Consider the following 72,089-nt stretch of genomic DNA (forward strand, 5'->3'; position numbering starts at 1 on the left):
AGAGAGAAATAGAGTGAGACTGACAGTCAGAGAGAGAGAGAGAGAGAGAAAGAAAGAGAAGGGGAAAAAAGATGACTCTTTGAATGCTACTGTGTCTGAAATGCCAAACATTGGAGCCGGGGTTGCTGACCTCCAGTTTTCGCTCCCTCCAGAGGAACATTTGCATTGTGGGCACATCTGCGTCCGGCTGACAGGCCCCTTCACTCGAGGAGACACCACCTGCCTGGACAAGACCCACTTGTCCTCTACTGCAGGGGACACAGAGCCTCAGGTCAAATATATTAATTGATCAATCAGTCATATTGCATATCGTCCTCTGGGAGAAATGTCTTATTCAGTGGAGTCTATTGGTTATGAAATACAGTGGTCATATGGTGGAAGACTGCTACAGTGACAACTGAACAATGGCTTCCTGCCACATGACTTTAATGCGCGGCAAAGTAGCATCATCCTGCTTGTGCTCTGGATTTTTCTGAGGTGGTGGAACAAAGTGAATATCTGAATGACCTGATCGTGTTCCGTTATCTCACTCCGTTTTAGTGAGCCCCTCAGTAGTGTGCGAGTCTGTGTTGGAGAATGTCAGATAACGTTCGATTCTGCCTCTGACCGCCAAATCAATCACCGAGTGTATTTTGTTTGCAGCGTGTCAGATAAGTCCAAACAAGCTTAACATGCACTGATTTGTTTCTTATTTGGATCAGCATGAATGGAGGGGGAGTCGGCACAAAGGGAAGCTATTAGCTGTCATCTTGGATTAACTGCAAGGAAAAGAAGAAAAAAAAACCCTCTTGAGCCCCAAACATCCACAACCATTTTCTGCACAAGCGCACAACCAACCCCCTCACACACACTTTTTTGCCATGGCCTCATTACCTCTCCTCAACCTCCAAACTATGGTCTCATTGTCTGTCCAGTGAATATATTCTACACATATATACATACATAAAACCTATATATCTCTAACATATATGTGTGTGTGTATTTGGTTGTGTGTGTGTAGCACACGTGCCGGATGTGTTATTACATTACCTTGGCTGAAGCCAGGCTGGCCTCAGCCGTATGCATGAGCAGACAGAATCAACGTTGCAAATGAATTTGGAGAGGCGTAATGAGAGGCAGCAACTGGGCAAGGGCCCCCTCGATTTCACAGCACAATCATTACCTCCACATAATGCTGAAATAACACGCCTCGCCCTCGCTCCTTGGCACGGCCCCCCCTCCACCACCACCAACACACACACACACACACACACACACACACACACTGCTGTAGCCCTCTCTGGCTGGCCCTAATGGGGAGGAAGACGGCCCAAGGTCAGACGCCACACAGCCTAATGGGAGGTGACAGGTGAAAAGAGCCGCTCCAGACTCCTTTGATTAAAGTTGCATTTTTGGGGAGTAAGTGCTTTTCTCTCTCTCTCTCTCTCTCTCTCTCTCTCTCTCTCTGTGTGTGAATGAGTGAGTGAGTGAGTGAGTGAGTGAGTGAGTGAGTGAATGAATGAGTGAGTGAGTATATGACAGAGTTTGAATGTAAGAGCAAGTGTGTATCTGCATGTGGGAGTTTGTGTCCTAGACTTCATACAATGTGAAAATGCAGTGTCAGAATACAATTATTATGACCGCCGCGCAGCGAAGCGGCGGTCATATAGGTTTAGTCAGAATTTTTTTTTTTTTTTTTCGCATGCCCAAATTTCCATCAATGAGTCCCGGGACACTGAAAGACCGGGGTACACGAAACTTGGTGGGCATGTAACCCCACATGGATAGCATGGAACCATCGTTTTTCGTTTTGATCTGTGGCCCCCCCGCTGGACTGGACCCCCCGAAAGGAGGGTAGGGCAGACACAGTTTTCTGTGAATATCTCGAAAACCGTAGGGTTTAGGAGGACCATTTTTTTTTATATGTTGATCTCAAGGGGCCATGTCAACCCATTCCATAACCACTCATTTCATGTATAGCGCCACCTAGTTAAACACAAAAAAGTAAAAATGAGGTGTTGTAATTGAAGGTATCTGTGACCTAACATAGTCAAAACTGCACGAAATTGGAAGTGTAGGATCATTATGACACCATCTGTATGCACGCCAAGTTTTGTGGAATTCCGTTCATGGGGGGCCACACAATAAATTAATTTATGTTACTATAGACCAACTGGCCTGTAGGTGGCCGGAGACAGTTTTCTGTGAATATCTCGAGAACCGTAGGGCCTAGGAGGTCCACCTTTTTTATGTATGTTGGTCTTAAGGGGGCATGTCAACCCATCCCATTACCACTTATTTCATGTATAGCGCCACCTAGTTAAAAATTAAAAAGCAAAAAATTAGGTGTTTTCATCACAATATCTCTGGCTGACAAGGTCAAAACTGCACGAAATTAAACGTGTAGGATCATTATGACACCCTCCGAATGCATGCCAAGTTTTGTGTACCTTCGTTCATGGGGGGCTTTACAATAAAATAATTTATGTGTTCATTTAGTGACGTACACCAACAAGGATTCCCGGGACACTGAAAGACCGGGGTACACAAAACTTGGTGGGCATGTACCCCCACATGGATAGCATGGAACCGTCATTTTTCGTTTTGATCTGTAGCCCCCCCGCTGGACTGGACCCCCCGAAAGGAGGGTAGGGCAGACACAGTTCTCTGTGAATATCTTGAGAACTGTAGGGCCTAGGATGACCATTTTTTTCCGTATGTATGTATACCAAGAATTGAGTGTGGATAATGCAATTTAGTGAGACAGTTAGAATCATATAGGCCTTTCAGCGTGATTTCTTTTTGTGGAAAAAATGTGCTGGACTGGGCGGCGGTCATATTTTGTACCGCTCTGCGGTACATCTAGTTTTAAGCCATTTCACATCACAGAATGCACAAAGCACCAGATCCAGTCCTTTATGTGATGACCTTTCGTGTCTGGATTATTAAAAAGGACACAAGTCAGCAGTAACTCCACATTACCTACCTAGAGAACACATCTCCCAGAAATAATGCCTACAGCACTGGCCATTTTGTAGAGTATTATAGTTTGACTAACAGAGTTTGCATTCCTTTCCTTAAATAAACCACACAAAGGCTTGCTAATCATATTAAACTATTAACACTGGCAACATCAGGGATAATCTAGTAGACCAATAAGGATACAGAAGCATATAATAATGAATTCGAATTACACAACATGATTCAATTTTAAATGAGTTAATAATCATGTTGGATCTCAGCCATGTCCTCAGAGAGAGAGAGAGAGAGAGATAACCAGAAATGTGAAACATCAATGTCCATAGTATATGTTCATTTCACAATGTTTGTATTAAATATGTAAGTGTAGGCTACATAAATGGGCATATACTGCATGGTGTATTATAGGTATATTGCTCACCTGTGCCTACTCTTAAGCATCACAATCTTATATGTAACCCTTTGTGTTAGGGGTTTAAGGGTCAACTTCTACATAAGGAACATCAATTCTACAATTTTGCTGTTTTAAAATATTACCTTGTGTTTTTTTTGTCTTGCCATGCTAATGTTATTAAGTAAATGACACTAGAAGACATACACATTATGAGGTCCCTGAGTTCATATGTGTGACCTGCTTGACTGCTACCCATTCTTTTTGAAACCATTCTCACAGGCCGTTCTATCACAGCAAACAAAAAGGCCTGTGGTTGATGGCACCGAGTGCCTGAATGGATTTGATTTGGCATGTAGCACAACTTCACCAGATGGCCACCAAGCAGGACCCCTGTGGTGGGCAAATATGGGTTGTTGCTCCAAACTCTTTTTACCACAGAGCTGGCAGACAGTGGAGGCCCATGTTGTTGTTATGTTTGATCTAATAGCAGAACTATGGAGTTTCAAGGTCATGCAATAAATATGGGGATGGTCTATGTTGGACTGGTGTTCCCAACAACGTCAAGTGTTTTGTTTACTGAAATAACCTCAGTGACAAAATAATTTAACATAAGGGCATGCTCAGTGTTTCAAAAAGCTAACACACAAATAGCGCTTGTGTGTGTGTCTGTCTGTGTGGTGTTTGTGTGTGTGATGAGTGTGTAGGTGAAATTACAGGAGACACATACTACAATAACAGAGAAAGGTCATTTCAAATGTGAATTGCAGAATTAAAAAAAAAAAAATAGTGGATGGCAGAACTACATAAAGAAACCTACATCTCTGCTAAAGAGCAGTGATCTGAACTGTACACAAACACACACCCTCACACACACACTCTCTCTCTCTCTCTTCCTCCCAAGAATATGAATGAGGTATTAGTATGCATGGTGAGCAGAGACAACATATCCCAGGGTAGAGAAATATTTATTCACAATACAAATTATCCATCCGCTCGCAAGTACAGAGGCGCACACGAACGTGACACATGCTAAAGGCTGTTAGCCGTACAGCACGCGGCAGCAATCCATAAACACTAATAAACCGGCTTCTCTCTGTGGGTCTAAAAGCAGAGCGCTGTTCAGTGTTTAATGGCCCCTTTTATAAGGCCAGAAATCCTTGACAAGAAAAAAAGGTTTACAGGCCTAAAAGAGGTTTTAAAGCATTGATATGGAGCAATGATTATATTGGCTCATTTGGTCAGCTGTGGAGAGAGAGAGAAATGTATGAATAATATGTATATATCTGGGAGCTAACCCAAGAGACCGGCAATACCTTGTTCAGTTCCTGGCTTTGGTCATGTATTGTTTTTTTAGTATGATCAACACCTGTTTTTCAAGTGTCCACATGCGTGCACACACACACACACACACACACACACACACACACACTTAATTTTCGAAGCACAGGAATGACAGCAATGCATGTGACATTTTTTGGTAAGAGGCCGAGTGTGGCAGTGCTTGATAATAGCCACACTGACACCATTAAGACATCGCTGGGCTGACATATATCTCAGGATAAAAGAGAGAGAGAGAGAGAGAGAGAGAGAGAGAATAGAGTACTATGAAGTGGAAAAAGCCTCTCATCCTCACTTGCCAGCTGACGTGCGAGACATCTCTGGTAAGCTGATGGAAGACATAGCCAGGAGCTCCTGGCACTGACTGTCTACAGGGAAGCATTTATTCTCTGATCAGGTGTGTGAGACTCTGTGACCTTACTCACGTCATTCTGACACACACACACACACACACAACACACACACACACACACACACACACACACACACACACACACACACACACACACACACACACACACACACACACACACATTCATACTTGTGCTCATCCATAATGAAGCTATCCACACCACCGTGGCTCTGTGAGAACAAACAAGCTCTAGACAATGAGTAGTTCTGAATCTTTTGAGATGAGGTACATCATTAATGTATTGCTTTAAGAATACATTACCGTGTGGGGATTTAAAAAAAAAAAATGTATTCAAAAGCTGCAATTTGTAACAAATATACAGGCAAATATGAAAGGATTAAATGCTCTGTGAATGAAGAAATAGCTGAAAACTTTGTTATTAAATGTACTGAAATGTCAACATAGACTGGCATATACTGGCAGAGTAAAGCATAGGATACACAGACACACGCACACACACACACACACACACACACACACACACACACACACACACACACACACACACACAACCACCACCCCCCCCACACACACACACTATTACACTATACAATTATGAAAAATATTAAATGACAAGAATCAAGCGCTTTGTTTTTCATGTACCTTGCAAATTATTTTTATACAACAATTCATTTACTTAGAATTGAAATGATGATAAAGTATTGATCATCTGATTGTGTCCTACATTGCTTTGTGGCATTAATATACATTTAGCTGAAGCAACCGTACACAAGGCTGAAATGTAATTATCCTCTCATTCGGTTCAGTTTAACTTATGAAATGTTTTCAAGTGAGGACTTAGCCAAATGATCGAATGCATTCTGCATGGTTGGTGGTTGTCAGATGCTTTTGCATTACGCCTGGTGTACTTTGCTACTTTCGCAGGGGTAAAAAAACTACATTAATAACTTATTAAATCATATAATCATATTATAGCATGCATGGGTATTCATTTATATATGTGTGCGTTGTCCTCGGATGGATATGCCCAGCAAATCGAGTTAATCACGGCATTGAAGGCAATAATGAGTATAGCATTCTTCTGAGCAGACTAACAATCTTATTAAGGAAGGCTGATGTGCTCCCCAAAACAGAAAGGCAACCTACAAATTCATTATGTTCTAATTTAGAGCATAAAATAAGACAGAGAATCTTGAGGCAAAAACAAACAAGCGACAAGCAAACAAACTGAAAAAGTCCAAAGCGTCATCGTCAATGGACACACATCAACCATGGCTGCAAAAGCACTCTAAAGTGAAAAAAAGGTTGTTTTTTTTTACTTTTTAAAAAGGAATTCTCATTTTCCGCTGCTAAGAGACATTAGGGAAGATTAAATAACAGAGAGAGAGAGAGAGAGAGAGAAAGAAAGAGAGAAAGTCAGACAAAGAGAGAGAGAGTGTGAGAGAGAGCAATGGAACATAATCTGTTAAAGAAAGAGTATCGCTCACCATACACAGTGTTCCCCATAGCTATTCTGAGGTAGCCAGCAGTGAGATGACATGTGATGGATATGAAATCAAAGGCCTGCCAGCCCCACTGATAGCACCCTTTCCAATTCAGGCCTCCCATTACACATTACTGGTCAATAGACCTGGCTGAGGTCTCCTATAGAGGAAATGAAACTGTGTGTACGCACGCATGCATCACAACCTTTCCTTGTCAATAGCGATCTATGTTATAGAAAATCAACAGGATGAAATGATAGATTTCACCTCCATTAAACTAAGTTCAACAGAAGTGACATTTAATGACTTGGAACGCCAGAGGAAATGAACGAAATGATCTTGTTCGGCTCACATTGAACATGCACTGTATATATGCATCCAATAGGTAAAGGGAATTAAATGACACATCTTTACATTGCAAATAGACATACATTGCATTTGTGAAAGAGTAATCCATGATGGTAAAAAGCTAAAAGAGGGGAAAAAATCAAAGTGCATCAGGCAATTTGAGACCCTCAGTAAAGGCCTTACATGACACTGTATAGTCCCAATGAAGTGAGCCCTCTCCTGTGTTGTAATACAATCACTATATCAAATCCATGTTATTTATACAATGGGTACAGCTAGCCTGCACCCCCCCCCCCCTCCGCTCACCCCCCAGGCAGCACCCATCTCCCTCAAATGAGCCTCCACACCCTACATTACATGCTGGTGTCACTGACCGGCCCCTGAGTTTATGAAGCACATCAGCCAAGAGCATCAGCCATTACAGCATGGCAACCCCCTTTCTCCATCTCCCATGAGTAGGTGTTAATCCCCCCCTCTCTCCCTCTCTACCTAAGTCAGAGCGCAGGCAGGCGGTGAGGGGTGGGGGGTGGGTGGGGGTTGGGATTTCAATTCCCATCCTCAGTGGATGTCATTTTGGCAAACTGTAATAACTTTAATGACTGTGGGTTATGGTAATTTTTCAATTAATCCAAATTAAAAAGGATCGCCGCACGGCATTTCAGCAAGGTGCGTGAAGGCTTGTCTGACATGGAGAAACCACAGATCACAGGAGGTATTTGAGTGTGTGTGTGTGTGTGTGTGTGTGTGTGTGTATGTATTTATGTATGTATGTGTGTGACTCTGTCCAGGGAGTCTTCCATTATTTGTTTGCCATCATCATGGTTGTTATTATCATCGTTATTAGTATTTTCATTTACATGATTTTCAGCCCACTCACTGCTATCTGTAATGCCACTAATATATGAATGCTACAACCAGACCACCATTACTTCTGATAGCCCTGCCTTATTGTTGCTACCTGCCTACCTCCCAGCATCGTCATTAATGCAGAGGACCCTGGACAGCAACAGGATCATGTTGATGTGAACAGATGATCTTGCTTACTTCCTGTGGCCTTGAGGAAGGAGAGAAGAGGTGTGGGGGAAAAGAAGAGAGAGAGAGGGGAGAAAAAAGAGAGGAGAGGGATGGGAAGGAGGGGGGTAGGATGCCTCCATTCAAATACGGCCATCACTTTGACATTCTGCTTGACATTCAGGTAGCATAGCAACATGACAACACAGTTACGAGCCCTGTGAGAGAATCGGGGCTTTTTGAAAAGGTTGACATGATAGTGTGCAGGTTCCGTTTATGAGATCATACCATCGCTCTCTCTTTCTCTCTCTCTCTCTCTCTCTCTCTTACTGTTCGCCGTTGAAGGGTCTGTCTCATTTGAAATTTAAAGCACATCCTTTCAGGAATCTGTAAATACCTTTACAAGCAATTCATAAATAGTGTAGTCTTCTCTTTGCTCGTGCGTGTCCCTCATGTGATTTAATGAGAATAGGGGGGCAAAGCAGATCAATACCTCACCATTAAATTCAGCAGAAAAAAATGTAAATGACCTTCTTTAATATTATAACACCGGTTTTGATTGTCAAAGTGGAAGAAAAGAAAACGTGAGGGAAAAAGAAAATGCCAAAGAGGATGAAAATGAAGAAGGGAGTTTAAAAAATCATGAGCTGGTCATTCGGGTTATGTAAATTCACACATTTTGACCACAGTGCTAAATTCATAATTCATAAAGATAAAAGATGAATCTCTTATTAGGTGCCTTGCCTATTTCGATTGGTTCTCTCAATTAAAAAACACAAGCGCCCACTGACTTTTTTCTCTCCTACTTGTGCAGTGATAAGAGCCAAGAAAGAACTGTCCCCTAGGAGCGGATCAATACTGCTACCCTGCTAACCCCCCAACAGCCGTCTGTTTGCCTAAATAATATATTTTCACTTTATGCGCCATTTATCAGTAGAAGAGAAATACTACAATTACAAGCCACAAGAAGATCCGCACTAAATTACTACAATCAGGGCAGAACAAAGAGGTCGAGATCAAGAAGAAAGCGAAAGTGGAAGAAAAAAAGAGGGAGGGAGGAGAAAGAGAAATAGGACGGCTCACTAGAACAAAAGGAGTTCAGAATTGTAAGAATTGAAGTTGATAAAAAAAGACAGAAGAGAGAATACACATCTCCAACTTATCTCATGCTAGCAATCCTCTGAGGGGAAACTCTGTGCTTGGGAGAGCGCAACATGAGCGGATTACAAAAGACAAGCCACAAACAGAACAGACTGCGGGTCAACAAACAGTTCGGAATCTTTCAAAAAGAAAATAATGTTTTTTTTTTTTTAACAAAGCCTCCCCCAACTTAGTGGTGGCTTTTGTCTTGTCCTGTTTAATTTACAGCAGTGCTGTTATCTAATCAATGCAGGTTGCAAAACTATCCACCAAAGTGCCCCTACACCACTTCCAATAAAACAGTGCTAAAGACACAGCTTGGCCTTTACATGAGAGCCACCCCACCACCCTAAACTCTACCCCACCCTGTCAGGCCCCTGTCCCTGAGGATGGAGTGACTTCTGACCTGGATCCTGGATGCTGGCGTACCCCCCACCCCCTCTGGGCACCAGGAGCTCCGGCAGTGCCCACAGGGGACAAGAAAGAGGAAGAGAGCAGAGATAAGACCTGACACTCCTCCACCCTCCTCCATCTCCTCCACGGTGACCCCTTTTCCACAGGCACAGTCTCTCTCGCTGGGGTGCCGGCACCCGTGGTGCAAGGGCTGGTTAGGGAGGCTGGGGAAGTCACAAAGTTGGGGGTGGGGGGGTGGGAGAGTGGGGCTGTCTGGGGAGGGTAAGAGGGGGCAGTTGCAGTACGTGACCAGAGGCCTGAGTTCACATCGACGTGGGACCTGGTGAAAGCCTGGGTGTGAAGAGGGTGACTATAATGAGCCTAAATGTAGGACTGATACAGAGGTAAGCCAATTAAAGCATCCTGAAAGAGCTCACTAAACCCCCATCCCCCAGTCCAAACACCCCCCACCCTCCTCCACCACAGCAACCCTACCCATCAATCTGGGCCAACAGCTAAAGTTTACAACAATAGATTTGGCTAATTAGCAGCACATTTCCTCCCGACATATGCCAGAGAATAGGGGGGCCGAGACAAAGGTGCTCGAACGACGGTATCTGTTTACGACAGATGCAGGGGCCACAAAAATGTGACATATTGATAGGGACCACTCCACACCACATTCACACGGCCACACAATTAGCTACAACTCATATTTTTCTTTTCAGTCGTGCAGCTCTTGAAGATAATGGTGAGGCAGATGATGATGTCCATGATAACGAGACTGAAGTGCCAATGCTAATCTCAGTGTCGCGCTGAATCACAGATAAGTATAAAGCCAGAACTGACAGCCAGTAATGTCGATGACCTTACTATGTAATTTTTTTTTTACTGATTTTATTCATAGTTTCACACATTGCTGTTAGCAATTATAAGTATCTCCAGAAAAGTTTCACAACAATACATCACAAAAATGACATATACAAATACTTACATCTCACGTTATAGTTTCATTGACCTTTCAAACACAGACTGAGAGAGTATAGAAAGAAACAATAAGATCTAGGTCTATCACAGCATCCATCCCAAAGGTATAGCAGCCTCATAGCTACACCTCCATTATTTCCACCATAACAGGACCAGATTGTAGGCCAGACTAAACATAGCATTTATCAAGGCTCACCTGATGTTTCTGGGACAAATATACAGTGAAACAGCAGACGTCTCATGGGAGTTAATAATGACTGTGGCCCTCTTAAGCAAACACAACATCTATAGGACATGTGAGTGATAACCCATACTTCTATGTTCCCTTCTACAGAAATTAGGGGTAAAAACATGGATTTATTCCTAAATCAATATGACGATTTCAGGAGGATTTGAAGCTATATGCTAAAGGAAATTAGGATGTTTTTAAGCCTTTTTCAAAATATGTCACTGGAAGCCATAGCTAATATATTGTGTTACAATAGTATTGAATGCCATTTATGTTCTATTGTGAGATGCTGTCACTCCAAACCACTGCTGTAGAAAACTGAGCCTCAGGCTTATAGAGACATGTACCCTCAGGTCTGATTCTTGACCTTTGACCTTTCATATGTCACTAATGACATAGTTGCAATTCTGAGATTGCTTACCATAGTAACCGTGGTTGCAACAATGCAATGGTGGTAGCTGTCCAACACCTCCACCTGGCCATTGTCAACACACATATACGAGAGGCCCCCATGTCATTAGGATTAGAAAATGAGACCTTGCCTCATCATCTTGCCCACAACAATAGAGGCCTTTGTTGCCTGAAGAGGGTTCTACAAGATGTGGGTGGCCCTGAACTCATATCCAAATGACCACAATACCATAGCTCTGTTTGTCTTTGACACGTCTCTGTAAAAGTATATAAGCACTTCACTTCCTGTTTCCTCCTTTGTCTTGCTCTCGTCTCCTGTCCTGGGCGTCCCATCCCCTCTCCAAGGCCTGGTGGTGTCCAGACAGCTGTACCACACAGACCCCTTCTGCTGCCTTCCCTCCAGCAGCCTCCATCCATCCGCCCCGAACCCTCCTAATCTGATCTAATTACAGAAGTCACCCTTCGTCCAATCAGCGGGAGGAACCCGATTAGCTCCCTGCCATATGGCGCGTCAGTGAGACCCGGGGGTGGAGAGAGAGAGAGAGAGAGAGTCCATGCTCGGCCCAGGGAGAAGCAATCCAACACAGAGTGAGGGAGTGATAGATAGATAGACATGTCAAGGAAGTGTTTGTGTGTGTGTGTGTTCGTGTGCATGTACATATGCTCGCATGCGCTTGTGTGTGTGTGTTTGTGTGTGTGTCAGAGAGAGAGAGAGAGAGAGAGAGAGAGAGAGAGATAGAAAGAGAGATTCAGGTCATTTGATGGCCTGATGTCATCTGGTAAAATAATATTACTTGTACAGTTCCCGTATCATTTCATCAGCCAGGGTGATTCAGTAGTGAGTGTATCTGTCACAACTGCGCCAAAAGCAAGTGGCCTGATTTCTCATAAGCAGTATTACTCATAACATTGAGTGATGCTGATGCCATAACACAAACCCTACCCAGGCTGAGCCAGAAGCTAAAAGGAGAGATATTACACTCCACACTGCCGGCAATAAAGACAGACACTGTGCTCACTGAGACATATAAAGGACAAAGGAGAAAAGCAGCGACAGAGGGGAATATACAAATAGTCAGGGAAAAGCGGTAAGAATGTGTCCATGTGTATTGTTGTGCGCTGACAAAGAGAAAATCTGTTTGGCAGAATGAAGTAGTGTTACTGACGGGAAGAGAAGAAACAGGCCCCGTGTCTCTTTGAAGCACTCTTTATTGAGGAGCGTCAGCTGAGTGGCGTAATGAAACCGATACAGGCAGAGGAGCCGCTAATCAATACTGTACCGGTCAGCAACTCAAAGTGACTCCCATTAATAATGCCTCACAGGCAAAAGAAGAAGGCAGTGTGCAGGGGGGGGGGGATACCAGAGAGGAGCTGAGGGAGAAGTAGAGAGAAGAATGGGAAGGAGGAGGAGGAGGGGGAGGAGAAGGAGGAGGAGGGGCATGTTACTAGTACTCCCTGGACTGAGCCCTTCCTCTCCCTGGATGGATACAGGAAGCAAGTGAAGGACGCGTCCATTTTTGTTGGTAAACTAGTAGCACGTGTACTTGCACATGGAGAAGTTTTGTAAGTGGCAAGTTGGGAGATATAGTTGATTTTCATGAGATAGAGTCACACACAGACATAGGCATGTGTATACAGAAACACACAAACACAAACACACGCACACACACACACACACAGTACAGTACCCATGATATGAAGCTGCAGTTTCTCAAGCAGCCACACGGCTTATCATCATACAGTTGGATACTAACCCTGCCACTAGTCTCCACTCCACAAAAGCCTGATAACCAGAGAGAGAGACGGTGGTACAGTGACCTACTCCAAGACGCCCACCACTCCTCTTCACCCCTCCCTTTGTCCCTTTTTTCCAGCGCTGTTCACTGTGTGACTGTCTGGTGACCCACTGCAGTAACACAACAACAAACAAACAAAAGAAAAAAACAAGAATAGACATATCTGCTCCTGCAGCGCACCACTCAGTGCTTCCTTTGAGCTGCGTCGTGTCGTGTCGTGTCAGGGAGCGCCACTTAGGCATTAGCACCGGGGGTCTGGCTGCCTCCCCCTGCTGCTGTGGAGCTATGGAGCTGCTGTGGTTTCATGGGCCCTTTGCTGGCTGGCTTTTAGATACAGGGTGATAATGTAAACCAATTCCCTGCTCTGCCCTCCACACCGCAACAACCCCTCCCCTCATCCCCAGCATCCCCAGCCTACCCAGGCCCATTGTTCAGCTATCCTCTCCTCGATCTGAGTACTTCATGCTAAAAGGGAGGAGGGGAGGGGAGGAGGGGGGGTGAAATTACACCAGCCATTTAAGAGTACACAGGGGAAATCGACAGAGATGAGAATGAGCAAGTGGAAAAAGAGCAAGATACATATATTAAAGAGAAGGAGGGAGAGAGATGGAGAGAGATAATCAGAGAGAGAGAGAGAGAGAGAGAGAGAGAGAAGGAGAAATAGACAGATAGAGAAACCCATAGCGGTTTGCTTTTCTACAGTTCAATCAGAGGCAGTGAGCTGGAACTGTAAAGGGGGAAATATCATTTCACAACAATGATGAAAAACAACTGCACCGCGCCATTATATTCCATAATTCACAGCCCGCGGCTGTATAAAGGCCATCAAATCAGAACGCAGAATCTATAAACTTTAAATAGGGATTTGCATATGGCACTGGGGTTAAATATCATATGGAGAAAAACAACAGCAACTCCGCATTTGCTCTCTCTTTTTGTGAAATTGAGTTAATTGGGTATTTGCCTTCTCTGAAAAGGAGAGAAAGAAAGAGAGAGAAAAGGAGAGAGGAAGGGAGAGAGAGAGTGGGTGATGAAAGCTGTATAATAAACTATAAAAGAGAGGGGAAGTTTGCGTCTGTCTATTTGTTGGATGGCTGAGTAAAACAGAAAATTCTTGCAGAGCATCACCGTGAATGGATATTTACCACGACTGACAGGAGTCATTCTGCTCACACAAACACACACACACACACATTTGTACACACACAGACAAAGCTCACATACTGTATATGTGCAAACGCAAATAAATACATAGGAGTACACACAGACAAATACACATACACATACACAAACACATACATCAAACACATAAGGGTGCGCACAGACACACACACATGCGCACACTCCTTCAGCATGAAAGCACCTCAGTGAATGCTGTGATGTGAAGTGTGCGGACGACGATCGGAAATTAATCTGCTTTGAGGGGAACGGGGGAAAAAATAAAAGCAGGAGCGGAGTGGATCACGCCAACCCACTCGCTCGGCACGGAACTTTGCTCAGGAGCCACCGCCACCAATACAGCCTCCATCCCGTTCTGTTGCATCGAGGGGATTGGATCTCCCTCCAGGAGTCATTTACAAAACCCAGCAGCACACATTGCTTTTGACAGACAATACATTCCCCCGCAATCCACCGGCGTATATGTTTGCGGGCGCATAACACAATCGCTGCCATGAGGATTTACACTGTCAGTAGAATACAGATTAAACATCTCCACGACAACAGCGTTGACATAGAGGTGCGAGCGGCAGAGATGGGAGGTTATGATCTGGGCCTGCGCCATACACTGAGAGCCCCAGCACAGCACAGCGCAAATGTCACATAGGCTAGAGACCCCCAAAGCCCAACCACTAAAAGTATTAGCATGCTCTGTAGATTCACTAGCATGTATATTCAATTGGGTGCAATTAAAAGACATACGGAATTAACCTGAGACAGAGTCTTATGGTGCCATGTGTGTGCCAGCTTACATTAAAAAAGGGAGTTTTCTGGCACGAGGAGCTATGTAAGGTAAAGTTTGCCGGTCAGGGATTCTAGCGTGTGGCTCTCAAAAGAGGCCTTCATGCGCAAAAGCCCCATGCCGTCTGTCTGCCTGCCTGTCTGTTGGTACGCAGCTGTGTGGCGATGAAAAGGCTCATTCGCACAGGGATGGATTACTGCACGGGCCTACCGGGCCCAGGCCCAGGGGCCCAAGGGGTCAGGGGGCCCTGAAGCCCAAGCCATTGCATGGAATCATTGCCTCAATATCAACAAATCAGGATATAGGCTATGCATCTGATTGAATTTAGTATTGGCCATTCCCAAAATGCACCAGAATACAGGAAATGACACATCAAACGAATAAAAAAAATTCTGGGGGAGGACCCCCAAACCCCCCCCCCTCCCACATATGCGACAATTAGTGGGGGGCCCTTAATATATCTGGGCCCAGGGGCCTGAAAGTTCAGAATCCGCCCATGCATTCGCACATACACTCTAATCCACTTGAGACGGATTCTGGCCGTGGTGTGTTAAGAGGCACGGCCCTGACACCGGTCGCAATAAGAGCACTAAAAAGGGGGTTGCGCTCTGCTTGGCGGAAGTGGTAATTACCGTAAAAGGGTATCGGTTGGGTGATGTTCCACGGCGAGGAATTACTAGCCTGCTTCATGAGGGGAGTGGAGTAATGACTCCTGTAGGGAAAACTAGGAAAACTATCAGAGTACAGTAAACAGCTAACGGCCTCATGGATGCCATGCACTCTGGCGAGTCTCTTTCAGGTGATAGCCTTCTTTATTAAACGAGACAACAGCAGCAACAGCAACAGCAACAACAGCCTGTCCTGATGGACTTGTGGCAGGAACAACGAAGCAAAGTTTGTGGTTTATTTCACCTTGGCGTTGAAGCTTTTTTTCTTTTATGTTTGTTTTCAGACTAACATACTCATGCACACTTAGACACACATGAACACATACACACAGACGTGCTTTTTCTCAAGAAGTCCTGTCATTCCCCCACCCATGCAGAGAACCTCAGATATCTCTCTCTCTCTCTCTCTCAAACACCCTACACATATGCACACATCAGGAAACACACGCACCTTGATCCATATCTACGTTTCACTTTCACTCTTTGCAAAGAAAATAAAAACAAATTCATCACAGACAAAGGCAAAAAGATAAAAACAAAACAAATAAGCAGACACATGCAAAACAAGAGAACAGAGGGGTGAAGTTTTACAAGCGCGCGCATGCACACACACACACACACACACACTCAGTTCAACTCCTCCCTCCCTGCGAGTGAGTGTTGCATGCAGCTTTCCATTCTCCATTTCATCCATTTACATCAGACCTGATGTTGCCACGCCAGACTACAGACGAGCGACTCCGCCAGTCCCTCCTGGAACGTCTCCGCGGGAGAAATTAGGGCACATTACAATGCCTTAAGATCACATCACAAACTACAACAAAAGGAAAGTTTCTCTCTTTTTTCCCGCTTCACGTCACCTATGTTTTTTTCTTTCTTTTATTTTTTGGGGATAAGACTGCCCCCCCCCCCCCCCCAAAAAAAAAGCACATCACGCAGCAAAAGGAGAATATAATAGGGTTGATTAAATATGGGCCAAACACAGAAGTCTACTCTGGGGGGGAGCAGGTGGCTCTCAGGGGTCTCAGAGAGAGAGACAGAGAGTAAGGGAGAAGAACAGAGAGGAAAAGAGAGGGAGAGAGTGAGAAAGAGAGAGAGAGAGAGAGGGGTGGGGGGGAGACTCGCCGCCTTATGTGGGTCACTGTCGGCTCTCTCTCAGTGCCTGCTCCATCTCACTCCCACAATGCACTGGGGTTAATGGGCAATGTGTCCCCCAAAGCACTCAGCCAAGTGTAAGGAGGAAAACACACAGATAATAGAAATAGAAACGCAGATACACACAGGCATGGCTTAGACGCACGCACACACACACACACATTTACACACAGAAAGACCTAAACATACACAAACACACTAAGAGAGGCACAGTCAGAAACCCACACGCGTCTCGTCTGATTAGGACATCAATATTACATCTGATTCCCATGGACCTCGGGCCCTGTGGAACTGACATGTGAAGTACAAGACTAAACTGCGGGGCAATGCCTTTGTACTGCTCTTCACACTAGAAGTGTGTGCTTCTGCTAGAGTTACAGTGTGTGTGTGTGTGTGTGTGTGTGTGTGTGTACCTGAGCACATGGGTCTACACACAAGAGATCAAGCATGCATCTGAGGCCCACAATGGTTGTGTGTGTGTGTGTGCGTGCGTGTGTGTGAGTGAGAGAGTGAGTGAGTGTGTGTCACTGTCTGGGAATTCAAGTGCATGTGTGTGTATTTCTGTGTATTTCTATATGATGCTACATGGGTGTGTGCGTGTTTGTACGTGGACATATTTGCTCATGTGAGTGTTATGTTAAGTGAATATGTCTGTGTGTGTGTGTGTGTGTGTGTGTGTGTGTGTGTGTGTGTGTGTGCATGTGTGCATGTCTGGGTTTTCATGCAGAGAGGTGACAATCTCTGTCAGTGAGGCGAACTGTGAGGAGCTGTGTTCAGACAGACATGAAAGTGCAGTCAGTCTTCTGGAAGAATCCGGATTCTCTCAGAGGGGGCAGCATGGAGGAGAAGAGAGGGGTGTGGAAGGGTGGGGTCGGGGGGGGGGGGGCAAGATAAAAGGGGGTGGGGGGGGGGGCAGGGCCAGGGGTATGGACAAGCGTGGACACAGCGGCGATGCAGACTAGACACACGTCAGGGATTACTACCACATTCCACATCCACCCTTTTGTGAGTCCTGTCCACTCGACTGCCCATTCAGAGTGCTGGGGGCCTACTCTATTCCTGATCCTAACATGGATCGGTTTCCAACAAACCAAAAACAAGTGCAGACAAGCAAAGTAGTAAACAAAAAAATACACATACATGTTTACTCAAATACACACAAACAATCACACAGAGATATAACAAACATGCACACACACAAACACACACACAATACCACCCCCACCCCCCTTTGTGGGCCTTGACATATGGCGCATACAATTTCCCTCTCAATTTCAGATCCAACTCCCACTGATGGTCTTCTGTGCCAGAAAATAGTCACCCCCCTCCCTCCTTCCCTCTCTCTCTCTCTCTCTCTGTGAAAGTCATCTGCTCTCTGAGCTGTAAGCACCATAGCGCCCGTGCACCCAAATGAGAGCATACAAATGATTTGTGGCACAAGCGTCCCGCCAAGGTGCAAGGCAATAGAAGCAGAGGAGCGCGGGAGGCAGCATGAGTGTGTGTGTGTGTGTGTGTGTGTGTGTGTGTGTGTGTGTGTGTGTGTGTGTGTGTGAGAGAGATAGAGAGAGAGAGAGGGGGGAGATAATGTCACTTTCACCTTGTATTCCTGCAACAGCCCATAATGATCATTTTTCCCCATTTTCACAGCAAATTCGTTTCAGCGCCGGTGAGGGCAACAAGCACCCTCTCCATCTCCAAATAGAGATGAGGGCGTGGGGTGGGTGGAGGAGGGTGGAGCAGGGCGGGGAAGGGGGAAGGAGGGAAGCAGAAGAGGAAAAAGAAAAAAGAAAAAGAAGAAGAAAAGGATTCCGTGGTGTCTATGGTGACCTTTTTCTGATCCAACCCCACTGATGAATCCTAATGAAAGATTTAATAAAATCACAGTTTACAATCTGTCACTGCATCAAAGCATGCAATCCAATTCAACCCCCCCCCCCCCCCCCCCCTCCTCCATTAGCGTACCCCAATAAGAGAAGAAAAAAAGAAACGTAAATGAGAGCCAGCGCGAGGCAAAAGGAGCCTAAATTGGCCTGACAGGACGGCCAGCGCCTGGGCCATTGGTTCCAGCTGGAGCCTAATGTCAGAACTCGTCACATTCATTTGGCCGTTAATGAGTGTGCAGTCAACAAGGTATTCTGCACTCTCCAAGCGCTGTCACACCAGAGATCACACTTGCATTAGACACATCAAGAGAGACACTCACAACGCAGAGTTGATGCTTTTGAGGAGTGTTGACAGTGGCGTCACTTCATGTCGAAGTTTTTTTTTTCGTTTGTTAAAGCATCTCACCTTCATTTACTTCTCTCCTCTTTCCTCCCCATCTTCTGTGACTTTACAAAGTTCTCTGCTGCAATCATTCAATCAATCAAATAATCATTTATGTGCATACAACAGCAGTGTTGGAAATTACTGATTTGTATAAATAGTTTTCCAATATAAATGTATGTAGCATGTTATATAGAAAGTGATGTGTATCATTAAAGACACACAAAATTAGTACAAACAAGGAGTGTGGTGCTGAAACACCCAGACAATTTGGAAGTAGTGGTTGGTTTTGAGTCTCTGTGAAGCCCCACTTCACAATGCTGCCATCTGCTGGTGAGTCAGGGTATGATGTATTGTACTGGAAGTGCTCATGCCACAGACAGTCTTTTTGCGATAGAAACAGGTAAGAGCATTTACGACTCATGCAGGTGATGTTCTCTATAATATTTGCATGAGACAGCAAAATGGAACAGCAGGCCAATGTTAACACACAACCATAATATGATTGCACAGAAGCTTAGGTTTTTGCAATCTGATTATAAATCTGTGCAAATTTGTGTGTGAGTACGTAGAGGGGGGTGGTGTAAAATAAACAGACTGACAGAGAGGCAAACAGACATAAAAGCAACTAATGACAATCCAGGCATGCCGCTGATCTTTTACTTATACGCTAGGAATGGGGAAAAAGCAAGACAGAGAGACAGGGCTGTAAAATGATGTGTTTAAAACTGGTTTAAAACTAAGATGATTAGTATAGTGCCCCCCCTCCCACACACACACACACAAAGACACACACACAAACGCAAACACAAACACTGTCTGAGGTAGATCAGTGTCTGTCTGAACGTGGGCCTCATTGATTGTATATGAAATAGCCAAAAGCCAGGCTGCCGTAAATGGATGCCTGTAATTTCTCACTGATTATATTTCAAATTGCAATTACTCAGTCATATCGACCATGCACATCAAAGACAGGCCTTCTGCCAGCATAATAATCAACCTGTACGCCTGTATGTGAGCATGTGTTGTGTGAGTCTTGTGTAGGTGTGTGTGCATGTGTGTGTGTGTGTGTAAACATACATGTGCAAGTGTGTGTGACAACCGACACGCTGCCGGTGTAAAAATATGTGTTTAAATAAGGACTACTATGTGTTGGTGCGTGTGTGTGTTTGTGTGAGTGTGTGTGTGTGTGTGTGTGTGTGTGCATACTTTAAGTAAAAATGATGGTGAAGCATGTGTATGATAAACTCCATATAGATTAACGTGTGTGTTTGTGTGTGTGTCTGTGTGTGTCTGTGTGTGTGTGTGTGTGTGTGTGTGTGTGTGTGTGTGTGTGTGTGAGAGAGAGAGAGAGAGATAGAGAGAGAGAGAGAGAGAGAGAGACAGAGAGCATTGCAATGTGTTTATCAGGCTCACAAAGCTCAGCTGCATCACAAATCAAAGGCTATTTGGTGGTGACAGAGTCATTACAGCATGCTCATCCTATCAAGCCCAGTGCGGGGCCACACACCAGCCCTTATTCACACACCCATCTGGGTCTCAAGAGCCTGCATGCACGCACAAAGCAATATGCACTGGTTCAACAGGAAGGTGGTGGTGGTGGCATGTCTGAATGTGTGTGCTGTATGTGTGTTTGTGTGTATGTGTAATCACGTTGGAGTAATCACATTAGAGGAATTATGTACATTAATTTTGCAGCAGGTCTATTTGTAAAATTTGTCGGGTTAAATATAGAATTGTGTGAAAATCCGGGGTAATGTGTATGTTTTTGTGACGGAATCATCCAATCAAACAAAAAAGGATTGTGCGTAAACCCTACCACTCACATCTAATCGCATGCACAATCATCTACCAGATTACTTCAACATGAACGCCAAATCCATCTCCCTTGCACACAATGCATTTAACATCTATGTGAAATGGAGCAACCATAGTAGAACAGATTATAGACTATTTCATTGCCAGAAATGGGGATTTCTTTCAGACTGATTGAATTATCAATAGGAAACAAATGTGTCTCAGCAGTGTAGTCTCTGTGACATGACAAAAACCTAACATCTGTCTGCCCTTGTTCAACCCTTTTGCTACTGACATTGCTACCCTACATAACAAAGGAGGGCCTGGGGGCTGGGGGCCAGGCATACACACGTCCATCCATGCACTTGGTCAGACCAGACAGCCCAAAGGATTTGGAGGAGTGAATACCCCACCACTTTTCTGATGTCCATGCTGTGGCTTTCAAACAGAGCTCTTACCTTTCTCTGAGAACTCGCTGTCCTCCATCGCAGAGGTGTAGTACACAGACAGGACTGAAGCTATGAGGGGACCACTTGACCTAAGAGTCCTATTGGCCATGTGTGTGTCAGGTCACTGTGTGCGAGGACAGAGAGTATAAACACAGCTGAAGCACAGAAAACTTTCTAAGAAATGGATGAGAAAAGCCAGCAGTATATGTATTCTGAGACCTAGTGGCCAAACATTAATAGTTTAAACATTAAAGAAAATCATTACACATTGATAGATTAATGCTTAATAATGTTAAAGCAGTCTTTTCCCAATGATGGGTGAACTAAACTAATCTTTAATTAGAAAATCCCAACTCTTCAGTCTAACTTTAAAGTTAGGGTATCAAGTTCACTTTTATTATTTTAAAAGTTTAACTAATTTGTCAATACACTTACCCTGTCTCTAAGGGTTCTGCAAAAAGTTTGCCTCTCAAAATAAGTGCCTTCAGGAGCAGTGATCAAGAGGTTTGCTGGCTGAAGCACCAGAGACACCTACCATGCAGTCTGATAAAAATAAACAAAATGCCCCAAAAACTTCTGCTTCCCTTTATTTTAAAAGAATGTTGACAGGGTGGTTGTGTTGCTATTTAAGCATGCAGGAAGCAAAGGGGAAGAAAAACTCTGTCACAATGCTGTCCATTCAGGGGGAGGACTAAGAAAAAAAGGGGGAGGGTCATTGAAATCATTTCTTGGCTGGGCCAGAGATGTTTTTCTTTGCTAATGTATAGAATAATGAATAGCTAGTGTACTGCACTATATGTTCATTCATTAAGTTGGCAAGTCCAGTTATGTCTTCACATAGCATTTACTGTATGGAACACTATCATTAACCTGAATAAGTTCACTCTTTATCTGCAGGCTATGTACTGTACTGCCTGCTGAAAGGATTCCATCTTTGTCAGGAAAAACTTAAGTGAACTGACAAAGAACGTACCCTCAGGGTAACTCCATTTCTGAATGAATGCCTGAACACACATTCAAGACACACACAAGAGCTTATCACAACGGTTGGACCTGAGGCCATGAAGTCTTCACTGTGAACACTCTGCCACGAGTGCCAGAACAACACATAAAGTGTTTAAGGCTACGAAACAGTTATGGCACATCATCCAATCCAAGTGTCCCAGAGAAGGAATGAGAAAAGCGGGGTGATGAACATGAAAGTTTAGAGTGACTCCGCGGTAGCTTGGTCAACCCTCAGGCAATGCCGACTCACAAAGAGCCTCCGTTCTTCAGGAGATGCTGTTAGCAGCACCCCGGTCTTGTGACTATCTCTCCGCAGCTTGTTTCGCACCAGCTCTTTTCTTGGTGACATGAAATCCCATTGACATAATGTGTTTTTCCCTGTCAAGTAGCCTGCATGCCACCCAAATTGGCCCATATGGTAATAAATAAACAGAAGCAAGTTTGATCACATTTAAGAACAGAATTGAACTCACCTTACATTCTCATGTAGGACAACACCTGTGCCTTTGTCTGTTAGTGGTCGTTGACACTGCAGAACAAAATAGAGGGCATGGCAGTGATTTTCCTATGCAAACATGTCAAGTCACTACCGGACATTCAAAAGCAGCCAATAGCAAGAGCTTGACTGTTTACACAGAGACTGAATTTGCTCACATTTGCATAGACAAGGCAATACAAGGAACCTGTTTAGTGTACACTAAAGCCTATGAATTGAGATGTCTTCATGTAGGCTACTGTAACTATGGAAACTGAAATTTACAATACACCAATCAACATTTTTCTGCGGGCTACATCTTAGTATAGTTAGAATAGTGCTGAAAGCAGACTTTCACTGAGTTAATGATTTCGAAATTTGTTTATGGCAAACACAGGGGGAATGCAGGTTGTGTTGACTTGGAGGTTTACCTTTTCAGGGCGCAAACATTTTAAATCCAATGTAATCTCTGGAAAATGCTTTCACAACACATACAGACAAACAATAGCGCAAACGGCAACAGAGCAATTCCAAACATTCACTACATAGCCTACAAAATATGGGCCTTATAATGGCGAATCCCTTGGCAGTTTAATAAGCAGTAGTCCACGTGAGAACACAGTAGGCTATATATTCTTGCCAAAAACAGGAACGGAGGACGTGATAGGCCTACATTCGCCGTCAGCGCAGTTCATATAGATTATAGGCTAGCCTATAGGCCTACTGCATAAAATATTAAATTATTCCCATAACATTCACTCCGACTACTTAAACGTAAGTTATGACATTCAAAGTAACATTCTATAGCCAAAAACGTAGATACACAAATTGTTGCGTTAACATTATAATATAGCCTAAATAAAAAACACAAGTTTGACAACGGAACATATAAAGGCCATACTATCACCACAGTGAGATGAGCGATGGGTGGCACATGGGCAACTCTGCTAAATCATTGTTTATCTCATTCCGCATTTTTTGTAGGTGTGTATTAGAGATGTTCTGCCCTCTACTGGCTTTGTGAATAAGAGAACTTGGAACTTAAACACATAAACTGTGGTCAGAGTTAGGCCTGTGTGCTAGCTAGGCAAAGTTTTTTTTTTTCATGTAGGCCTAAATGTAAATCAGGTTTATAGTCCAAGTAGGCCTATACGTTGCGTATACAATAAGGAATTTGGTCTCTGCATTTATCCCATCCGTGAATTAGTGAGACACACAGCACACAGTGACTACACAAAGCGTAGGGGTTGGGGAGTATTGAACTGTCAAATTAAAACTAAGTTTTGCAATGGTTTGCTGGTAGTTCAATTCATGTTTGACACATGTTAATGTGGCGTAATCACTTTTTTGCCATTTTTGTGTAACTAACATAAACAAGCAAAATAAACAAGCCACGAAAAGGGAATAAATCGTTTTGTTAATGACCTGCCCTGCTCTGGTTTCATGATAGGTATGACTGATACATTGACAAAACCAAGGTTCATTAAAAAAAAGAAACAACAACAATCTCAAGCCATGAAAAGGGAATACATAGTTTTGTTATTATGACCTGCCCTGCTCTGGTTTCTTGACTGATAAATTGACAAAACCAAGGGTAATGAACTTTGGCATATTTTTGGTTTTGGTATGTTTTCATGATCTTTATGATAAACTGTTAAACATTATCTTTTTAAAAAATATTTTAGTTTTTTAACAAAGTCGTTTGTAAGTAGTTAGTTAACCAATATCCTATAGCTAGCTTTTAATGGTTTAATCATATTAGGAAAAGCTTTTTAGTTACAAAGCATATGACACATTGATAAAAGTGTAATACATGTACAGTGGGTATTGCTTTGAGCTGTTATAACAATATCTTTATATTTATGTTAATCTTTATGACATTTGACAGATGCTTTTGTCCAAAGTGACTTAGTATACAAATGCCACATTAGTAAAAAATAAAAGTTTCAATAACAATCAATATCATTAACAGTAACATTATCAAGTATCAATTATTTTTAATATTATTAACAAAAACTATAAATGTACAAACCATAATTCTGTGAGAGAATTCATTAATTAAGTGCAATGTGAACAGATGAGCCTTTTAAAAGTAACAGGCAACTCATTCCACCAATGAGGAGCCACCAATTGAAAACATTCTACAGATGTCATGTTTCATGTGACGTGAGCAATGCTTAACTCTTTATTCCAAATTGCGCCAGTAGGGGTCCCTCTATCAGAGACTAAAGAATTCCCCCTCACAGGATAGGATTCATGTGCTAGGTTTAATGAGTCATCAACTGATAGCTTTAATGAGAAAGTTGGTATTCAATGACAGTAATGCCAGGCTCCTCATTTGCATATTTTTAACATGACTCTTACTTTCAAGTATGCTATAAGAAGAGTCTGACTAAAAAGGGGTTTTTATTCCTGCAACTGACATATTTATGAATATTATTACAGTGTGATATGTAACAATATACAGCAATTTCAGCAATTAAATCAAAACAATGGTAGATAGCAAATTAATCTCCAATAGAAAGTTGTGAAAATAATCCATGCAAATAGAATAGACTATTTTCTCTGTACACCACACTGAACTGAATATTGATCCCACCATTCAACCTAATGTCCAAGCAGTGGCGTTCAGTCAGTTGAAAGTTTGTCTTAAATGAGCCTGTGCTGTCTGTAACCTAGTTTAATCTATATACATGCCAGTTTTGAAATGTCACCACAATTTTCTGAAACAATACTGTTGGATGTGAAATCAATTTAACAGAAAATCAAAAAATGTTATGCTGCACAGTGCACACTATATATTTTTTTGTAACATTAAATCACAAACAATCAATTAGCAGTGTTTTCTGTTTTTCTCTTTCAAAATTGTGTTTACAACGGGCCACCTCATTGACGCACAAAATTGTGTTTAAAACAGGCCACCTCACATATAAATCCTGGCACTGCTGTTGAGTTCAAGTGAACACCTGTTTTAGAGTACACCAGACAGAACATTGCCATTCTACCTCATTAGGAGTAGTACACAATCACTTTTATATCTTTTAAGGGCATTTTTATTGGGCCAAAACATTGCCGTTTCCTCCTGGTCTGAAATGGTGAAGAATGTAGTTCAGTAGTCTAAGGAGTTAGGCGGGCAATCTGAAGGTTGTGCTCTGTGCATAACAGTACAAGCACGGTAGAAGGTGAAAATTGCCCGATGCATCACTGGTTCCTCACTCCTCTCCATCGAGGCCATCCAGGCAAGAGATGCTTGCATAAGGCGCACAGCATCAAAGCCTGTTTTCACCCCAACCACAGACTGTTCACCCCGCTCCCCTCTGGAATGTGCTACAGGTCTCTCCGCACCCGAACCAGCAGGTTAAGAGGAAGCTTCTTCACTACGGTTGTCACCCTACTGAACACTGCACCTCGGTGACAACCAACCAACGAATCTAATCTTGAATTTAAAAAATATGCTATATAAATACATTTACTTTACTTACTTTCCTTCAATCTAAGGATTCTCTCCTAATTTATAAATGATAAATGCCTCATGTCTCAAGTTCTTCCCATGACTGATGCTGAAATTCAGAAAACATCTTCACCACAAATATAGTTAACTTATATCAAATTCTCCCATCTCTTAAAGAAAAACATCAGATGCTTAAAGTATATAAGGAATATAAAAGTCCAAGCCTCTGCAATAATGTGTTTCTCACCCAAGCCACTCTACCTCTCAAATGTTAATTGTTTGTTGAAATGTTTGTTTTCACCTCTTTCATTACACAGTACGACACTTAACAATAAATTAGCTTGAACAGGTTTGATTGAATTGCTTATTATGCCTCCTGCAGAGCTGTTTGATTATGAAAAGGATGCAGATGCCATTAGAGACCCAATCATTTTATTTATTTGGTTCTGACATCAGGAATGACGTCCAGTCTCGAGGTAACACTTCATAAATCTTGCCTCTAGGTGACAGTGTTGTAAAACTTTATCTTGCTATTATACAGCGCTGTTCCAGTGTCTGAAAAAACTCCCCTTTATGCAAAAAAAAAAAATTATGATAAATGACATAGCTGGGCCAAAGAGATTTCCAAGCTGCCATTACACAAATGAAACTCTGTCACATAATAGTGTTTGAGGCCCCAGCCGTGGCGCGGCTGGCTGGGGCACCTGCACCGTGCGCCGGCGACCCGGGTTCAATTCCACCCCGTGGTCCCTTCCGGATCCCACCCAACCCTCTCTCCCACTCGCTTCCTGTCATTCTCTACTGTCCTGTAAATTAAAGGCATAAAAGGCCAGAAAAATAAAATATAAAAAAATAATGGTGTTTGAATTATACTATGGTTCCATTCAGAATTGCACACTTTAATTTAATATATGCAGGGAATTTAATCATAATTTTCTTCGACACTGTCCCAAGTGCTATCTGAATAGAGATATATGAATACACCCACTCAAGCTCTGGAGACCCCATCCTTGTGTTATCTATGCTTGAGATGTTTTATAACAGTTCAGCTCTTCTGACCTCATGTTTACCCTGTATGTAACCTCTGATTTGAGCTCTGCTCCGCTTGCTTGGCACAGTGAAACCATAACCTCTTATCTTGGTTAAAGGGAACCGGAGAAAAAGGGAGGATGAGGAAGATAAGAAAGACAAAAAGAATGAGCAGACAGAAGAAAGTCAAAAGAAGAGAGTGGACAAGAATGAGAAAGAATGGGGGAATGGGAAACAGTTGGATAATTTCAAGGAAGAGAATGATGTCTTCAACATTATTCACAAGCAATAAAACATCTTGAGCAAGTATTGCTTACAAGGAACTACTACTTTTTTTATTGCAATCTTGTATAAAGAACTGATAGGAATATTCATGAAACATATGCTTCACTCTCACTATCCTGATGCGGAAATTGACACTGCATTCCATCCGTTCAGTCCGCCCCACAGTAACACGAACCAAAGTCACTGTGTTGGAAATAAGGAAAACATAGAAGATACAGTAAGTCAGAAAAGTTTGTATCAGTGATGAATGTCAAGGATCACCCAGTACCCAGTACAGCTGTAGACCGCATGCATGCACAATAAATTGAGAGGGAATTGAGAGGAGGAATAAGTGACAGCTGAGATGGAAGAGTTAAAGGAGTAAAGGAGGAAGAGGTAAAGGCTAATGCAGAAGTGAATAGATAGGGAGAAATAGAGGAGGATGAGATTGAGAAGGAGAGAGAGAGAGGGGGGAAGAAGCCAAAGACTTGACGTGATTAGGGAGAGATGGAGGCTGAGATAGAGAGTGATGAAAGAGCAGAGAGTAAGAAAGATGTTCAGAGGGAAGTTGAATAAGTGGAAAAAAGAATAGAGACATAGAAAAAAAGGAGAAGGTTCACCGGAGCACACAGAGATGGCTTATAGTTATATTTTATTATGGTGCACAGCAATAGACTAACGTTTTGACACTTCTGTGTCTCCCATAGACTCTCACGAAGACACAGACATGTCAAAACGTTAGTCTATTGCAGTGCACCATAATAAAATATAACTAAAAGCCATCTGTGTGTGCTCTGGTGAACCTTCTCCCTCTATGCATGATCGGTCCTCTCCCGTGAAGCACCAGACATGAATTCAGAAGTGTGGTGGAACTACCTTCTTTGATAGAAAAAATAAATCAAAAGAAGTGTATAGGCAAAAAGCAGGAACTTGAGAATAAGACACAAAGAGCTGGAAAGGAGGCAGAGAAAGACGATGAGGAGGTGAAGAAGGGGGAAGAAAGAGGAGGAAGAAGAGGATGAGAAAAAAAGAGATAAGATGAGAGTGAAGCAAAGGCAGTACACCTGCTTATGTTTCCCACAGTGAGTACTAATTACAGCAGTCTTCCGGTGGACTGTAGACATGAAAAGCATAACTGATTATTATTTTAGCTGTAGATTAATGATAGGGCATGTTCTAATTAACTTGGATTAATGTGTCATGTCCTTCTGATCTGCTGTGTTAGAAGAATATGTTGATGAGAAGAAGTGAATGAAGTGTCCATCAGGAAAAGTTCAAAGAGTGTGCATGTTTTAGGGACAAACTAACTGCTTTGATGGACAGCTTTTAGTTCCTCTCCAAAGAAAGAGGTATCCCTGTGATATATTTTTTCATTATATCCCAACCCGATAGATAATATCATACGTTGTCAGCCAGGAGAGCATGTCTGTCAGGATAGGCTGCCAGACAGGAAAAGACCAACAAGGTCACAAGGAGTGAGTCATGCACTTTTAGTGATTGACACAGATTGAGTGGTTAATAATAGCCCATAAATAGACTGATTGATGCTCTTTTACAGAGAAGAATACTGTCGAGTTCAGGAGAGGAACAAGAGTAAGGCCAGTCACCCAGAACAAGTTGCATGTGTACACACAGCCCTCAAAAGAGAAAGAGAAGAGGAGGACATATCAACGCAGGACATTTCATATCACTCCTTGTGGCCCCTCCCAACAGCCCTGGTATAATGGGGTACCAACTATGATGACCATGAATATGTTTTAAAACACTCTACTGTTGGGAAAAATCGAATATCAATAGGAAGCTGGTTTCAGTGCTGTGTGGCATAATAGCTAAATGCCATTTCCCCTTGCTTGGTTTTAACCCTGGGGACTATTAATTGACCAATTCCAGCAGATCTAAGCTCTCTACCAGGTGTATATTGGGGAAGCATTTCAAAAATAGTTGGGGACCCCAAGTCCTTTCAGTGACATGTCTTAGGAGTAGAACCTTGAAATCAATTCTGAAATTAACTGAGAGCCAATGTAAAGATTTAAGAATGGGTGTGATAACTCTTTTTAGTGGTTAATAGTCCAGCAGCCCCAGCAGGAGGAGGCTGCTGGGGCTTGAAATCTCCTGACAATATTTAGTGTCACACTCTGTCCCTCGTCTCCAGGTAGTTTATAGTGATAATAAACAAAAAAGCTATGATATAAATCTCTCAAAATGCACAGGTAATCTTGAAGATAATTATTTTCCTGCCTATACTGCAAGGCCAGTACCAAAGAAAACTTCTTGCTGGACATACATTACATAATGTCAAACTCAGTCTTTTCCTCTGACTACCAGGAACTTGAAAGTTCTTGAAAAATCATGGTTCTAACCTTGTTAACATATCTGTACTATGTCTGCTATCTTGAATTTCCCCTAGGGATCAATAAAGTATCTATCTATCTATCTATCTATCTATCTATCTATCTATCTATGCTTAACAAGGCATGTCTTGAGCAAAATAAGCTGTCAATGTCATAGATACGTTCAGCATCTAGTCATAATCGTGGTTACTGACCCCAAATTGGTGGATAACACCCCAATGTGGGGGAAAGCATAATTCGATCCGATTGAATGTACCTAATGGAGGTGCACCTGCGTGAGTAGAGAAAACACCTAAACAAGTTTAAAGAGGTGATAGACTGATTATATAGGGTAGGCTATTTCACACTGTTCCTTAAAGTCTCCGAATAGGGTATGTAACATTGATTGGGCAGAAAATGGCCTGGGTGCTGTTATATGCACCCTAATGCAACCTTAGAATGCAATGAAAGGGCTATTTTTAGTACCTCAATATATATTCTTTGCAAAATGCATTGAATATTTACAGACCATGGCCAGTTGAGAATAAGAGGGATGGAAAGGTGAGGCCAATCTGATACAAGTGTTAGCAGTTATAGCAAATAAATAAAATGTTTATAACCAATATGCATTCATTATTGGTTCAGCATATGACCAAAACACACGGTTTGATCAAGACAACAAAATGACAAACTTTATATTGTTTCAAAACAATCATCCAGTGTTTTCCACCCTATTCTCTTTAAAGGCAATGCAAAATCCTCGAACACCAGTCGCATCAGGTCTAAGACGTAACCTGTGTGAATCGAAAAGTTCTGTTAGTGCCTATACCGTTGCATATTTTGATTCGTTATTTTGTAATAAAAAATATATATTTTTAAACATACACATTGTTGGATCTTTTTATTTATTATTTTTGATTTCTCCTCCATCTACCCATGTCCTTGATTGCCTAGCCTTTCTGCCCCCCCCCCCACCCCCATCACCAACACACACACAAAAAACACACACACTTACATCATCACTGTCATCACCTCACATACATACAGCACACTGCTTGCTACAGTAAGCCTCCTCTACATACTTGCTGCACACTGCCCCCCCCTCCCTACATACATAGCACATTGTCTTCAGGATCTTCTCCAACACACATCCTCTACATACTTACAGCACACTGCCCCCACCTACCCACACACACACTACACACACACACACACACACACTGCTCCACTCCCCTCCCGCCCACACACACATCTTTACTGTCATCACTCACATACATCATACATACAGTACTCTGCTTGCAATAGTAAGTCCCTTCACCATACTTGCAGTACACTGCCCCCCCCCCCCCCCAATACACAGCACATTGTCTCATGAGGAAGCTTCTCCAACACACATATTGCACACTGCCCTCTCCCCACATACACAGCACACTATCCCATCTCCCCTGTCATCCCCGCAACACACACACCTGGCAGTGCCGTGGATCGATCTGCCCAAGGTTTCTTCCTTGGTAAGGGAGTTTTTCCTTGCCCCTGTTGCTCTTGGGTGCTCCTTGTTGGTGCCCCCCCCCCCATCCTCCCCCACCTTTCTTATGCAGTCCTTGCCTCTTAATCTACTAAACCCCTCTTCTACTGCACGTTTTACCCCCCCCCCCCCATAAATGCACAAATAGGCTGACACCAGACATAATTTCACTGCATTTCTTACTTCCAGTAACTATATGCATGTGACAATAAACTTCCTTGTATCCTTGTATCCTTGTATCTGTCTTCACTTGTTTGACGGTGTAACCTCCCCTTTTGGCCTTTGGGAACACAAGTCTGTACATTTGCTGTCTTCCGTTGTGGGTGCTCAGCATTCTCATTCAAGTGCATGGCTACAAGGTACAACCTAAACCAAACAACAGAAATGTTGTAACACAATTGTGAAAGTCACTATTGTATGCACACACCAAGCGAAATACTCCTGTTAACTCATAGCAAAAGCATTTGCTAAACCTGTAAGCTGTGCAGAAGCTGTACTCTAACCAGTGTTGTTACAAGTGCCTTTCAGTTAGAGCAGCCTAAGGGCCTATCACATTACACGCGGCATGCGCTATTAAAATTGCATTATAGTCAACGGCTTGCGATATGAAATGCATTATAGTCAACGGCTTGCGCTATGAAATGCATTATAGTCAACGGCTTGCGCTATGAAATGCATTATAGTCAATGGCTTGTGCGCGCAAGAAATGGTCTGCCGCTGCGCTGATCAAAGCGCAGCGCAAGCTGTAAGTCATTGGTATTTTGCACTGAGCCCAGCGGCAAGCACAACAAACATCTTTGGGACGTTACCTCAACCAAGAGCAACCCAGCGGCTAAGTATGTCTTCTCAGCTGCATTGCCTCAAACATCTATAAAAGTAAATCAGTTGTGAAGTGAAGGTTAGACAAACACATCCTGCAGAGGACAATGATCACAATACCTTTTTCATCTTCAAAATTGAAACTCCACAAAAGTGCAGACAGCTGAAAGTTGCCCACAGGGGTGCTCCCAATAACTGGCTGACTCTTCCACTGTCTGAAGAACTGGCAGTGAGGGCATAGTTGGTCAATAGGGCATAGTTGGTCAGAAGGGCCCTCTTCTGTGTGGCAGGACATTAAAGAACCTTGGGCAGGCTGAGGAAGCATTGCTCAAAAACAATGTATTTTGCATCACCATACGATGACACTGATATTACTTAAGAGATGATAAAGAAGAAACAACATTGTCCATCTCAGTCAAAAATCAATTGCACAATCTGACAACAGTCACTTTAAATTGTCCAAGGTTTTCAAAACTGTCTTTGGTGAAATGGTTCGAGCAAATGAATAACTGAGTGTCAAACTTCACAGAGATCTTCTTATAGACAAACATTAGCTGTGCCCGTCGAGTGTTTGGTTCCTTGGGAAGACAATGAAAAGTGTCAGCATTCCCTGTACAGCTTGGGACCCTGCATTTACGACCGTGGCTCATTTTCAATATCCTTGAAAAACTTCCAAACTTTCTTTGTAATTCCCGTTGATGGACACAGAGCAGCGTGCAGCTAGTGTCTGAGATCTATGCGACCTCCATTCATGTTCCTGGGCAGGGCCGGAGTGGGGCCACTTTTCAGCCCGGGAGTTTCAGGCCCAAAACCGGCCCACTTTTTTAGTGGTGGTGGAAATTGGATGAATAAGGCAACATTTCAGCTCTTACTATTCTGTAGTTTTTATTATAGGCTACCAATATTCCACTATTCCACAAGGATAAGTTGATAAGTTAACAAAAACAGGAAGGAAGAAATAAAGCATTTGAAATGTATCCCACAATTCCACTAAGAGGCATATTGAACTATTGTTTACATGTTTTTTCTGCATGGGTCAGCTATCATGTTGTTGTTTGATTTGCTCCTTTACTACACCCACTTCTGAGCAAACAAGGCATATAGGTTGATCATGTAGCCTACTGCTGTCATATAGCCTACTGTTCTTTCTTACATAAAATAATTTTAATTCATATGGTTAACTCTATTATCCTTTCTACTTGTCCCTGTAGTCATAGCTAATTTCAGGCTCATCATTTTCAGCAGAAGACTGGCTGATCTGCTGCTCAGGCTACTTTTATTTTAGGCCTAGGCTACTGCATACACAGATCAAGCTTGAGTTTTGTTATCAATATTTGCATAATATTTGCAAAGTCTATGAATCGCCATATTGATACAAAAAGGCTATTTTTTTTTAATTAATTTAATATGTTGCTTGCGAATAGGTTGACAACGCTACAACGTCCAGTATTAGCCCAATAATTAGGCTACGGCGCTATAATCATGGCTAATTTACCAGTTGCCACTTATTCTGTCCTCTTCAAAAAAAATCTGGAAGCTTGGCACATTTGGCAGCATTTTCCTCCAATACTCGTCTTTTTTACCTGGCCTTTCCAGTCCCTCATGGCCTCTTTCTACCATCCATCCTCCCTGACACTTATCACTACGGTAGGGCCGGCCCAGCTGGTATCTGAGAAAACTTTTTAGAAAAGACGGGCTTTATGGACCCAACCAATTAACTCTTCTTGGGAGGGGAAAACAACCCAGAGGCTGCGGTGTTAGGCATAGGATGCGAACGTGTGTAGCCAACTGAGAAGATAGATTAATGTGGCAAATGTTAATATTTTTCCCTCGATCGGCCCAAAAGTGAAGCGGCCCACCGGGAATTCTCCCGATTACCCACTCCGGGCCTGTTCCTGGGCCAGAACACCAGTGGGCTAGCCTCGTGAGACCATCCTGATCTCGCGAGCTTCAGGGTTTCACTCGCAGATCAGTCTGGATACTTTCCGTTAAAGAAAATTTGGAGCAGTTCACCAAACGAACGTCCAATCAGCGTTGGCTTTGAGGCGGGGTGAGGTGTGACGCAACGAACAACATGACGGCATCCACAGAGATGAGCATAGCTATCGCAAGTTTTATTCAAATTAGAAAGTATTCCTGGGTAAACTGTGAAGCTATGAGTCTCAGCCATGCAGCTGGGAGGAATGAACGACACAGACATCCTACACGGCTGATTCCAGTTCATAATGGAGGAATATACTATCTTCAGAAGTGTAGGGCCTACCATGAAAACTTGATGGGAATTGTCGTTGATTAGGTTCATAAATGGTAAGTTAAAACATCTTAACGTTTGTCACGTTACCTAACTTAATTGTATGTTAAACGGCATTAGAAGAATACTTTGTTCATCTAATTGGTTGATTTGGCCCGTCGATAACCAACAAAGGTGGTGATAGACAGATGGTTTATCCAATCAGCTAACCAGTATGTCCGCCCCTTCCCAAAAGTTCTTCAATGAAAAGTTCCCAGATGGATATGCCAGGTTACCAGTGGGCTGGTCTGTATGTAAATTTTGGGGCGTGACAAAGGTACAGACCAGAGCCAAATAAGGTACAGCCCCCGAGTTGACGTCAACTATTCGCCTTATTCACCCAGCGGCCAGAATGAGGCTAAAGGGTACACTTGCCATTACACCTCAGTCCAGCAGATGGTGGTGGTAATGCACTCCGTTTGCAAACTGCCAAAACAAAGCTCACCGAAAAAGAAGAAGGGATCACTGGCCTGTTCTTCTTCTATCTTCTATCTATGCAACTTATCTATCTATCTATCTTTTATTAATTAACGTTGTCCTGACATGCATCTGACTTCACTCTGCCCACAATATGCATGCACTGTTGGCAAAATATGCTGTCAAACTTGCACCCTAAATCTTTTAGCAAAAATCAATAAACGGCACAAGAAAAGTTTGGATTTAGAGTTATGTGTCAGCAGGGTTAAGGGTAACATTAAGGGTAAGGGTAACATTAAGTCCCAAGTTTTGGTAATTTCAGTTACACTACCAGAACTATCTCAAGTGGAATCATTGCAGAACTGTTGTCAATGGCTAGACTGTTTAGCTTGGTTTGGCAGGCTAAGCTTTATGCCATAACACAACATACTCTTAAGTTGCACCTTAATTTATTCTCACATAAATCCATGAAGAAGGTGTCAATTTATTTAAGCCTTGAGGAAATGTATCATTTTTCCATGAAAAAAGAAGTATATTTTAGGAATAGAGAGGGTTTAACAAACTGCTGTAGTTCATCTTTAACAATACTGTGATAGAAATAGGACATTTAACCCAATTCTATTTGCGTCTCATGGCAGTCAACATGATTTGATACATTATTTGAGTAAACAACTGAAGAAGCGTTCATGATTTTATTGTAACCAGTGAATTTGTCTGAAATGATATCCTTCCCACTAAAAAGGTCATCACCTGTATCGCTTGTAAGGACAATTAATGTGTGGAAGCGGCAGATTAAGCAATAGAATTATTACTGCCATCACTGTCTTGGCTTGTCACCAATGTTGCTTGGCTTGACCCTGTTCACTGAATCACACCACTGCACAAGTTAATGATGCCAGTCACTGTGTGTCATTCTTCCCCCGGTGTGAGGGCATTTTAATGAATGTCAATGACTTTATATGAGAGCCTTGTTCACTCTTTGCACAGCCTTGCTCACTCTCATTAGGGATAATTACACTGAATCACAAGATGGAAATTCAGAATCGCCAGTGCCAAGTCGCGATGCTGTGGTTCTGTTGTGATGCACAGCTTAGTATAACCAGTCTTCCTGTTATGGAATTGACTTCCTGGAGCTGGACTGGAACACACCAACTGGGATATAAGCTCATTTACCTTCTATCACATAGTTAAATAAGAGGATGCATATCCCTGCTATTTCACCAAAGGTTGACATGCTCCTTTTACAAACAAATCTATAGATTGTCAGACACTGTAAGACAGGAAGCAACGTTTGGCTGCAAAAGTGATGAATTTCTAATCTGAGTGATTGTGATAGAGGGACAAGAAAAACAATGATGGATGATATGAAGGACTGAATGACGATGAACTGCTCCTGAAGTCCGCACTAATGACATATTGATCTTGTCAGTTTTCACAGGGGGTGACCTCTCAAGCCATTTTCATTTTTCTTTGATATTCACCTGACCTGAACACAGTATATCGCTGATTTTTGAGGTAAGGGACAAAAACACTTTTTATGAAAACTGACATTTATTCACTTCATAATTTGATTTGGTCACCTCCATCAGACACATCAAAAGGTATTTCATTTTTAATGTTAAGCATATATGATCAGTGTTCTTATACAAATAATAAGACATCATTTTTGTGTTTTTTCTACAGTGTATTCAGGGGACAGGCAGAAAAAATGAGAAAATAATCTTCTGATAATTATGCGTATTTGATGACTGTCTTTTTTCTTAAAAGTGAACACTTAACCTTAAAGCACATGGGACATAAATTCCACCTAGACCTGAACAAAAAGGTGGTAGTGTAGTGAGTGGTTAAAGCCATACCAAAGCACTTTTCCTCTTCGGTTCCCCTACAGGTTGGAACTGGAATTGTCCATTACTGCTGTTGTAAATAATTTAGCCGCAGCCCATTTATATGTAGGCCTACCTGCCGTGTACGCTCCACCCATAACCTTGCTCCACCTATCGGCTATTGTAACACTTGCAAAGCAAGTCAAATTTGTAGTTTCTTATGTCTCATTCAAACTACAGATCCGCTACCAGATCTGCCAAACTTCCATAGTGCGGTTATAGCCGATAGAGGGCCGCAAAGCGAATGCAGAGGTGCCGTTCACACTGTTACGAGTTGATGAACCACTGAAACAATTATGGAAACATTTTAAGGTACAAAAGAATCTTTGGTGTTGCTTTAAGGAGCTGGTCTAGCATGCTAGCATGTAATAGCCTAAAAAGTTGTAGGTTCAATTCCTGGCTTCCACTGTTGTGCCTACCCCAAGTTGCTCTGGGGACTCTTTTAATAGACTTTTACATTGACTTTTAAATGTGTAAAGTTTGATTGGCCTGTTGGTCAATGAATTGACCGGTCTCGTCCATGTTCCAGATGTCCGATGTCTTAAAGTTGTGGCGGTCAAGGAGTACCTGCAGAATTTTTTTTTAAAAAGCTGCCACATTCATTTTATTAAATCTTGTCAGGTGGGAGTTGCTTGTTCCCTAGGGATGGCGGATGGAGAGACTCTGCTATAGCTGTTAGCTGTGCACAGCAACTCGAGCTAGGCAGCAGCAAATTTTTTTTTTCAGTCTGACAGTACTCGGTGACCTCGAGAAAGAGATCTATGTGAAAAATTGGCAGTTTCCTATAATGTATATGAAACCATTGCATTCAATATTAATGACTTGATAAGTCCAATACCTTGGTCTTAAGAAGCTCGTTTGTCAAGCGGTGATTATATTTAGTTCTAACTCCTCTTTTGCACTATGAGGAGGAGTTTTTTTACTCTGTGTTTAGAACAAGATTTCCGCCTCTTGTATGAGGCCCTATCCATGGAGCCCACTTCTGGTAGCTTGGATGGACGATAAAAGGATTTGACTTATTGCCTTTAAATAAGAGAAAATTAGATTAACAAGATAACACATTGTAATTATATTATTATATAATCGATTCCATAACAAGGTTATGTTGGTGGGGAATTCCTCCTTTTTACCAAATATAATTACTTTTAAAATTTTGAGACATCCAGTTGCTGATTTGGTCAATACACTGACAAAGAGATTCAAGGGGACCATAGTCATTTGGTGACAGAGCTAAGTAAAAATGGGTGTCATCTGCATAGCTATGATATGAAATCAAATCATTTTTGATGATATGTCCAAGTGGAAGCATATAGAGGTTGAATAATAGTGGCCCCAAGATCGACCCCTGGGGAACACCAGGTCAAGGGCGGTCAAAGGCAACAAAGAAGCTCCTTTCTTGTAGATATGATTTGAGCAAGTTGATAACTATACCTGTAAATCCAACCCAGTGTTCTAATCTGTGTAGTAATATGTTGTGATCAACAGTGTCAAATGCATCACTAATGTCCAGTAGCACTAGGACTGATGTTTGTTTCAAAAGGTATGAAATGAAACCCTGAAATTTCATTGATTTTTTGGGGTGTTTATGTGCATCAGCTGAAGGAGGGAGAAAAACATTCCGTAGCAACTGGTCATTTGAAGATGAAAATGCGTTTTGTGCTAAAAGAATTGTCCTTTTGCAATTTCTGTCAAAGTGCTGCTTGGTAGACATTATGGATTATTGTATATTATCATCAATCATATTTTGAGGTCATGGACGCAGCAGCACACTGATATCATGCAGCACTTGAAAATAATCCCCGTAGACTAACTTCCAGCAACAAGATTGAGCTACAGCAGACAAATTGGTTAGTGACTGGATTAATACGCCTTTCGAAACTCATGCTCTTTCGTCCATTCTGAATTGAACGAGGTCTTACGCTTTGCCATGATGCTAACTTTCCGTCAGTGAAGCCGAAATACATATGACGTAGCAGCACATGGAGCCTTGTTTACGTTTTACGTTTAAAAGCCCTACGTTTTTAACCAATGATATCTGGTCAGATATTTATCTGACACCGCTCTTAGCCAATCATTTGTTAGACTAGATATGTTAGGCATTGGACGTTGTGCCGTGTCCCCGGAAAGATTCTAGAACTCTGCTCTTCAAGCCTGTCTCAAAAAGGAGGAGACTGCCAGCTCCACGAAACTGACCAGACCCCTTGTCTCTTCATGTCAAGATGCATTACCCTTTTCAATCCACCTCTGCAGGCAAACCAAACTTCAGGCTGTAGGGATGTCCACTATATTTTTTTTATATTCCCAGTGGAATCCTAGCCCACATCAAGATGTTCATGTTTCATTTTCCCATTGTGCCAGTGTTTTGTGACTTCTGCTTTTGAATGTCAACCAAGGAAATACCATAAGCCACAATATAATAAGTTTGCCTGTGAAACTGTAACCCTACAAAGTCAATGAAGGGTCATTTAATGACCAGTGTCATCTTGGCATCTTGTTTTCACTTTATCTTGATCTAAGCCATGATGAATAATGGCATGCTGACATTCGTCATACTGAAAGGTCTGGCATGAAAGATATGGCTAAGCTGATCAAAGCTACTGATAAGGAAGAATGGGGAAGAATAAAAACCCAAAGCAGAATGAAACGCCTTCCCTCCTCAAATAGCTGTCAGATTTCTGTTCTGGCTAGTTTCGCTTGTCTTTGTCTTGGTCACCTGCTGTGCCATGTGTGGAATGGATATGCTCACATGTATGTCTTGGGTAATTACTAAGAAAGTATGATAGGACTAAATGTATGCATGTGCATGTAAAGTTTTATTTCATTATTTTGTTCAGAGGGTACTGACAAGCCATTTGAAACCTGTTTACTATGGTTTCCCAGTGTTAATTCTGTCATGAATAGAGATGTCCCAGTTTGAAATGATGTGGCACAATAACCTTTGTTTCTCAGTCAATCACTTTCTGTTTGTATGAGTGTAAACAAGCGAACGTGACATAAAGAAGGATCTTCTCATGATTAAAAAAAAAGCAAGATTAACATCAAAACAATTAGTCCCACCTCTTAAATCACTCTAAACATCGGTAATGTTAAATACATGTTCTGTAATATTTAATGTTATGTCACTCATCTCTTTAAAATTGTACGTAAATCACTTGTTTGCCTAGATTTGATGTATTTTAAATCAGCTTTTTAAAGCGAAAGAGAGAGAGTACGAGAGTGGTTGAGTGAGAGGGAGAGAGGCGTACAATAAGAAGCAGGGAAAAGGAGCCTGAGGCCTCTGTTTTGTGGGATGTTTTGGACAAATGAACAAATTAAGGTAGCTTGGTGCTCCAGTACCTCTTGATTTACAAACCAAGCACTGTTTTCACTATTTGTATAGTGTGAAAAATATGGTCCTTGCGGTCCGTACCCACACACAGGATGAGCTGCTAGGACTCACTGAGGTGAAGTGATGTTGGGGTGAAGACACAGCAAGCAAACGTGGATTTTGGTGGAGAGTGCAGATTTATTTATAGTGCGAAAACAGTGCAAACAAAAAGACTTGACGACAAAACAAATCAAAATTAACCAACCGGTTTCTTAAGCTAGCAGTCACAGTTCTCCACTCCGTATTGTCCAGACTTCACACAGCACCTCTCTCACAAGCCTTCCCCTCAGGCATAAAAGCCTTGCTTTAAATAAAGCCAACCAATTAGGGGCCAATTGGTTGATACTACTATGATTGAGGGGTGGGGGTTACCCAGCTCCCATACAAACAGACGTGCACAATACATACAGTGATTGACCTAAACATACATTGGAAACATAACTTAACACATATCACTACTAACTAAATATTCATAATTAAATAATAACACTACAATACATACAGTTATTTAAAATGGGGATGAAAGCCACCCCGCACAATCAACACATTTCCCAATCCCCATTTCCAACCAGGGAACACGTGACCCAATTGCAGGGAGTGAAAATGTGCGTGCGAGAGTGTTTCAGTATTTGTGGGTGTAGGAGAAATAGTCAGTCTAAATGTTTGGGGAAAAGGAGAGACTCCCTTTTCACACTTCCCTCCACCTCTGGAGGCTCGTCACTGTGGTGGCGAGACAAAATCTGCCACCGGGGTCTGTGACACCACCAAGGGTCAGGGGAGAGACAGCACCAAGGGTCAGGGGAGAGACAGCACCGAGGGTCAGGGGACATTACAGACTTACAGCACCGAGTGCTGGGGACATTACAGCACCGAGTGCTGGGAACACACAACCTCTCAGCAGGTTGCAGGGGGACATATAGCACAAAGTGCCAGGGAGTTTACAGCCTCACAGCAAGCTCCCGCACAACGTGCCAGGGAAGACAGGGGTCTATAACAGGGAAAACAGGGACAGAACAGCACCGAGTGCTGGGGGAACATAACACCCGGAAATACATTAAAATTCAGCCTCACAACAAGCTGACGCAATCAATGCATGGGGGAGACACAATAATAACAGGCACTGAGTTCCAGGGAATGGACAACGAGTTGCCTTGGGTCTACTGGAGTCCTGAAAGTGGAAGTCCTTTGATCCAGGGCTAGAAGCCCAGAAGGAGTCCTCCCGGTCTGCTACCTTAGATCCGGTGGTTGCCTGTTCGGGTCCCAATCTGAACCTTTGCCGGCACACTTCTGCATTTTACAGCTCCAAGTCGCCGTCTTCCTCCAGCCTTGGCATGGCTGTCCTGGTCCAGCTTGCTGCAACAAGCGTAGCTGGCGGTGGTGTAAGCATACACGGGCTGTTGCCGGTGATCGTGGGGCTGCGGGTGCCACTGGCACTCGACCTCCATCACCGGGCACTGCTCCTGCAGGTCATGTCTGGCCAGCCGTTGATACGTCAACGCTGTCGTGTCTGTTCCCATCTTCCTCTGTCTCAGTGTCCTCAAATATTCAAAGCATGTGAAAGAGAGATAACAACCGAATAAAATAAATAGTTAAGTCGTGATGCAATAATGTGCCGTTAGTACTTTTTCTGGGTCCAACTGCTCCCAGTGCCCCTCGTTTTTTCCCAGTAAAAGAACAGTCCCAGTAATCTCTTGGAAGGAAGCAAGGTATTCCTATAAAAAAAATTCCAACCACAACCCACACAAAAATATACCACTTTTTATAGTGCGCCACTCAAGTGTTATTTTTCTTTTTTTGTAAATGTATACCTGTTCTCAACAACATGTGTTTCAAGTGCACCTTTCAAGCGTCACCTCTTTCCACATCTCCTCTCCTGCTTTTGTCTGAGAGCAGGTCTTCCAAGTGTACATTTGGACCCCATTCACATCAAAGACCTGAAAGAGTCTTCAATTTATTTGAGATAGATGCCACGTGACACATAAGAGGAAGAGACTAAACCAGATGGGCATCTCACATGCTCTTATGTCTGAATGAGACACAAGAAAGATCCACAAGAGCAAATGCATAGGTTTTATATAATCTGGAGGAGTTTATAGAATAATTATTCTTATTCCCAAAGGGTGTTTTGGTTGTGACACTGACGTAATGAGATGTTGTTCATGCAAGTGCAAGAAAATTTTAGGAAAACAAAGCTGAGAAGTAATGGGGTTTATGGTTCTGGATGAAGTTAAAGGTACAGGCAGCAATTGTACATGATTTCAAGCCCATACATTCTTTTATGTAATTGTTTATTTAGGGACAGTGCATATTGATGGACATCAGTACAAGTACATATATAGATATCTATGTATGTATGTATATATATATATATATATATATATATATATATATATATTTATATATATATTTACATTGTGTACTTGTACTGATGTCCTTCAATATGCACTGTCCCTAATACAGTACACAATGTAAATATATGTATATATATATATATATATATATGTATATGGGTATGTACATTTTGTATATGTATATATAAGGAATTGCTTCCTTACATACACACACATATACATATACATATACACATATATATCTGTATGCAGCCCAGGCTCCGAAAATTTGGGAGCAGCATGGCCCCCAATCAAAATGCAGGAAATGCAGTATGTTGGGACACAAAAAACTGCATTGTACTGCATAGTATTGTTAGCCTGACGAGCCAGACCCACATTAAAATATAGGGTCTGGGCACTCACCGTTGGCAGTGCTCAGTCCAAGGGGCGGGATAATCGGTTGTCTTTCAAATTCCCTCTGCACGCAATAGGACAGCTATGAGTCCCATGCGTTTTCCCACCAGCGGAGCTAGTTGGCTAGTTCAAACTTTTGCCAATTTAAAAAAAGCTTATCTCATGTCACGCAGTTCGCCAACAGCAACATCCATCTTCTTTGTTTTCAAGTAGCAGGGAATTCAAGCCAAACCGTTGCAACTCTGCCATCAATCATTTTATTAAGCCCGCCTAACAAATCTCTATACACGATTTGATTGGCCTGATAGAAATGTAATTTTTCCAGCTCACAAGCCAATGGAGAGTTGCTAGATTAGCCCTGGCAGCAAATGTAATTAGATTTCTAGGCTATAGTATTGTACTTTACAGCAGAAATCCAGTATTTTAGACATGAAAATACTACTGTGTAACTGCACTGTACTATGAAAAACTGTTACCTCTCTGGTGTTTTTGGTCCTTGATTAAAATATAATGTATGTTGTTTTGGACAAAAGCGTCTTAAATATAATCGTCATGCATATTCGCTGACCGGATCTTTAAGTAGCCTATGACTGGAAAGGTGCGATGTCCATCAGTGACCTGCAAAAAACACAAAGTGTCGACCCATGTCATGGAACATAAAGCATTCCATTCCAAACCTTTCCAGCCTGGCCAAAGTACTGAACCATGAAATGTGACTGTGCCAAAAGTTGTTTTTGTTCAGGCTTTGGAGTGAATTGCCTGACATTTCCTGGGCACATTTATCACTGTTGGTATTGTTTCTGGTGTGTCCTCCATCATTCTAAATTCTTCCCTGTTTAAAAACTTCCTCGGGAGCGAGGGATTAGATAATTTGCTCTCTGTCGCCTGTAGATTAGACATCTGGGAATCAGGCAGACCAGGCCCTTGTGAAAAATGAGCTGTGCTGGAAAAAAGAGTTTGGCTGTACATCCATCTTTTTCCTAGTCATGACAAAAAAGTATGCATTCCACAGTCTGTGAAGCAGTTGCCATACAACTCAACAAAGGCTATTTATCAAACACTAATGATTTAAAGAAAGATAGTTTTTATACCTTAAAATAATGGATAGTCTCTAACATTGTTGAAATGTGCCCAGAATGTGTGATATTGCGTTATGTGGGTAGTGTCCCCACCAAAGCTCAGACCAAACCTACGCCCTTGCTTAACATACAGCATGTGAGACTCACTAAAAGACAATATTAAACATAAAAATAATTGGGTCTGGTTATGAATAATTTGACATTGGCTCATGAAGAACATGCTGTGAAGTTATTTTACCAACTCTGACTAAGTACACATATTTATCTGTTGTTTACCTGGAAGACTTATCACTAATGTGCCAAATACAACAATGTTCAGACAACACAGTGGGCAATGACTCAGTCTACACTGAGGAAGTGAATAAACTTGTTGCCTTGAGTGACAACAACAACCTGTCACTGAATGTCAGCAAGACAAAGGAAATCACTGTTGACTTGAGGAGGAAGCACATGGCACATATTATAATCCATGGCAAAGCTGTGGAGTCAGTGAGAAGCAGCTCCTAAGGGGGCACAGCACGGATGACCTGCCATGGTCTACGAACACCACCTCCCTTGTCATAAGGGGGCACATCAGCGCCTTCACTTCTTTCAACGGATTAGAAGAGTAAACCTCCCCCTCCTGTCTTCACAACTTTCTACACAGGCAGGCACTATAGAGAGCATTCTGACCAGCAGCCTGGTAAGTTTGGAATGGCAGCTGCACCACCTCGGACCAGAAGTCCCTTCACAGGGTGGTGAGGACAGCAAAGAAACTTATTTAAAACCTCCCTCCCATCTACATAAGATCTACACCTGCCCTGCTGCCTTAGCAGAGCTACCAAGATGGTCAGAGACCCCACCCACCCTGCCAAATGTTAAACTAACTGTTAAACCTTCTGCTCTCTGGCAAATGCTAGTATGTGGTGCTAGACTGTCAGACTCAGCAAGATATTCTTCCCACAGGTCTTCAGACTCCTCAACTCCCTTGTGATGATGTGATCCATCCATACTGTGCTATTTCTAATAAAATATTAGCTTTTGGTAACACTTTATTTTAATGTGTCGCTGTTACAGTGTACTTACCTAATTAGGTACAGTGGTACAACCTGTGTAACAACATGGACTATCAGGTACTATCATTGTACTTGCATAATGTATTTGTGGGTACCTACATATAGTTGTTACATTGTAATACCGAGTGCTTTTACAAAACTTTGCCAATTTGCCTAAATTTTCATCAGAGGCAAAGAGCTGACCTGAGACCTGCTGGATGGGGTAAATCGGGTCATGATAGATTTGATATACAAAGCCTGCTTAGCTCCAGTCAAGGCCTCATTGTCTTCAGTGTACATGTAACAGCTGTGCTGCTACAACCTTGTTACTTTTTGATATACTATCCAACTATATGTAGGTACCCACAAATACATAATGCAAGTACAATGATAGTACCTGATAGTACATGTTGTTACACAGGTTGTACCACTGTACCTAATTAGGTAGGTACACTGTAACAGCGACACATTAAAATAAAGTGTTACCTAGCTTTTCAGGTTTCCTTAATTGTATATTGTTTTTTTGGAAGTTAATAAGATGTGCACATAGTACATTTGCCTTATTGTGTCTTGTGATTTTGATATGCATGTATTGACTTTTAACTTTTAGATTGATGTGTTTTGTTGTAGCGCCGAAGTGCAAAGGCATGTGTGCCCGTTTGTTAATTAGGGAAGCCACACGTTAAATCCAATCAGAAACAAATAAATACTTCCTTAGAACCCATTTGTTGTAAACTTATTTAATGGTACTGCCAGGATTCTGTAATTAGTGGGTGTGCCCAACCGATTGGAAGGCCGCTTGGACCAAATATGCCAGGGCTGATTTGTTTGGTCCTAGTCCAGCCCTCATCATAGATCCAAATGCTATCAATCATCTGATTTGCACTGCCTGGTGCATTCACAGAGTTACATTTAATAAACTTGACACTACAGGTCAAAAGTTTGGGGTAATTTAGACATTTCCATTCCACTCCATTATAGACAGAATATCAGCTAACAAGTTAAATCAGGCAAAGCAACAAGATGGTTTGCCTGGGTTATGTTTTGTATTGAAGCAACAGATGAGATGTGATGACTCCTCTATACCATTCTGCATCTTGTGCAACCTCATTAAAATGTTGACATGTACAGTATACAGACTATGTATTAACTGTTGACATGTACGGAATAAGTATTAGGGAACTATGGGCAAGTGGTAGCCAATGGCATTTACTGATAAGGACTCCTGATTTGTGAATATAAAAAGTGTTTACAATACACAACAATATATTCTCTTTGTCTGGACTTTCACATAATGAGCGAATGATGAGAGTGGCATTTATTCCTCTACCAAGATTATATTGGTAAGCCAATTATATCTATGTTTATGTTATTTGGAAGATGCTTTTGTCCACAGTGACTCATGGTATACTAACACTATATTAATAAAAATGATACTTTCAAATAAAGTTGGAGAATGAATGAATTAATTAATTAATTAATAAAGTTCAAGGTAAACAGATGAGTCTTTGAACATTTCTTGAAATCCCAAAACTTTCACAAGAATGTAGAACATCAGGTAACTCATTCCACCATTACATTAACCATTACCAAATTGCCAACCATCTATCTATGTAACATTTAGGGTTGATTTACAAATTATTTAGTAAATTATTTTATATATATATATATATATATATATTATTATTATTATTGTATACTTAATTGTTAGTTAATAGTAAAAAATAACTAATAACTAATCATTAATAAACAATCATTTTAATAAAAATTAGTGGCAACTGGGCGATAAACAATAATTTTAATAATAATTAGTGGCAACTGGGCGATAAGTGAGATAACGACCTTCAAGGTGTCCCGTTACACGGAATTAAATGACTTGGCGGAGGAGGTTCTTTACCTCCGCCTCATCCATTAATTCCATATAACAGGAGACCTAGGCGGCTGTTACCCCTTACATATTGGTGGTTTGGCAACTGCATGGCATTGTCAGCTTTGGAAGGTCATAAGACACCAAACGTGAAGGGAAAAAAACTGTTGAGAGGATAATTGTGCCTTGGAGCAGGGAACATAGAAAAGGTCTGAAGACATTTTACACCCATTTGGCTGTCATCTTTCAGAAAGGATGGTCATTTAAAAAAAAAAAAAAATCCCATCAAAGTTTTCTGAGTTTAGTTTAACTTTGAAGTACAACATGAAAACCCATACCTTCCATATAAAGCATAAGCTTCCTGTACAGCAATTATACATATGTCTTGCCTCATAGGAATGAAGTTCAGTAGCACAAACATTCAGCTTAATTTCTTGAAATGTCAAAGCTGCTCCTTGGTTGAAGTATACAGCAATATTAAATGAAGTGTCTAAACTCTGGCACAAAGCATAGACCGTGGACCATCTCTCAATAATTAAATGTAATTCTCTGAATAAGCTGCACGTGCTTTGACACTTAATGCATTTTCATTCCCTTTGTAGGGCTGCAGGCAGCAATGACTGTTTATTTCCCCTCTAGTTTCCTGAGAAGCAGCAAGTTGGCTGAGGTACAGTAAATGCAGAAAATCAATAAGCTGTCGTATATTCACAGTACTCTCATTTCAAAGAAGCCGCAGTGTATATTGGTGTGCCAGAGCAGTCAACTTAGTATTGAGGCACAGAAAAGGGGGACTACATGATTAATGCAGTCCCACCACACCCTGACGCAGACACACACACACACACACACACACACACACTGTGGGAGAAGTGAGAAGTGCGAAGTGCAGTGGTGATTGGTGATCTTGTCATGTGGTGACAGACGTACAAGCAGGTAATTTTAAGGGTGAAATATAGCTGGAGTGCTGAAATAGATAGTCAGGTGATATTTTCCCCCAGTAGTTGTGGGGAAGGACCACAAGGGATCAAACATGCTGATGGGGGCACAGAGGCAATCGCACGAACACTTTCAATTAATTTCATCGAGCACTGACATTTACAAGCTTAATGGCTAGAGAATATTGAGAAGCCCTTGAGACCAGGGCTGTGCATGGTGGAAACCTACTCCCATTGCCTCCGCATGACCTCACTTCACCCGCATACATTCCGCCATAGCCCTGCCTGGGTCCTGTGGGCAATTTGTGGGTTCGCTTGCCACTTCCAAGCGTGATTACAACCAATAGATTCACTGACATGCAGATTACGGTAACACCTCCTATTATCCCGCCGACCTGACAGACGTGTCACGCGATAGCCAGCCGCTGTCACCGCTGCTCCATTCCGCTCGAATCACTCGTCGGCGACATGCCTGAGTTTGCTAATGAGTTGCGTCATGTGCGTGTGTCCACTTGCTCACTCGTCTCAAGTGTTGTGGCAGCATGCACGTGGAGCGCCTTGCAGTGTGGTCGCGCACTTAAGTGGGCCAAAAAAAAAAACAATGCCTTGGTGGGTAGCGTCGCATCTATTGCATTATTCAGACTGTCATGTTTGGAGACCGAGTGAACCTTGAAGGCTTCATGGGGAAGGCTTGGGGATGGAGGGGGCTGGGTAGGCTAACCTTAGCACATGAAGGAGCACATATTATGAGCACTGAGTAGGCTAAGAAACCAAAGAAACCAGTCAAGTGGTGCTACTGTAATGTGTACACTTAAGACAGTGAAACGTGACTTCAATTTCACTTGGCCTCTTGACAGGCGGTCGGTTAGTGAGGCTGAAATTGTCAACACATGCATGTGTAAGTAAGAGCCTGCTACATTTCAGGGTCAGCTGAGCCTAGACTCCAGTAGACTCCAGCCTAGAGCTTAGGTGTTGATAGCTCATCTGCAGCACGATGCCATTATCAGTGGAAGACAGGCTTCAACCAACCTCTCACTTGAGGGGGAGTTTTACAAATTAATGTTATTGTATGCTAACAGATATTTCATTGTACTCTCATAAATCAGAAACAAATCCATTTTGAAATATTGTATCTGAATGAGCACAGTTATTATGGCTTCTTAAATTGAAATTGGTACAATGATGAGGTCCACGTTGCTAGGGTTGAATTTGAACGATTCCGATTCCAATTCCGATTTCTTATTTCGATTCCGGTTCCTAATGATTCTCGATTCCGATTTTTTGAAGAGGCAGGGTCATAAAAAGTTTAGGATATTTTAAATGAGCTAGCTAACCAACTGTCTTTCTCAGGGAATCTGCACATTTTCCAAGTGCAAATTTAAAGACTTTTAAGTTTCGCACCAACTGCGCTGCAACGTTTGGAGCAAAAGTGTCGAGTGCATGACTCTTGAAAGTTGTGACTCACAGGATAGGATTTGTGTACCTGTAAAAAGGATTTGTGAACCCGTAGCCCCTATTTTGTGTTAACAAGATATATAAAAATATGTACCACTTCAACTTTACTGTTACACATTTACGACTTTAGTGTGCACATGCAAAATCTGCAGTTAAATGTGCTAGCCACTTTTGCACCCAATATACCTTCATAGGTTTTACAAGGTAGGACAACTCGACACCACACCTCATGTATATTATTAGGGAGTGAACTGTTGGCTGCTATGGGTCAAAAGAGAGTCTGGTCCACATGATGTTGAGTATATGGGCTACAATGTCACAAAATGGAAGCATAGCTGTCCTCTGTTTAAGTGAGAAGCTGAGAACATTATAATAGAGAAATGGTCATGATATCTTACAAAGCATTGAAAAGACCTTTCATACTAATGTTATTCGGATATCTTCTTGGATTCTAAATATTAAAAACTAAAAAATTAAAAATTAAAAACTAAGCTTTTTCCCCTCCATGTGACCATATTACATAGCTGCACTTTAAGCTATAGCTGTCTAAATTAGACAGAACTGTAAATGAGGCACTCAGCTTTTTATCAGCTTCTGCATATTTAGCTGTTGGACAAGAACATCCATTTGTTTGATTTCCGATTTTTGTTAATTGCATTAGAAAATGCTGAAAAAACGTACCACTCTCTCCAATGATGACTTGATGATTCCACACTCTGACATTAGCCACGAGAGTGATTTCTTGTTTGTTTAATCCATTATTTTTTTTGTTTTTGTTTTTAATTTTTTTAACTCTCGCCTTCGGGAAAGGGAAGTCTGTGTCAAAGCCCTCACCATGGAAACAACGCTGTGTGCACTGCAGACGTCTATTCATGTTTATTCTACTGCTTCACTTAGCTCTGACCCCACTGGCTTTAATGCCAAAGTCATTTTGAACAGCTATGCCACGATAGGCTTTCAATGAAAGTGCTCTGAGAAAAGGAAAAAAAGGAGAGAGAGTGAGGTAAGCTTGAAGATTGAGTTGAAAGACAAAAATGGACAAAAAAGTGACAGGAAGTGAGTGGGAGAGTTAGTGTGGGATCAGGAAATGACTGGTGGGACCAATCGACTCCCGGGCACTTGGACCCAATTGTGTTATGGACGCTGAAGCAGCTTGCTCTATAGCTCCCTGCGGACACCTGAATCACTGAACACTCGATCATTCACACAAATGACATGACTCACATACAATTGTCATGATTGTAAAATGCAGAATAGATCTGCACAGATGATACCAAAGATGAAGATAAGATAAAAATTGTATTTGATTCTCCATGCTGCATTCACCGCTGGCAGACTGGTAGTGAAAGTTGGGGTCAAGGAGAGTCAAGAAACATTAGGCTGACAGTCTCAAATCACAAAGAATATGGATTGTGGGAATATGCGTTTTTATGTCATCGATTTCGGTTGTTTGTGGATTTATCTGTCCACATTAAAAAAAAAGTAAAGATGGAGTTTTTCAGTGAATACTCGGCCAACAGCATTTTCAAATGGTTCAAAGTGTAGATGAGATGCGCAAAGTAACAAAAGTCTTTCAGACTCAAACTAAAACGGAATAGAGAGGATGTAGCCTCGCCACTCACCCGTCTTCTCTTACACACTTACCAGCAAGCACTAAAATGGCAGTGCCATCATCTGTATAATGTGTTTGTATCCAGCCTATGTTATGGAAAGAAGGGAAGGAGATATGTAAGGGATAATGGCCGCCGAGGTGTCCTGTTATACGGAATTAATGGACGAGGGCGAGTGGCAAAAAACTCCCCGACGCGCAGCGGAGTCCATTAATTCTGTATAACTGGACATACCTCGAAGGCCGTTATCCCACTATCCCGACAGTTAGCTTGTTTACAGTTGATTCCATTGTTGCGAAGCCTGCAACCGTAGTCCTACTATGGTTGTTATAGTTACCATTCATAAGCATTGATATGGAACGGTGTCCTGTTATTCAGAATTAAAGGCCACCCCGCCAGCCAATCAGGAAAGAGTATTTCTTCTCTCCAGGTGATAAGTTCTCTTATTACACGGCTCTTCAGAGTGCTGCAGAATGCTCCATTCACTTGAATGGGCCTTCCCAACGTTCGGTGGTCTGCTAATTCTCAATAACAGACCGTTGATAGGTATAACAGACCGCTGTCAAGGAAAATGGGCTTTGTGCTTCTATTTAACGTCTTTCATATCACTACGCAAGGACTGGAACTTCATTCAAAAGTAAAAGCAGACGGTTGATCAGCTGTGTTCTAAAGAATGTTTGATTCAAGTTCAGCGTATGCTGTTGTAGAACTATTTGTTTCTCACCAAAAGCCACGATGAAACGGTAATAGGCTATAGCCTAGGCTATGTAGGCTAAAGAGTCACATCGTGGGGAGTTTATTGTTTCGTTTTGGCATGTAGCCGTGTAATAATCGGGATAATGTATAGAACACCGGTCATTATTGGGAAAATAAGTCCCTTCAGGGCGGAACAAGACCCCTCCGCTGCACGTTGGGGTCCGGTTCGCCCTGTTGGGACTTATTTTCCCAATAATGACCAGCGTTCTATACATTATCCCTTACATATTAACTGATGACTGATACATTATGACTGATAACATAAAAGAACAATTGATTAACAGGGAGAGAGGCTGCCTGACATATTTTAAATTGGATGGTCATATCATTTTGTGATTTATAGTACGTCTCTGTTTAGTGTTCTATTACTATTGGTGGTTTTTCAGGGTAGTTGCCTTTTAGAAAGAGAGTGAGAGAAGGAGGGAGAGAGAGAGAGAGTATGTGTGTGTGAGAGCATTACTGACATAGAAAGTATCAGTGAAAGAAAAAGGGAATGAATGGAAGAATGACGGAAGTATAAAAGTGGAGAGTTTCTGAGAAGGAGATGAGGGGGTTGAAAGATAGAACTCGCTGCTGAGGATGATCCTCTTTGACAAGTTCTGACTCCAGTCTGCAGTCTGAAGCCTGGAGGGAAGAGATCACCATCTGTTCACACACAGGCAGACTACAGAAAGCTCAGATAGGCTCCACGTTACACTTTCCTGAATGTCACAAAACGTATGTTTATAACATTTTTGTAGTATTACTCTTATTACAATGTGTAACAATTACATATAAAGGCATTAGTAAGCTACAAGTTGCTGGGCAGTACCACTCAGAAATTATCTTTCCAGCCTGAGAATCATTTTGCCGCCTAATAGCCCATCAACCATCATTGTCGGGCCATTGTCATTGGGATTGGGGTAGTTTATTGAAAGGGGCGCTGGGAGTGATAAGGGGTGCTTAAGGTGTGTTTCACGATTTGCTGTGTTGACAATATTGTGTGCTTGATAGGACACCAGTAGTCTGTATTTGCTTGTGGGAGTGGATTTTGTGCTTGATGCCATTCACTTGTGTGATTACTATGTGCACTTGAAGTAATTGATTGCCCTATTGTCCTGACGCCCACTACAAGGATCTAGCCTATCCTATGTGAGAAAACCCCTTCATTCTCAGCTGAACTGCATTGCCTGTCTCAGACCCTGCCTCCCTGGACTAATTGAATAGACTATTTAAGACTGATGATATGAGGGTAATGGAGTTCGGCGTGGAAGCATCGTTTGCAGCCCCGGGTCCAACGTCGCGAGTGAGCCAAGGCCTGGATGGAACGATTGAATGCAGTTCAACGCTCTCTAAGTATATGTCACATATCAGCCTTTGTGTCGTGATGTCTTTGGGGTTATGAAATGTATGTTTCTGTGTAAGCTATGACTGGGGTGGACTGAACTATGAACAAAGCGTCTGAATGCTGATATTGGGGGATAGAAACTCTGCGCTGATTACATGGACTGGTGTTGGGGTTAATTGAATGATTGGGACATGGGCGGGGATAAGTGCTTTTATACAGGCCCACGAAGACTGAGGAGAGAGAGGATTTGGCTTTCCAACTTGCAACGGAGGGGGACGCGGTCCGAGATGCGGCAGCAAGCCGATCTACGGGTGTCTGCAGGTAGAATGCATGCGTACATGCCGACAAAAGGAAAGTAACCTACCTATTCCTACTGTTGTGAGTGAGTAGGCCAGTGTCGGGACTACCGCGATTGTAAAGGCTGTGCATTGTTTTGTCTGTCGTTCCGGAGAGCTGTGGAGTTCGGGACTGTGTCTGGATCAGCGAGGGGAGAGACAGAGAGAAGCGCGCTGTCACCTACTAAAGCCTGCGAGGAAGAGGATCGGCGCTTTGGAGGAGCGGACGGGAGAGGTTGCATGCAACGCGACTGAAGTTGGGCGTGGAGTGCGAGATGTTCCAGTCAGCGCATGGCTAAGGGAAGTGATCATAATTTGTTCGCTCAGTGAATGGGCTGGCAGATGACTGAGTGGACACTGAGTGTTTTTCCTTCGTTTAACAGTGACTAGGAAAAGATGTGACACAGCTGGAATAGGAAGACCCAGCGGGCTCAACTCTGGGAATCACAGAAAGTGGACGGAGTGCCCCGCCCCTTCTCTCAACTCCGGTTCGTGATTGGCCTAGAGGGACTAAGTGCTTTGTGGGATTTATGTGTTTTGGTCAGCGAGGGGAAATCGCCGACCAAGTTGTTTTTTCTCTTTATGCGGGTTGCGCACGCGCCCATCTAGCTGGGCAGCTGTGTACTGAGCCTCTCTTAGTGGGGTGACATGAGTGGCAAAACAGACAATACCCTTATGAATGGACTACCGTTGATTAAGAAACTTCCATAGCGAGTGTTGGGTGTGATTAGTAGTGTTCAGTGCTGTGTGAACATATTTGTGTGAAGTGATTCAATGAATTGCGGGCTGCTGTGGCAACTTTATCTGCATGTCATTTTCTTATGGGGTGTTAATGCTACTTATTTTTTTCATTGACATTATCTTTGTTATCTGTGTGATTAATTTCCTGTCATTCGGCTGCCAAAATCGTGAGGTTGTATTGCCTGCCTGCTCCTCCTTAAACCTGGTGTTTGTGTGGCTATCTGTGTATCGGCCACTTCTGTGTGTGGGATTAGCCGGGGTGGGATATATTGGTGACTGGCCTGGCCCGGCTGTGTATCACCTGCTTAGACACTACTGCATTACGCTGGGGGGTGTGGCTGCCAACCCGTTGTTAAATAAAACCTGTAAAATTTAACCTTGTCTGGTGTGGTGTGTCACAGAGAGGACTGAATTTGAATACTTGCTCGGGTAGCCCGGCACGACATATAAACCTAAGGAACGTGAGCATTTATGCCGCTCCATCTAGCTTCTTGTTTATTTTTGAATGTTCGTCTTTTTATGTAATGTGTCCTGTCAAAGTGTGCACTCTTTAAGATGAACATAATGAGCATCTATAGGCGCTTTTATCAACGCGGTTTGTCGCTAGCCTAACACCTGTTTTGAGTCCGAGACCCCGACCACAACATCCACGTCCACTAGTGAGGATTCTGCCTGTCGGTAATATGCCTGATGACTGCACTACAAGAGATAGGCCTACCTTCTCAGTGTCTGGTGAGAGATAACATCTGTGGGACCTGACTGCGAGCTTTTGAGTGTTTAGTTGAGCTGAACTATCATCAAAGAGTATAGAAGTTACTTCTATACTCTTTGCTATCATCCGACATCTGGATGTCGACGTAGTGAGGCTAGCTAGCTAGCTAACCAGCTAGCTACTAACGTCAACCATCAACAGACGTCAACGCACAAGCTCTGTCAGGATTTCACCTTGAGAAGTTGCTGGTATGAACTTTTACATCGTCTACCAAGGGAACTCAACTCACCGTCTGCCACCGCCTGCCAACTTCTAGCTGCAGGCCTACGTTTCGCCACTGGACTGTCCAGGAGCAATGTTCGGGAACATCATACAAGCGACTTCTTAATCACCATTCTGGAGAGAAGAGAGAGCCGCCCATGCCACCACGGCCACTGCCCCCTAATCTGCTGGCTGATCTGCTCACCGGGGCCGAAAAGGGGACTTGTAGACTACACTGATGGCGAAGCACTATCACCTGCCTGTGGACTTATTGAGTGTTTTTTGTTTGTCTTTGTCTGCGCTGAGTCTGTTTTATGTCTGGTCTTGTTCTGTAAGCCTACTGTCTTTGTAAAGACAGGCTTGCTTTATTGTCTGTCTGTTTATTGGTGTGCTGTCACAGGTACGCTGGCGATTACGCCGCTCTGTCCGGCTCCTTTCTTGTGTCTTTTGTTATTTTGTAAATTGTTTGTTTATGTCTTGATGTCACGGGTATGCTGGCGCCTACAAACTGAAATTTATCAGATAGTGTATTTTGAATATTTATGCTTTATTTAATCCTTCAAAGATTTGTAGAAAGAATGACCTCTTGTTAGCTCTGCCTAGAAGCTCATTCTCTGTGTTAAAATATGTTTCAACATGAACGCAGGCTCTTCCTGTGGTGCAGCAACAAAGACGTGAGGTTATGGCCCTCAATCAGACACCTTATTATATGGACAATCTAAATAACAATGGTGGCATAATTGCTCCCCTAGCTTCACATTCTGAAATAAATAGGAATGTGAGCATTTCATTATTATTTATTTTCCTCTGATTGGTCATGTCTTGAAGTGCTAGGGCAAAAAACGATCATCAAGGTTGACATTCACTTGAGCTTGTGCCTCCGGTGCCCACAGTGTGTTTCCCAAAACCATAGTTGCTAACTTAGTTGGTTGGCAATGGGAAATTGCATTGCAACCAACAAAGTTGCTAACTAAGTTGCTAACAGGTTAGCAACTATGGTTTTGGGAAACGCACCCCAGAGTGGTAACTTGCAGAGAGAAGGGTTTGAAAAGAGAAGGTGGCTGGTACAGGGGAAGTCTATTAAACACTGAGGTCATTTTTTTATTGTGACCCTTTGCAATAGGTACAGTACTCTCTGTTTGTCTGGCTATCACGTTCTGTCTTCCTGTTTGTCCTGTCTCTTGAGTCTGTCCTCTGTATTTTCCTTAATATATGCCTAATATATAACCCCACCTCTCTCTGTTTCTTGAATGCCAATTTTCTACACAGCTTAGTTAATCTCCTGGCAGCCACACAGATAGGCAGACAGACAGGAATCCCCCTCACACCCTGCTGGCCCAGCACTCCCCCTCATCTCCTCCCACCCCCTCCAGTGCATGTTCTGTCGGAGTCTAAATGGAAAATGAAGGCAACTTGTTGTGTGTGGGGTCTCCTGAGGCCATCAGCTTACCAGTACCATCCTCCATTCTGCACAACACGGGTGAATAAGTCATTTTAGCGGGTGGGTGATGGTGACAAGTGAGGGGGAGTGTGAATCACCTCAGCTATTCAACAGAGATTATTCAGAAGTGGGCAGACTGAGGGCTGCGGCTGCTGAGTGGCGGTTTGTGCAATTCCTTTTGCACAGCAAAGACTCAGTCACTAGCATCCAGGCAGTGCAATGTTTTTAGTAATTGAAGCATTACACCAATATCTCACAATTGAATTTTCATCCTTAAGTGTTTTGGTGTTTCCTTGCTCTGTATGTGTGTCACATATAGGCTTCTGGATGCCTACATTTCCCTCACTGATGTTAATCCAGGGAATCTGAAGCAGTTGACGCTCTCCACTGCCTTCGATATGGATGGGGGAGTTCTCTCCTTTTTGCAGTCTCCTGTAGTCCACAATCAGCTCCTTGGTTTTATTAACATTGATCAGCAGTATACTGTTGAGCTGGTAGCATGATGATGGGGTTGCCACCTCTGCTCTTTAGGCCAACTCATCTCCATCCGTGATGCAGCCAATGGTGGTGTCATCTGCAAACTTGATGATAGTATTGGAGATGTGTGTGGCCCTGCAGTCGCGAGTGAACAGTGTGAACAGGAGGGGGGCTTAACACATATCCCTGGGGAGCACCGGTATGACTTTTGGATTGGAAGAACGATATTACCCATCTGTACCAGTCCTGTCAGTCAGGAAATCTACAGTAGGATTCAACTGCACATTGAGGAACTGATGTTCAGGTTACAGAGATTTATGATGAGCTTGGATGGCACTATGGTGTTAAAAGCAGAGCTGTAGTCGACGAACAGCATCCGCATGTAGGTGTTTTTCTCATCCGGATGACAGAGAACAGTGTTCAGAACAAATGCTCTGTGGACCTGTTCGGTCTGTAGGCAAAATCTAGTGGGTCTAATGTAGTAGGCAGGGAGGATGTAATATGATCTTTGGCTATTTTATCAAATAGTGGTAGCCATTAAGGAAACACACACTTAGTTCCTTGGGACTGGGATGATAGTGGTCCTCTTGAAACATGCATGAACTACAGCCTAGAGCAAGGAAAGGCTTAAGATGTATGCCTGTCTATCTGTCTGTCAAGGATACCAGGATACAAGGCTGCTGCTGTGGTGAGGTAAGAGAGCTGAGTTTGTCTCCCTGGGTCTTTGTTAGGTAACAGCCCAACTAGGCTAACCTTTGGTATTTATGTATGAGCTTCAATGGGGCATCACGTAAGCAAAATAAATATGCTCCTCCCCAACTCAGACATGCATCACAGGCTGTTGCATGGCCAAGTTGTTGTTTATAGTTTACAAATGAAGGACTGAATGTGTCAGTGAATCATCGTACTGTTATGACATGTTATCACATGAAAAAAAGATCACGAGAAGAAATACTCTTTTCTGATTGGCTGGTGGGGTGGCTATTAATTCTGACAAAACACCTATGAAGTAAATCTGGTAAAAAAGTTCCATTCCATTCCACCGTTCCATATCAATGCTTATTCCACTGCTTGGTTGATTTTCCCATTGTCCTACGTAATTGTCTACACCTATGAAGTAGATCCATTTTTTGGCCGTATCACACTTGTATATTAATTCGCCGAACTCGTTGTGAAGTTTAAATGAACTGTCACGTTGCATCCGAGCTGTAAAATGCAGACGTTCAGAACATTGCAACATTGTAGCATATGACGGAGGTGGCTTTTAGCTAGATGGATGACAGCAGGCTAAGTAAAAGCGATGTTTCAAAGCTAAAGTTCATCAGAATCTTGGGATACGCCCGCTTGACAACGGGAGAGATAGAACTAAGGCCTTTGGCCGTAGCAACCAAAGATTCTAGAGCGGAGCAAGATAGATCAGTTACGTCATAGGCATGAAGTACGCTCTAAGCCTGACAGGGCCAGCTCAGCGCAAAATTTCATATACAGTTCCAATTCTATGAGCCCACCTGAACAGCTGTTTTTAACGCTGCCAGCTGTTTTTTTTTCTTTCGCGGTAATGAACTGCAAGAACTGACAGTGTGAAAGGCCCGATTGATCTTGTTCCAAGTTTACACTGAATAAGGAGAGGTAAATAGGCCTATTATTTCGACAGAAGTAGCTATTGCACTGGTACATAGATCACATAAATTCCCATTGAAAGACTGTATAGCCTACTGATAAGCTAGCTAGCAGGCAAACTAATTTAGCTAACGTTATATTATCACCATTTTTCTTTTTTCTACCTGTAGTAGGCTATAAGTTAACCCTTTGCTCACGGCTTGCTTAAACACATCGCATAAGAGGCTATATAAATCACTAATAAGGTCGAGATTTCACTCAAGCGTCTGATGTTCATAACTTAAATAAATGCAAATGGTAGGCCTGGGCTAAACACAACCGTGCTTGACACTATTCGTTTCGTATCGTTTCCATGCAGTCAAAAACTCCCAAATTGTCCTGCTTGCCTATGTAAAATGCATATGACCACAGAAGTTTGTTTTCAAAAATCATTAGCCTATTGACAGGCTGCAGCCAACTTAAAACACGTCCAGATGAATCTAACCGTTGGACTTAATTTGTGCAATTATATGTTAATAGAAAACAATTTGCTTGAGTTATAAAATAGCTGTAGTGCTATTATTTAGGCCTACTCATCTAGGCCTACTGTAAATCCTCAAATTATGGCAGGGGTCTTTTCTTTACCTATAGACTGCGTAAGCACATGCCTTTATTTAATTAAGCATTATTTACTTTTTATTATAGGCTGCGCAATTGTGCATCTTAAGCCTCTCGCAAGCTCAAAAGAGGGCAGCACGCGACTGAGCTTGAGAGCGACGTGAGACCCGTGGTGTAAATATTAACTTTCAGTGTTTTACGATGTCTTTGTAAATTAGGCCTACGTTTAATTAAAAAGTGTTTCTTGCATGCGTTCATTCTCTCATTCCCTCTCCAAAATGTTCCTGTTCTAGGCTGATCAAGTGCATGAACCCAGCATCGGTGTGCGCATCACATGAATCACAATTGAGACAATAGATTGACCATCTTGTACAACTGCAAAGCCTTATCATAGGCATGTTACATTCATGGCATGAAAAATGGAACTGCCTGGAACTGCCTCAAATGACAAATTAGGCAGTCGGCTAAACGTTTTAAACTTGCGCAAAACTGATGAACCCAGCATCGGTGCGTCGCATAAATTAAAACACAAATTGAAGCAACACTGACCATTCGACAATCCTACCACAAAACATTTCCTAGGCATTCAACGTTTATGACATAAGGAGTGGAATATGAATGCATTTTATCACACCTGACAATTAAACGGAGCTGTGGCTGTTCGCGATTTGACTGATTCTTGAGGTTTCAGCGCAGTGTTGACTTGCATGCGCGTCTTTTTAAGATGGTGAGCGTAAACGAAGGAAAGCCCTCTAATCGGACGGGCAAGACTGACAAGTAGACCGTGCCGTCCGTGGCTACGCGTAGGCCTGTCAAACAGATGCTTTCTCTTCGATCTCCACAAATTAAGCTACAGTTAATTCCTTAGCCGTTTGAATAAATTTGCGTTTGCGATTAACAACGCGACAGACAACTTTGTGTTAAATAGGGTATAATACTAACTTTGTTCAAAATTGATACATTCAAGTTGACTTTGCAAAGTTGTGTAGGCTACCGCGCCAGTTGAAGTCTGCATGAACAGTTATTGCACAAGCCATCGTCTGATTTGCTTAGGGGAGATGCAGGCTGAACCCGTTTGAGGGAGAGGCGCAGGGAGAGAATGTGTGCTGTAGGCCTAGGCCCACTTCCCCGAAAGCATCTTAAGCCTAAGAGCGTCGTAAAGTCCCTCTTACGAACGTCTTAAGATTTGCCGACTGTTTCCCGAAACCATCGTATCTTAAGAGCGTCGTGAAAACACTCGTAGATCTACGAGTGCTCCAGAGTACTCGTTACCGGCTAAGAGCGTCTTAACAGTACTTCTCACTGAGGTCACCAACAGGACATACAGAGGAATTACAACTTAGAATACATAATCCAACTTACGTTCCCATTCTTTATTGTGTTTACCTGTGATGAATCAGATTTTAGCGTGCAAAATAGCCTACATTTAATGGTCATAATAATGTGATGAAAAGCGGACAAAAATGCAATCAAGTTATGAAACGAGACGTTGCCAGAATAGTTTGACATTATCTTTGCTAAGTGAAGGCTATATTTTATTAGGCCTATGAGGTAAAAAGCAGAGAAAGCAACATGTGGTTTAGTCTGTAGTCTACTGCATCAAAATGTAAGCCTACACATTTCCTCTCTTTCTTACTCGACTTCTTTCTTATCTTCAAACGTGTTCTTAAGTGGCACCGCGAAAAATTATTGCATGGTGCAACAATCTAATCTTAAAATAATTACGATTATTTATGTCTCTGTGTGGTATATAACCTACTTGGGATGCTTACATGCAGATGTCAAAGTGTTTCTATTTTCGTATTGATGTGAATTAATGTGTAGATCCGAAGTTTAAATGGTAGGCCTATAGCTGTGACGTGCAGTCACCTGACATCACCGTCAAATCAGAGGATATTTCAGAACTATTAACGTGGACAGCTCCCCTTAAGAGCATCTTAAGAGCAGTGCACGCGCGTTCACGCTACGAGCATGTTCGGGAAACAGTCGGAAAAACCAAACGAACGATTGTAAGATGAATCGTAGAAAACCCTCTTAAGAGCGTGTCTCCGTCGTTATCGGGGAAGTGGGCCCTAGCCTATACTACGCACATCTCTATGAAATAATGTAGCCTAGGCTGTCAAGGCTAATCCATATTTTAAATAAGCAATCATGGAAACAATAGGCTATATGAGTAGGCCTAGGCCTAATGCAGGAATGGACGTTACAGTTATTCAGTAACTGTAACGAATTAATAAAATTTAAATGTACCTTTAGACTATTTCGTTTCCCAACAAAGTAACGAAATTACATTAACGACGCTATCCCAAACATTGGCCTATTGAACTTAGTTTTGGTGGATGATGGACAGATGTCAGGGCCCACTTCCCCGATAACGACGGAGACACGCTCTTAAGAGGGTTTTCTACGATTCATCTTACGATCGTTCGTTTGGTTTTTCCGACTGTTTCCCGAACATGCTCGTAGCGTGAACGCGCGTGCACTGCTCTTAAGATGCTCTTAAGGGGAGCTGTCCACGTTAATAGTTCTGAAATATCCTCTGATTTGACGGTGATGTCAGGTGACTGCACGTCACAGCTAGGCCTACCATTTAAACTTCGGATCTACACATTAATTCACATCAATACGAAAATAGAAACACTTTGACATCTGCATGTAAGCATCCCAAGTAGGTTATATACCACACAGAGACATAAATAATCGTAATTATTTTAAGATTAGATTGTTGCACCATGCAATAATTTTTCGCGGTGCCACTTAAGAACACGTTTGAAGATAAGAAAGAAGTCGAGTAAGAAAGAGAGGAAATGTGTAGGCTTAGATTTTGATGCAGTAGGCTACAGACTAAACCACATGTTGCTTTCTCTGCTTTTTACCTCATAGGCCTAATAAAATATTCACTTAGCAAAGATAATGTCAAACTATTCTGGCAACGTCTCGTTTCATAACTTGATTGCATTTTTGTCCGCTTTTCATCACATTATTATGTCCATTAAATGTAGGCTATTTTGCACGCTAAAATCTGATTCATCACAGGTAAACACAATAAAGAATGGGAACGTAAATTGGATTATGTATTCTAAGTTGTAATTCCTCTGTATGTCCTGTTGGTGACCTCAGTGAGAAGTACTGTTAAGACGCTCTTAGCCGGTAACGAGTACTCTGGAGCACTCGTAGATCTACGAGTGTTTTCACGATGCTCTTAAGCTACGATGGTTTCGGGAAACAGTCGGCAAATCTTAAGACGTTCGTAAGAGGGACTTTACGACGCTCTTAGGCTTAAGATGCTTTCGGGGAAGTGGGCCCTGAGCTTATTAAAATGGCGCCCATAGAGTCATAGAACGTACTTCAACATATCCAACGTATTTTCCAGCCAGTAATCCATCTTGCGCGTAGCGCTCTAGAATCTTTGGTAGCAACCATCCATTGGTTAGTTGACATAGTTGATATGTGTCGGAAGAAATTAGTTCTACAAACAAGACAGTTTTAGCGATTAAAACGTTTAAATTGTAACAGGAAATGAACACAACGCAAGTGGCAACAGTGGAATAAGCGGGATAATGGACTCCACGGTGGTCTGTTCACAGAAGTTAATGCACTACGAGGTTTCGCGTCGAGGCCGTTTTACAACCTCGACCGTGCATTAACTTCTGTGAACAGACCACCGTGTCGTCCATTATCCCTTACTTATGAATGGTAACTATAACTACCATAGTAGGACGACGGGTGAGCCTGGAAGCAACAATGGAATCAACTAACAAGCTAACTGTCCATGCTATCGCTGTTAGGGACAAAGAAAGTTGTACAACAAACTGAACAAATCGGCTTCTTTTTAAACGGAACCGCTTGTTTTCTTTGCTTGCTATAAAGGCATGACTATTGCCTATAGTGGCAACCGGGTGATAAGCGGGATAATGGCCTTCAAGGTGTCCTGTTATACGGAATTAATGGACTCAGGCAGAGGAAACCGCTGCACGTTGGGGAGTTCTTTGCCTCCCCCTCATCCATTTATTCTGTAAAACAGGACACCTCATTGGCCGTTATCCCTTACTTATGGTAACCTTAACCTACACCAAAAATAATTTGAATCTCAAGCTGTGTGAGTTTAGAAGACTGGAAGTTTTGTCAATTGCTTGCCATTTTTGTCAACTGCTTACTGACTGGTCGTGCTGATTGTTTGTAGACAGGTTCTTCATCTTCTGTGTATTTGTTCCATGTTTGTGTGTGTGTGTGTGTGTGTGTGTGTGCATGGTGAGGTGTGTTTGTGTTTGTGTGTGTGTGTAGTGAATAACAGTGGATAATTCCCATGCTAAAATCACAATGGGTAATTAGCAGTTACAGATGAGATTCCATGTGGTTAGTGCCACAGAGACAGATCATTAAAAACACAAATGAGGAATAAGTGGAGAATATCTCCAGCTCTCCCCGCACTTCTGCCGAGGCGAGGGAGCAGGAGGATGGGGCAGGTCACAAGTATCGAACGCGATGACCCAGCTGGATCGTGGCAGCTCTGGGTGCCTAGGAAACAAACATGGTGATAAGGACACATCGTGGGCCCAGCAACTTGAGGAGGAGGCGGCGAAATGTGACAGTGGCCTTGGCTTGGCAACGTGGCTCATCTCCCTAATGACCTTCTCTGAGTCACCCGGCGTGTCAGGCGCGTCTGCCACACTCGCAGTCTGCCAGCCCGTGAAGGCATACATGTCCTCCGGCTTAAGCCGACACTGTTCGCCTTCCCCTGCCGCGGTAGCGTACAGTATTTATGTCCTATGATGTGACTCTTTCACCCCCACCCCCTGGTCTGTTCTCTGAAGTGAAAGAGCAAATAATTGGGCAGTTAATCTTGAATCTGGCACAGATGTGAACTCTGTGTCCTCTAGGGAACTGCACAGAGGTGTAGATTTTAAAACTCAACTCAGCAGAGAGCAAGATATGGGAAATATAAAGACTGCAGATAAAGTCCACAGTGAAAAACTACAAGACAAAATTTTGCTATTCCTTTCTAAATGATTCTAAAAAGACCCACAGTTATATGAGAACTGCTTGCCTGGGGCTTTGTGTGTGTTTGTGTGTGTGCGTTAATCGGTGGATACTTATTTAACAAATATAATTTATATTTAGAAATTCTACTCGATTGTTATCAGGAGAGTTTTTAAACGACTAAAGCAAATGAAAGGAAGTCTAGGCCTACTAGGGGGAAGTATTTCTGCTCAACAGTCAAGGCTATGGTTACCAAGGTAAAATATGGAATCGTCCTGTATTTGAAAGGAAAAAGATGTGTTCCGTATTGAACTGATACAGAATGCATTTTGTTTCATCACTATCCCAACAGAGAATGCATTTTTCCAAATTGTGCACTTGTTTTACTAAATTATGCTCTCATTTTACTAGATTGTGCATAGAATGTAGTATATTATGCGCTCATTTTAGTAAATGGTGCACTCATTTAGTAAGCGGGCCCACAATTTTTAAATTGATGTATTATTTAGTAAAACAAACAGATATTTTCTTGATATACATCTTGCAATACACACACACACAGCCTATATCTATACCCCCTAGTCTACTAACTGAAGTGTAAGCTGGTGTACTGAAGTGCATACCCCCCCCCACACACACACACACACCCCTCCGTTCTTTATTTTCATCAGCCCTAGTCAAGGCAGATAGTGATGATGAAGCCGTTGATTACATGTATGTCCAATGTAAGAAGTGGAGTTGTAGACCTACATGGAATTTTGCCTTGCAGCAATATAGGCTATGTCGAGATGATTTAATCACTAGCATGGGAATAACTGAGTCATCATCTGCTTTGGGCTCGTTTGGATGTTTGGACATACAAATTAAAATGCCTGTCGGGTTCGGACGCAACTCTGTCGGACGTCGACCAGCCCAGGCTAACAAGATCCATCTTAGCTATCTCTCTCTATGAACACCCCCACCCCCCCACCCTCCATTGGTGCTTCCCTACCCTCTAGCCCTTGTGTATATCCTTAGGCAGTGTGGCGATGTATTTTTCGGTTTCCTCTCGCATTTTTTCTGTTATTGCAACCGCTAGGATAACTTCGACTTCGCTACATTTTTAGCACAACGTCTGTCTCTCAGTTCAACCTCAACATTCCTGGCTGCGTCTTTCGTCTCTCCCGGTCAATGGAATAATCCATTGTAGTACGAAAAAGGGAGGGAGGGTGCCGAGACATGTACCTACTGAATAAGGCATTCTGATGCTTTTTTGTTGGCTTAGAAATACGATTAAAACATGCAGTGACAATGTAAGCTTAGCCATGTTTACGAGTACATAACCTATTCATTTTTTATTTATACTATAGATATTATTATTATTGTGTGTGTGTGTCTGGTTGTGTGGATGTGTGTGTGTGTGTGTGTGTGTTAATTTGAAGAGTTTGGTTTCAAAACGCTGTATCTCTGTTTTAAAAAACATTCAAAAGTCAGGCTATTTAATTGTGTATTTCAGGTACTATCAATCACATTGCTGTTGCGTTGTTTTGATTGAGTAAAGATAAATCAAATTACAATACAATTGCAAAACGCATGGGCATACCTTTACAAATAATTGCCTGAAATACTAACCTTTTATTATGACCGCCGCGCAGCGAAGCGGCGGTCATATAGGTTTAGTCAGATATTTTTTTTTTTTCTTTTTCGCATGCCCAAATTTCTGTCAATGATTCCCGGGACACTGAAAGACCGGGGTACACGAAACTTGGTGGGCATGTAACCCCACATGGATAGCATGGAACCATCGTTTTTCGTTTTGATCTGTAGCCCCCCCGCTGGACTGGACCCCCGAAAGGAGGGTAGGGCAGACACAGTTTTCTGTGAATATCTCGAAAACCGTAGGGTTTAGAGGACCATTTTTTTTGTATGTTGATCTCAAGGGGCCATGTCAACCCATTCCATAACCACTCATTTCATGTATAGTGCCATCTAGTTAAACACAAAAAAGTAAAAATGAGGTGTTGTAATTGAAGGTATCTGTGACCTAACAAAGTCAAAACTGTACAAAATTGGAAGTGTAGGATCATTATGACACCCTCTGTATGCATGCCAAGTTTCGTGGAATTCCGTTCATGGGGGGGCAACACAATAAATTAATTTATGTTACTATACACCAACTGGCCTGTAGGTGGCCGGAGACAGTTTTCTGTGAATATCTCGATAACCGTAGGGCCTAGGAGGTCCACCTTTTTTATGTATGTTGGTCTTAAGGGGGCATGTCAACCCATCCCATTACCACTTATTTTATGTATAGCGCCACCTAGTTAAAAATGAAAAAGCAAAAAATTAGGTGTTTTCATCACAATATCTCTGGCTGACAAGGTCAAAACTGCACGAAATTAAAAGCGTAGGATCATTATGACACCCTCCGAATGCATGCCAAGTTTTGTGTACTTTCGTTCATGGGGGGCCTTACAATAAAATATTTTATGTGTACATTTAGTGACGTACACCAACAAGGATTCCCGGGACACTGAAAGACCGGGGTACACAAAACTTGGTGGGCATGTACCCCCACATGGATAGCATGGAACCGTAATTTTTCGTTTTGATCTGTAGCCCCCCCGCTGGACTGGACCCCACGAAAGAAGGGTAGGGCAGACACAGTTCTCTGTGATTACCTTGAGAACTGTAGGGCCTAGGATGACCATTTTTTTCGTATGTTTGCCTCCAGGGGTCATGTTAACCCATTTCATGTGCACACATGTGCACAAACAGATACACACACACACACACACACACATACATTCACAGTAATCATACGTATGACACATACTCACACAGTAGACATATGTACGCTTGCATGCACAGGCACATACGCAGGCACATACGCAGGCACACACACAAGCACGCACACACACACACACACACACACACACACGCATAACATAAACATGTACATGCACACAATTCAAGAATTTCTCAGAATTATGAACAGGCAAGATGGAGGTGGGGTTGTATAAAATTAATTTTACATGTGAAATCTATGAACTAATCATGTTTTGGTACTTGTTGTCTAGCAGATATCAGTGAGAATTGAGTGTGGATAATGCAATTTAGTGAGACAGAATCATATAGGCCTTTCAGCGTGATTTCTTTTTGTGGAAAAAATGTGCTGGACTGGGCGGCGGTCATATTTTGTACCGCTCTGCGGTACATCTAGTTCTATATTGAGTTCAGAGTTCAGTTCAGAGATGTTTGTAATCCGCCAGAAGGGAAAAAAAAAACAATATTCCAACAATATTCCAAAGAGGTCAAGTATTTGAAGTAGGCTCTGTGCAATTGCAGGCAAAACAACTTGAAATTGGTATTGAGAATTAAAGCCATGTTTATGTTTTGGTCAGAGGTGCACAGTGACATCTGTATCTGTACTGTATGTGTATGGCAGAAACGCCACTCTTTACATTTGAACTTGTTTTAATCCAGAATTTTAAAAGCTAAAAATGACACATGATGTACAGGTTCAGGGGGTGGTGTTGAATGAATGTCATTAGCACAAGGACCAGAGGTGTAAGTACAATTACTTCGTTACCTTACTTAAGTAGAAATTTGGGGTTCTGGAGTAATTATTTTTCAGCAGACTTTTTACTTCAACTCCTTACATTTTCACACAATTATCTGTACTTTCTACTCCTTACATTTTAAAAATAGCATCGTTATTCCTATTTCAATTTGGCTTGTTTTCATTCCGGCTTGTCATTGTTCAAAAAAAAAAGAAAAAAACCTATCCAGATAAAATGCGCCATACAGATAAAGTGAATTTGATTGTGATTGGATGAGAAGTAAACATATACCATCCAGATAAATTGCGCCATACAGATAGAGTGAATTTAATTGTGATTGGATGAGAAGTAAACATATACCATTCCGAATCCGACACCCTATTGGTTTGTACGCGATCCATCGTACCTGCACATGACACAAAAAACGTCACACTCCAGTAAGCAGACTTATGAAGCCAACAAAGATGTCCGTGGCAAAGACTCAAGATAACTTCTACAGAAGTCTTTCTAAACCCTAGTATTTATACTTCTACTGTACCTGAGTAATGAATGTGAATACTTTTGACACCTCTGACAAGGACAAGGCTCCCCTATGCAATGTTTGATACGTTTCTACATGTAAATGTGGATGATTTGCACACTGATTGTTGATTGATCTGTGTTAATTGTTCTTCCATGAAATTGTTGCTCTGGTTGATATTTTGTGTCCTATTTTGACTATGGCTGGCTTTCTTCTGGGAGAACATGCCATATCAACATTTCTCTCCCTTAAAGGAGAAATGCAATCCGGCAATTTTTCACATATATCTCCGTTTCCCGAGGTCACCAAGTACTGTCGGTACGAAAAATCCCCCAAAACAATTGGTTTTCCCTGGGCTGAACTGAAGAAAGTGTGGACAGTGAAACACCTACCCATTGCCCTGTGTTTAGTTAATTATAGGATTACTGTGATTGCTTGGCTACCTACATGTAACCCAGCCTTGATATGCGTATCAGTTGCAACTGGTTTTAATGCTCGAAAAAAATTGTACTTTGAATACCATAGCTGTATAGCCTGGCTAACGTCAGACCTCATCTCATTGAGATGGGGTCTGGGAACTAGACATTAATTTTCTCGTACTTGAAACGTGGTTTACGAATGGCCAGAGACGTTTATTGGCCGCTACAAATGTCTATCAAATGCGGCTGTACGTAGCTCATAACGGCTTCGGTGTGTCATCATCGTCTTGCTGCCCTCCCTCTGTTCTGTGATTGGTTTCTTTGTTGAGGTGAAAACGAAGTCCATAGAATCCAGGCTGCCTAGCAGCGTGAATAAAATCGCGCGTGTAAGGCAGCATGGGAAAACCCAGGCTAATAGCTGTATAGCCCAAGACTTTATTAACCTTTGCAAAACAATGTATCTTGGGATTCATTTGGGCTTACTGACTACAGTGAAAATAAAATCGCCTCTTTTTGATCTCATGACTGTGTTTGCTCTCTTTCCCCTGACGTTCCAGTAAACAATGAGACAACATTTTAGCAGTTTGGAAAAAAAAAAAACTCAGTCTGCAATAACATTTATTAATCACATTTTATGGTCACAAACCCCACAAATTCCCATGTAAACAGTCAAAGGCCCTGTAACCAATCATCTGTCAGAATTGTATGAAAGCCTATACTAATGTTTTTCGAACTATGCTTTCTTGAGAAAGTGTATATCTATTAGTCAGTCTGGGTGTAAATGTATTGTGGAGTCTCGGAGCTCAGGTTCATTAGTCGCGGTTCGTCTTTGATGCCTTTTTAATAGTGACCCAGCGGGGCACAGCTTTCATCCACTGCATGAATATTGTGTGCACAGGGTCATCTGCACCTTGGCGATTACCCAAGTCTGTTAAATAAATTCATTAACAAGGGGGCTGGAGAGAGGATGAATGACATGAATGAATGACACATTTGTGTGTGTGTGTCTGTGTGTGTGCGTTAGTGAGTGTCGTTTTCTGGGATGTTGTGCATGTGTGTGAGGGTGGGTGCACAAATGTGTCTGTGAGCGTCTTTTGACTTAAGAGGCCATTCCTGTTCAGGGACTGTAATCTCATTTTTCGATTCTGACTGTAGAGCCCACAGCAAAGGGTACTCTATGGATCAATTGCTCCGGGGAGTTGAAAGGGAATTATATGTAATTGTAATGCATGTCCCTGCACACAGTACACAGAGAGAGAGAGAGTGAGAGAGAGGGAGAGAGATGCACACACATACACACAGATATACACAGATAAATAAAAGAAAGGCTTTGGTGAAGGAGCCCCAATCCAAATTATATCGATTTTACATTATATTGAAGCATACAATATCACTCTCACCACTATTCCCCAAACCATTGAACCCCCCCCACACACACACAAACCACAAAGATTACGATGGAAGTTAGCCAACTACGCTTTCTAGAAATGTACACCAGATTGAGTTCAATGAAGCCTCTTGGTTAGGTAACCCTACTGGTTAGGGGTTCGGGCTTGAAACCGAAGGGCTACCGGTGCCCTTGAGCAAGGCACCTAACCCCTCCACGAGCACCGCTGCAGCAGGCAGCTCACTGCTCCGTGTTAGTGTGTGCTTCACCTCCCTGTGTGCTCTGTGTGTTTCACCACTAATTCACGGATGGGATAAGTGCAGAGACCAAATTTCCCTCACGGGATCAAAAGAATATATATAATTTCTGACATACCATTTTATGGAATATTTCATGTTCATGGTCCCAAGGGGGGTTTTGTTCCCTTGTTATAAGTAGTCTACTATTGGCTACACAAACGTACTTGTGCCCGCAGGCAGACTCTATCTGGAGGTGGTCGCCTTATTCTCTACAATTGGCATTTTATATCCAATCTTCACTTCAACTTCACTCACATGGGTCTACAGCAGCACCCACCAAGAAAGAAGATGAAGTTGGATGAATGGTTTGAGAGATAAAAATGGATAGTCACACACAGAAACAAAGATAACTTGCTTTATAGATAGTTGGCTTCTGAAAATCGTCATCTCCATTTATGAAAAAAAAGACGAGTTGCTATGAAACAGTTTTATGAAGATAATTGAGCTGAACATCCTTTAATTTTTATGACCGCCGGTCATATAGGTTTAGTCAGAATTTTTTTTTTTTTCTTTTTTTCTTTTTCGCATGCCCAAATTTCCGTCAATGAGTCCCGGGACACTGAAAGACCGGGGTACACGAAACTTGGTGGGCATGTAACCCCACATGGATAGCATGGAACCATCGTTTTTCGTTTTGATCTGTAGCCCCCCCGCTGTACTGGACCCCCCAAAAGGAGGGTAGGGCAGACACAGTTTTCTGTGAATATCTCGAAAACCATAGGGTTTAGGAGGACCATTTTTTTTTTGTATGTTGATCTCAAGGGTCCATAACCACTCATTTCATGTATAGCGCCACCTAGTTAAACACAAAAAAGTAAAAATGAGGTGTTGTAATTGAAGGTATCTGTGATCTAACATAGTCAAAACTGCACGAAATTGGAAGTGTAGGATCATTATGACACCCTCTGTATGCACGCCAAGTTTTGTGGAATTCCGTTCATGGGGGGCCACACAATAAATTAATTTATGTTACTATACACCAACTGACCTGTAGGTGGCCGGAGACAGTTTTCTGTGAATATCTCGAGAACCGTAGGGCCTAGGAGGTCCACCTTTTTTATGTATGTTGGTCTTAAGGGGGCATGTCAACCCATCCCATTACCACTTATTTCATGTATAGCGCCACCTAGTTAAAAACTAAAAAGCAATAAAGCAAAAAGCAATCATCACAATATCTCTGGCTGACAAGGTCAAAACTGCACGAAATTAAAAGTGTAGGATCATTATGACACCCTCCGAATGCATGTGTGACGTACACCAACAAGGATTCCCGGGACACTGAAAGACCGGGGTACACAAAACTTGGTGGGCATGTACCCCCACATGGATAGCATGGAACCGTCATTTTTCGTTTTGATCTGTAGCCCCCCCGCTGGACTGGACCCCCCGAAAGGAGGGTAGGGCAGACACAGTTCTCTGTGAATATCTTGAGAACTGTAGGGCCTAGGATGACCATTTTTGTCCGTATGTTTGCCTCCAGGGGTCATGTTAACCCATTTCATGTGCACACATGTGCACAAACAGATACACACACACACACACATACATTCACAGTAATCATACGTATGACACATACTCACACAGTAGACATATGTACGCATGCACAGGCACATACGCAGGCACACACACAAGCACGCACACACACACACTCACACACACACACACATAACATAAACATAACACAAACAATCAAGAATTTCTCAGAATTATGAATAGGCAAGATGGAGGTGGGGTTGTATAAAATTAATTTTACATGTGAAATCTAACTAATCATGTTTTGGTACTTGTTGTCTAGCAGATACTGCAATTTAGTGAGACAGTTAGAATCATATAGGCCTTTCAGCGTGATTTCTTTTTGTGGAAAAAATGTGCTGGACTGGGCGGCGGTCATATTTTGTACCGCTCTGTGGTACATCTAGTTATATAACAGATAAGGTTGG

This window comes from Alosa pseudoharengus, unplaced genomic scaffold (assembly GCF_046254945.1).
Source record: "Alosa pseudoharengus isolate Yale_2024_CS ecotype anadromous, Long Island Sound unplaced genomic scaffold, YU_APseudo_1.1 YU_APseudo_1.1_scf_9, whole genome shotgun sequence".
Lineage (NCBI taxonomy): Eukaryota > Metazoa > Chordata > Actinopteri > Clupeiformes > Clupeidae > Alosa > Alosa pseudoharengus.